This window comes from Cryptomeria japonica, chromosome 5 (genome assembly GCF_030272615.1).
Source record: "Cryptomeria japonica chromosome 5, Sugi_1.0, whole genome shotgun sequence".
NCBI lineage: Eukaryota > Viridiplantae > Streptophyta > Pinopsida > Cupressales > Cupressaceae > Cryptomeria > Cryptomeria japonica.
Genome location: NC_081409.1, coordinates 133,217,432 through 133,289,520, shown reverse-complemented (window position 1 = coordinate 133,289,520; position 72,089 = coordinate 133,217,432). Strand labels below are relative to the sequence as shown.

The 72,089-nt window shown below is 35.3% G+C and overlaps 3 protein-coding genes across 3 annotated transcripts; all 3 read right to left on the bottom strand.

Moving 5' to 3' along the window:
- Window positions 1-26,824: 26,824 nt before the first annotated feature.
- On the bottom strand, window positions 26,825-28,405 carry LOC131875754 (receptor-like protein 43). Its single transcript, XM_059220405.1, has one exon. It carries the CDS (start codon window positions 28,403-28,405, stop codon window positions 26,825-26,827), a length of 1,581 nt encoding a protein of 526 aa, XP_059076388.1.
- Window positions 28,406-28,590: 185 nt separating this feature from the next.
- Window positions 28,591-29,355, bottom strand: LOC131875753 (receptor-like protein 35). The gene has a single exon (XM_059220404.1). It carries the CDS (start codon window positions 29,353-29,355, stop codon window positions 28,591-28,593), a length of 765 nt encoding a protein of 254 aa, XP_059076387.1.
- Window positions 29,356-37,899: 8,544 nt separating this feature from the next.
- LOC131076641 (LRR receptor-like serine/threonine-protein kinase GSO1) lies at window positions 37,900-41,085 on the bottom strand. Its single transcript, XM_058013941.2, has one exon. It carries the CDS (start codon window positions 41,083-41,085, stop codon window positions 37,900-37,902), a length of 3,186 nt encoding a protein of 1,061 aa, XP_057869924.2.
- Between the last annotated feature and the right edge of the window lie 31,004 nt (window positions 41,086-72,089).

Genomic DNA, 72,089 nt, shown 5'->3' with positions numbered 1-72,089 from the left:
TAATATTTTTTTATAAGATTTATAATATAAGCATCAGACTCATGTCCAGATGTGACACATATTTTTTTATAATTTTTTATAAAGTAAATAATTATTTATGAATTTTTTACTACAGCTTTTTAAAAATTCAGAAACTCGTACGTCTGACCACCTTAACTTGGTCAAAACCTTATGAAATTCAATTTTTTTTATTTTTCCCTATAGTAGACGAAGAATAGGATGTGACACATGTTTCAGATTCAAAAAATGTTATGGGGTTTGAAAGTTATGAGTATTTTTTAATCAGTCTATCAATCAGGACTTTTGTCAGAATTCAATTAGAAAATAAATAATAATTATTTATTAAAGTCGAAATAAGACAAGCCTTATATTGTTGGAAAGTTGAGAACGTCCTTAAAAAACCCTTTTCATTTTATCAATTTTGGGTATAAAAAAAGTCGTCAGCCACCGGTGTAAAGTCTAGAAAATCAAGGAATACTGAAAAAACATGTTTTTTCAGTTGACTTTCCAGGCTCGTCACTTCCAAGCCAAATCCCAAAGCAAACCCCAAGCAAAATATGGAGGGAAAAATTTATGTTTTAAAATCGTATATCGGATAAAATCGGATATCAAATTTTATTGGATAAAATAGGATATCGGATAAAATCGGATATCAGATTTTATTGGATAAAATTGGATATCAGATTTTATTGGATAAAATCGGATATCCGATTTTTGAAAAAATAAAAAAAATATATTTTAGTAAATTGGGCATAACTTTTGTGTTTTATATCAAAATTTTGATTTTTTATAGGCGTTGGAAAGGTAATTAAGAGCTTTATGATATGGAATAGGTATATTTTCAATTATTTGTTTTAAAAAATAATTATAATCCATTTAAATTCATCCTTCATTTTTGAAACATAAAAAACTCATGACTTTTTCATATGATTTCCCTATTGCATGAATTTTTGTAACAATCATCTCAAAATAAACTAAATAAGTAATTACTTAATAATAGAAAATTTATGAATTTTATTGAGTTCGATAAATTTTGATAAACCATGTTACCTATGTTTGTTCCTTTCTCCACCTCTCTCTCCTAAACCTATCACACCACCTATTTGTTTCTTCCTCCCTCTCTTTTGTCCATATTTATACATCTCTCTCTAGACCTATATCTCTAACTATTAATGAATACCTCATTAAATCTCTCAAGCTCTACAAGGTGCTTATATTTCTACCTCTTCATAATTTCCTCCTCTATGTCATTCTCTCTTCCCTAAGATCTAGACTAGTCTCTCTGCATTTCATTCTCATCTCTAGCAACAAAATTCAGAGGGGACAAGGAGAGGCGTAGGGAAGTATCAAAAAAAGGAGAGGGGGAGAGAGGTGAGAAGGAGAGATTAATTGGGGGAAGAGAGAGTGTGTGTGAGAGAGAGAGCTATAGGTAATTAGGTGGAAGGCAAAGAGAGAGAGGGAGAGGTTGATTGGGGTGAAGAGAGAATGAGAGGGAGAGTTTGAGATTATTAGGGGATAGGAGGAGAGGGGGAGAGGGGAAAGTATCAACAAAGAGAGAAGAGAGATGGGGACAGAGGTGAAGAGCGACTTAGAGATTAATTAGGGGGTGGGTAGAGGGGGAGAGGGAAGTATCTATAAACCCATAGAAGGAGAGATGCAATCAAGGGTAATTGAGGAAAAGAAATAATGTGAGAGAGAGTATGGTGTCCTAAAGGGTCATATGGTGTCTCATGAACCTTTAGGACACCATATGATGTTGTTATAAGTCGACACCATATGACCCTTTAGGACACCATATGATGTTGTTATAAGTCTTATGGTGTCCTAAGGGGTCATATGGTGTTTTATGAGCCTTTAGGACACCATATGGTGTCATTACAAGTTGTATGGTGTGTTAAGGGGTCATATGGTATCCTATGACCCCTTAGGTATTGTTAGCGGTCATATTGTGTCTGAACGGGTCATATGGTGTTGTTGGGGGTTGTATGGTGTGCTAAGGGGTCATATTGTATCCTAAGGGGTCACAAGACATCGTATGACCCATTAGACACCATATGATCCATTAGGTTTTGTTAGAGCTCATACTATATCCTAAGAGGTCATATGGTGTCCCATGACACTTTAGGACACCATATGACCCCTTAGGACATCATATGGTGTCATTATGGATCTTATGGTGTCCTAAGGGGTCATATGGTGTCCTAAAACCCCTTATGACACCATATGATCCCTTAGGACATTATTTGAGCCCTTAGGATACCATATGATACCTTGGGACACCATATGGTATCGCAAGGAGTTGTATGGTGTCCTAAGGGCTCATATGGTGTCCTATGAACCCTTACGACAATATATGACCCATTAGGTGTCATCAAGGGTCTTATTGTGTCCTAATGGGTCATATAGTGTCGTATGACCCCTTAGGACACCATATGATTGGAGACAATATGGTGCTATGGGTCTTATGGTGTCCTATGACACCTTAGGACACCATATGACCCCTTAGATACCATTTAGTGTTTTTATGTGTCGTATGGTGTCCTATGACCCCTTAAGTGTCATTAGGGTTATTTTATGTCCTAAGGGGTCATACGGTGTCCTATGATCCCTCAGGACACTATATGATGTCGTTAGTGGTCATATTATGTCCTAAGGGGTCATATTGTGTCTTATGACCCCTTAGGACACCACATGGTGTCGTTATGGGTCGTATGGTCTTCTAAGGGGTCATATGGTGTTCTATGACCCCTTAGAACACCAATTTTATGTTGTTATGGGTCGTATGGTCTCCTAAGGGGTCATGTGGTGTCCTATGACCCCTTAGGACACCATATGGTTTCATTATGCATCGTATGATTTCCTAAGGGGTCATATGGTGTTCTATGACCACTTAGGACACCATATGGTGTCATTAAGGGTGGTACGGTGTGCTAAGGGGTCATATGGTGTCTTATGTCTGTTTATAACACCATATGACCCCTTAGGTAACATTAGGTGTCATTTTGTATCGTTAGGGGTCATATGATGTCCTATGACCCCTTAGGACATAATATGACCCCTTAGGTGTTGTTAGGGGTCATATTGTGTCCTAATGGGTCATATAGTGTCCTACGACCCCTTAAGACACCATATGGTGTCATTTGGGATTATATGGTGTGCTAAGGGGTCATATTGTGTCCTAAAGATTCCTAGGACATCATATAACCTCTCACGACACCATATGACCCCTTAGATATTGTTAGGGGTCATATTGTGTCCTAAGGGGTCATATGGTGTCTCAAGACACCATATCGTGTTGTTATGGGTCTTCTTATGTTCTAAGGGGTTATATGGTGTTCTAACGGGTCATATGGTTTTATATGACCCCTTAGGATACCATATGACACCTTAGGACACTATATGGTGTCGTAAAAGCTCATATGGTGTTCTGAGGGGTTACATGATGTTCTATGGGGTCATATGGTTTTGTATGACCCCTTAGGACACTATATAATGTTGTTAGGGGTCATATTATGTCCTAAGGGGTCATATTGTGTCTTATGACCCCTTAGGACACCACATTGTGTCGTTATATGTCGTATGGTGTTCTAAGGGGTCATATGGTATTCTATGACCCTCTAGGACATCATATTATGTTGTTATGGGTCGTGTGATCTTTTAAGGAGTCATATAGTGTCCTATGACCCCTTAGGACACCATATGACCCCTTAGAATACCATATGGTGTCATTATGTGTCGTATGGTGTCCTAAGGGGTCATATGGTGTTATATGACCCCTTAGGACACCATATGGTGTCGTTAGGGTTCGTATGGAGTGCTAAGGGGTCATATGGTGTCCTATGACCCCTTAGCACACAATATGACCCCTTAGTACACCATAAAGTGTCCTTAGGGGTCATATGGTGTCCTATGACCCCTAAGGAAATAATATAACCCCTTAGGTGTTGTTAGGGGTCATATTATGTCCTAACAGATAATATGGTGTCCTACAACCCCTTAGGACACCATATGGTGTTGTTAGGGGTTGTATGGTGTGCTAAAGGGTCATATTTTGTTCTAAAGGTTCCTAGGACATCATATAACCCCTTAGGACACCATATGACCCCTTAGGTATCGTTAGGGGTCATATTGTGTCCTAAGGAGTCATATGGTGTTTGATGACACCATATGACCCCTTAGGACACCATACCATGTGGTTATGGGTCTTCTTGTGTTCTAAGGGGTGATATGGTGTTATATGACCCATTAGGATACCCTATGACCCCTTAGGAAACCATGTGGTGTTGTAAAGGGTGGTATGGTATCGCAAGGGGTTGTACGGTGTCCTAAGCGATCATATGGTGTCCTATGACCCCTTAGGACACTATATGACATTGTTAGGGGTCATATTATGTCCTAAGGGGTAATATTATGTATTATGACCCCTTAAGACACCACATGGTGTCATTATGGGTCGTATGGTGTTCTAAATGGTCATATGGTGTTCTATTACCCTCTAAGAAACCATATTATGTTGTTATGGGTTGTATAGTCCTCTAAGGGGTCATATGGTGTCCTATGACCCCTTAGGACACCATATAGTATCATTATGTATCGAATGGTGTCCTAAGGGGTCATATAGTGTTCAATGACCCCTTAGGACAACATATGACTTCTTAGGACACCATATGGTGTCATTAGGGGTCATATGGTGTGCTAAGGGGTCAAATGGTGTCCTATGACCACTTAAGACAACACATGGTATCGTTATGGGCCGTATGATGTTATAAGGGATCATATGGTGTTCTATGAGCCTCTAAGACACCATATTATGTTGTTATGGGTTGTATGGTCCTCTAAGGGGTCATATGGTATCTTATGACCCCTTAGGACAACATATAGTGTCATTATGCATTGTATGGTGTCCTAAGGGGTCATATGGTGTTCTATGACCCCTTAAGACAACATATGACTCCTTAGGACACCATATGGTGTCATTAGGGCTCATATGGTGTGCTAAGGGGTCAAATGGTGTCCTATGACCCCTTAAGAAACCACATGGTGTCATTATGGGTCGTATGGTGTTCTAAGGTGTCATATGGTGTTCTATGATCCTGTAAGACACCATATTATGTTATTATGGGTTGTGTGGTCCTCCAAGGGGTCATATAGTGTCCTATGACCCCTTAGGACACCATATAGTGTCATTATGCATCGTATGGTGTCCTAAGGGGTCATATGGTATTCTATGACCCCTCAAGACACCATATGACTCCTTAGGACACCATATGGTGTCATTAGGGGTCATATGGCATGCTAAGGGGTCAAATGGTGTCTTATGACCCCTTAGAAAACTATATGACCACTTAGGTATCGTTTGGTGTCATTTTGTGTCGTTAGGGGTCATATGGTGTCCTATGACCCCTTAGGACACAATATGACCCCTTAAGATACCATATAGTATCATTAGGGGTCATATGGTGTCCTATGGCCCCTTACAACACAATATGACCCCTTAGGTGTTTTTAGGGGTCATATTGTGTGCTAATGGGTCATATGGTGTCCGATGACCCCTTACGACACCATATGGTGTTGTTAGGGGTTGTATGGTGTGCTAAGGGGTCATATTGTGTCCTAAAGGTTCCTAGGACATCATATAACCCCTTAGGACACCATATGACCCCTTTGGTATCATTAGGGGTCATATTGTGTCCTAAGGGGTCATATGGTGTCTCCTGACACCATATGACTCCTAAGGACACCATATCATGTTGTTATGGGTCTTCTTGTGTTATAAGGGGTCATATTGTGTTATATGACCCCTTAGGATATGATATGACCCCTTAGGTGTTGTTAGGGGTCATATTGTGTCCTAACGGGTTATATAGTGCCCGACGACCCATTAAGACACCATATGGTGTCAGTAGGGGTTGTATGGTATGCTAAGGGGTCATATTATGTACTAAAGGTTCCTAGGACATCATATAACCCCTTAGGACACCATATGACCCCTTAGGTATCATTAGGGGTCATATTGTTTCCTAAGGGGTCATACTATGTCTCATGACACCATATGACCCCTTAGGACATCATATCATGTCGTTATGGGTCTTCTTGTGTTCTAAGGGGTCATATGGTGTTAAATGACCCCTTAGGATACCATATGACCCCTTAGGACACCATATGGTGTCGTAAATGGTGGTATGATGTCGTATGGTGTCCTAAGGGGTCATATGGTGTCCTATGACCCATTGGGACACTATATGACATCGTTAGGGGTCATATTATGTCCTAAGGGGTAATATTATGTCTTATAACCCCTTCAGACACTAGATGGCATCGTTATGGGCTGTATGGTGTTCTAAGGGGTCGTATGGTGTTCTATGACCCTCTAGGACACCATATTATGTTGTTATGGGTCATATGGTCTTCTAAGGGGTCATATGGTGTCCTATGACCCCTTAGGACACCATATAGTATCAGTATGCATCGTATGGTGTCCTAAGGGGTCATATGGTGTTCTATGACCCCTTAGGACACCATAAGGTGTCATTAGGGGTTGTATGGTGTGCTAAGGGGTCATATTGTGTCCTATGACCCCTTAGAGCACCATATGACCCCTTAGGTATCGTTAGGTGTCATTTTTTATCGTTACAGGTCATATAGTCTCCTATGAACCCTTAGGACACAATATGACCCCTTAAGACACCATATAGTGTCGTTAGGGGTCATATGGTGTCCTATGATCCCTTAGGACACACTATGACCCCTTAGGCATTGTTAAGGGTCATATTGTGTCATAACGGGTCATATGGTGTCCTACGACCCCTTAGGACACCATATGGTGTCATTAGGGGTTGTATGGTGTGCTAAGGGGTCATATTATGTCCTAAAGGTTCCTAGGACATCATATAACCCCTTAGGGCACCATATGACCCTTTAGGTATCGTTAGGGGTCATATTGTGTCCTAAGGGGTCATATGGTGTCTCCTGACACCATATGACCCCTAAGGACACCATATCGTGTCGTTATGGGTCTTCTTCTGTTATAAGGGGTCATATGGTGTTATATGACCCCTTAGGATGCCATGGTGTCGTAAGGGATTGTATGGTGTTATAAGGGGTCATATGGTGTCCTATGACCCCTTATAACACTATATGGCCCCTTAGGTGTCGTCATGAGTCGTATTGTGTCCTAATTGGTCATATGACATTCTTTGACCCCTTAAGACACCATATGACCCCTTGGGACACTATATGGTGCTATGGGTCATATGGTGCCCTAAGGGGTCATATGGTGTCCTATGACTGCTTAGGACACAATATGACCCTTTAGGATGCCACATTGTATCATTAGGGGTTGTATGGTGTCCTAAGGGGTCATTTGGTGTCTTATGACCCCTTAGGATACCATATGGTGTCATTAGGGGTCTTATTGTATCTTAAGGCATCATATGGTGTTTTATGATGCCTTATGACACCGTATGACCCCTTAGGAGAGCATATGGTGTTGTTAGGGGTCATATTGTGTCCTAAGGGGTCATATGATGTTCTATGACCCCTTAGGACATGATATAACCCCTTAGGAGACCATATATACTAATTTCAAATAAGGAGAGATATAAAGGTGAAGAGAGATGAAGAACTAAAGAGAGGGAAAAGAACTAAAGGACAAGAACATAAATATAGATATAGATATTAAGGAGTATGAAGTGAGAGGGAGAAAAACTAAAGGAAAAGGATGGATAGAAAGAGGTAGACATATCTAGATATTGAAAAGGAGAGAGGAAGATAGAGATAAAAGATGAAGATAAAGGGAGAGGGAGGTGAATAGATATAGAGAAAGAGAGAGGTAAAGACAAATATAAATATATGAAGAGATGGAGAAAAATGGACAAAGAGGGGTAAAGAGAGAGATAAAAAAAGGAAGAGATAGAGAGATATAAAGGAAGAGAAATATTGATAGATAGAGATATATAGATATTGCAAGAGAGTGAGAAAGAGAGATAAAGATTATAGATAGGGATAAATAGAGAGGGAGAGAGAAAAATAGGAAGATATAGAGATATATAAAGGCACTATAGAGAAGGATGTGGGGAGAGAGCAAAAGATATATAAAGATCGAGTAAATAAAGAGATAAAAGTAGAGAAAGGGAAAGATACTTCAAGAGGGTGATAGAGGAAGAGATAGAGAAGTAGATTAATCATGTATAGAGGAATATATATAAAGATAGAGGAACATATAAAAAGAGATATTGATAGGGAAAGAGATGGAGATGTGAAGATGGAGATAGAGATAGTTATGGATAGAACATGGTAGAGAGAGTAAGATAAATGGAGGGAGAGATGGAGTGGATAAGTGAGATTTAGAGATAATGAAATATAAATATACATGAAGATAGATCTATAGGGATATAGAGAGAGAGGGGACAAGATAGGGAGAGAAAGGAGGTGATAGAGACAAGTAATATCTAAGTATAGGTAGGATAAGGTAAAGGAGGGAGATAAATAGAGAGGAGAGAGATTATTAGAGAGAAATATAGAAATAAGGAGTGACAATGATGGAGTGGGAGAGGAAGAGATATGAATAGAAAGATGGAGATATATGCAGAGATGCATATAACTTGGGAATTTATTTATTTACATGGAATGAGAAAATAAGTGACATAAGTAGAGAACAAAGAGATATATAAAATATATTATATAAGTATAGATAGACAAGTGTAACGTCCTAAAATTGTGACACTTGCAATTTTGACTGCATTTGGGTCTTCACGATGGCAATGCAACATTGAACCTGAATGGAGACCCCGAAACTCATTCATGACATAGAAAACTGTATTTTTCAGCACCCTGGCATGATCCCTCCTTGCACCCTGCTGTCCTAGGAGGTGGGACCACGGCGCCCAGCACCCTGGTCCTTCAGGACTAGGGCGCCCAGCGCCGTGGTCCCCCAGGACCATGGCGCCCAGCGCCCTGGCCCCTGGCCCTATTTTGGGCCCGGTCTCTTTTGGGCCTTAGGTCTTTATGTTTGCAATTTGGGAAATAATGTTTCCTGGTCGGCCTAAGGTCGGAAAAATCAGTCTATCAGCCCTAATTGACAAGTATATAAACTACATTTCCTCTCCCATTTGGGGAGGAAGGACATATGTGTACAAGAGGCGGAAGCGCTACGCAAACATTCTAACATTCAAGCATTCAAGCATTCCTTCAAGCAATTGAGCATTCTAAGTCTCCATTCAAGGCTAAGTGTTGCATTCAAGACAAGGATGCAACCATTAAAGAGGAGATCACATACAACATACAACATACAACAACATTTACACCTTCGCATGTAAGAATACAAACATTCTTACAACAAGGTATCAGTACTTTATTACATTACAATCATTTACATTTACAGCATTCTCATTTCTTGGTTAATTCCAAAATCAGGGTTTGACCTAAGGGAAAACCCCTAATCCCTAACCCCCCAATCATCCTCTCTTTTCTGTGTGTAGGTTGTAGGTACGCGGCTGTAATTGAAGATCTGGAATCCTTGTGCAGAGACGAACAGATCCCCCTTCATTTCGTGGATTTTTCGGAGGACTATGTGCACGCCGGGTGCCATCGTCCTGTCAACTTTCACTCAAATTTGCAGGACAGTGCCGTCTCAACATTTTACTGCTAATTCTAGGTCCGCAGCTTCATCCTATATTCCTATCTTTGTTTATAAGTGAATCTTTCTCACTTTACATGCATTCCTAGCTCAATCCTTCTATCTACATTCTTTACAAAAGAGGGTAGCCTTGCTTTCTTAACCCTTGAAACTCATTTAAAATCCAATCTTGCATTGTGTGGGATTGGATCTTGTGGGTTTCAACCCCTCTTTTGAATGTAAAGTCTCCCCTAAGTGAAAACTGTCAACCCTAGTGACCTGCTTTCTCTCTCCTCGGAGTGGTGGGGGGAACACTTAGGGTTCGATAGCGATTTTCCGCTTTACATTTTGGTGAACCTGACGTGAACATCCTTTCTGATTATTCATGGTTAGATCTGAAAATTGGATGCCTTGATTACATTTCCATGTTTGATCTTTTGCAAATTTTAGAGGTTAATTACATGAAAACCCTAAATTTTCTTTTTTTGAGCTTGCGAAATGTCTAAATGTTAATGCTTGTTTCAGATCTACCCTTCTATTGCAAATTATCAATTCATATTTGTGCTTTAATTCTGAAAATTAAGTGGTTAAGTGTCAAAACCCTAATTTTTAAAACCCTCTTGATTCAACCTTTGACCGACAATTTCACTGATCAAAACATCTCCAAATCGGCTGTAACTTTGGATTCCGCAACAAAATCATAATATCTTTCATCCCTGAAAATTTGGAAGAAAGTTACGAGGACCGTGTGCACCCCAAGAGCCATCGTCCCCGACATTTTTTTTGAAATTTCGGGAGTTAGATCTTACTGTATTTTTCTACTAAAATCCAGAATCTTGGCTGATTTCATCAATTCTAACACCTTCAAAATTAAAGTCAAAGTTGGTCTAGTGATTGCTTGGATTAAGGATTCTAATCATTCAAAAATTGTTGAAATTGAAATTTTGTGTCAAAATTGTGTTTCTTACTGTCCTAAATCTGAAAAGTGTGTTGGCATTCATTTGAAATTTCAGTGCTTTATTCAAATTCTTGCAATTTCTGACTTTTGAAATTAAGTGTTTGATTGCAACAACTTTGATTTCCACTTTCAAATTTGAATTTTGCATGAAATTGAGTCAACTTTTAAATTTCAAAGCTTGCATTGCTTTTGGTATTCCCTCTGAAATCATAAAATTTAAAATTTCAGTTTCCCTCTCTTTTCCAAAATTCAAATTTTGCATTTTTCAACAATCTTGGTAGGATTCAATTTTAAAATTGCAACTTTAATTTGGCCTATCTACAGATTGTAAAATCACTCAATTTTTTCAGATTAGCTTTAAAATCATCATAACTTTCATCCCTGAAAATTTCAAAAAAAGTTGCGAGGACCGTGTGCACTCCGTTCGCCACGGTCCCTGACATTTTTTCTGAAATTTCGAGAGATTTTCGTGATTTCATTTAACAGCCTAAATCTAGGAGATTGGCTGATTTTATTGAAATTTGCTACCTCTAAATTCAAAATCTTCTCTCCCTCTCTAGTGCATGAGTTTTACAACAATAAGCCCTACTTACACTATTCCCGTTAGACGAAGCCTTAGAATTAAGTCTTTCCAAGGTTTAATTACTGAGGAGATGGAACCTAATTTGAATAGCCTTTTTAACGAGGACATGGGTAATTCCTCTAATCCTCCTAATGATGAAGAAGCTCTCCATGAGGTTTCTGTAGAACAACTTTTGAAATTGGATAACCAATTTGATGATTTTCAGCAATGGATGTCTCAAGAATACCCCGATAGTCAAGCTCTTTCATTAATTGAGGGTCTAAAACGTATGGTTCAAAGTGATGAGAATGGAATTGATATTTTGTGTGGTATTGCACACATTGTGGATTCGAATGTGATGCCTATGAAGATTTGTGCCGAAACTTTAGGTTATACACAACCTCCCACTCAAGTCAATCATTCTATTCCGTTGACAACTTCTATTGCTAGCATACCTACCTTTACATCAAACATAATGACTACTTCTATACAAGACATTCTGCCTATGATCACCAGTCATGGGGGCAATCCTTCTTCTTCAATCAACCCTCTTCCTTCATTCAATCTGACTTCTTCATTCATTCCTTCAATAAGTGTTCCTATTATATCTCCACAAATGAACATGACGCAAGGGGGCAATTCATTCAACCATTCCATTCCTCCTTGTAGTGCTCCTCTTTTCCAACCATCTCCTATGACTAACTATCATAGTGTCCCACCACCTTACTCTCAATCAATACCTTCTTTCAATAACATAATACCTCCATCACAATCTAACACGTCTAATATGAACTCTTCTACTGAAGTGACCATTAACAATCTTGCACAAACTGTCTCTTCTTTACAGCAACAAATTGCCTCTATGAATCAATCTAAGTTTAGTGTGCCCACATTTGATGTTGCGAGCCCACTTTCTCTTGACATTGTTTGAGCTATCCCTCCTAAACATGTTGAAATCCCGCATTTGGAGCTTTATAATGGTAAAGGTGATCCTCTAACACATGTTAAGACTTTTCAAACAATATGTACCGATTTTGCTTATGACCAAAGGTTGCTTGCAAAATGGTTTACTAGGACATTAAGAGATAAAGCCCTACAATGGTATTGCTCGTTGCCTTCTTATTCTATTACTTCTTTCGAACAACTTGCAAATGCTTTTATTCAACAATTTCAAAACAATATAAGTCCTAAAGTTACTTTGTTTGATTTAATGCATTGTAAACAAGGTGTTAAAGAAAAAGTGACTGATTTCATTGGTAGATATAAGCATTTGTGTGCTCAAATTTCTTTTCCAGTGCCTGACAATGATATTCAAAGAATCTTTATTTCTAATTTACAAAAATATATTAGAGAAAAACTTCTATTTTCTGAGTTTACTTCTTTCCAACAGTTGTGTGCAACTCTTCACAATTATCAACTGATTGTGAGTCAAATGGAACAAGAAAATCCTATGGCTCTAAGTGATAAGGGTGATAGTAGTCAACAACCATTTGGAAAGTTTAAACCGAACAGAGAGTCTGTTAAAGTCAATGAAAACATCATCAACAACAATGTGAATGCAGCATCAGGTGTGCCTCCTATTTCTAAGTTTTTCAAGAAAGAGAGAAAGTTTACTCCTTTAAATGAATCATTGCATAGTATTATGAATAAGTTATTGGAACAAAATGTGCTTACTTTCCCTCCTATAAAGCAAATAGATCCTGCAAAGATTAATTCACCCTATTTTGATAACAAATCTTTTTGTCAATTTCATCCTCAACCTGGGCATGATACAGAAAAATGTTTTGCTTTGAAGGGTAAAATTCAAGATTTGATTGATAATAATACTATCTCTATTTCTAGTATGAATGATAAAGGCAACACATCTGTAGCTCCTCCTAACCAAAATCTTAAGATTTTTACTGATCCATTACCTTCTCATACCTCTAATGTGATTGAGACTAATGATTCCTCTTTCTCATCTGATGGTCTTGTGTCTATGACTCCGAATGTGAATAACTTTGTAGAGCAGCAAGAAAACCCTAAAAAACTTTCCATCACATTTGATTCTAGTGAAACTATCAGGGCACCTGATGGTCCTTTATATATAGTTGCAAAAGTCAAGAATACACCTTGCCGTGGAGTGCTTATTGATCCTGCTTGCATGGTTAATGTTATTACTGAAGAATTTCTCTTTACTTTACAATTGAATCAAGTGATCTATGACAAAACAGATGTGATTGTGAAATTATTTGATGCATTTTCTTCTCCTACAATTGGTTCTATTACATTACCTATTGAGGTCCATAACAAATATCTTGATGTGAACTTTTCTATTATTCCTTCATTCGAACAATTTCATGTGAAGCTAGGCTATCCTTGGTTATCTTCCATGAAAGCTATTGCTTCTCCTATTCATAAATGTTTGAAATTTCCCCATAATGGTGAAGTTGTTACTGTCAATCATAGTCTCTTTAAACCAGTTGAGAGAACTTCTAGCATTCCTATTGATTATTTTTGGCCTAAACAATTCCAATCTCTTCCACCGTGAAGTGATCATCTTTTCAAATCTTATCAAAAGTGGAAAACAGATATGATCCTATCTCTAAGTGAACCTAGAACACCCAAACTTGATATTCCTATCGTTCTTGAGAAGGAAGTTCTTCCTTTGAAAGATAAAACTAATGTCTTTCCTCAAGAAGATTCCCAGCCCATTCCTATGGATGTGACTATGTCTATGTCTGATAAACTTTCTAAAAGTAGGCCTATACCTCCTCGTCATGATGGACTTGGTCTCCTTCCTAAACCAAATATTCTTCCTTTATATGGAGCAGTTCCTCCTCCTTCCTTTTATAAAGAGAAGAGACCTTCCTCTTCTCCTATTATCCAACCTAAGAGACCACAACCTAAACACCCAAGTGATAAGGATGAGAACATTCCTCCTCTTCAATATTCTCCACTTCCTACTAAGACTAGACAAAATCGTTCTGCATGTGAATGCCGATGAAAGCGTCATCTTAGAGCTCAGGCAACTGCTTCTCAAACTTTGCAATCCCCAAAAACACCTTCAACAAGCATTATTCCATTGTCTCCAAAATATCCTAAACATAAGATGCATGATGGTTTTGATCCTGTGCGAGTTAAAGATCCTATTTTTATAAATCTTGATGATGATATAGATGAAAATGTTATTCATGATGAAAATGTTACTCCTCTTCATGTTGATAGTGAATATGAATATGTTGATGTTGATAACCATTTATCTAACGAATTTTCTAAAGCACTTATCCTAGCTCCTAGACAAGAACAACGTGGCTTGGAACATGAACATAGCCCTTGTTTGGATCTTGTGATAGCTCCATCTGCTGTGTTGAATGTTCCTCCTCTAGCGTGTTTCCTGCCTTCCCGAAGTATTGATCAGCAAGATCGGGGGGTGGATGACGTGCTAGACTAGTTCATTAGCATAGCAGATTCTCTCCTCCTCTCTTTTGTTACTTCTTCTATATGTTATTCTCATTCTTCTATTTGTTGTCCTTAGTGTTGTCTACTTGAGGATGATGCAAAGCATTGAGATCTCTTTTGGTCTCTCTCATGTTGACTCAAAAGACACATGTGTTCCCTTCTTCTAGGTGACCTTCCTTGATTGGGGAATGAAGAACAATTATGCATACATACATATGATATACATGAATTATCATACAGCATACTGACCCTGAGGAAAGTGAAGTCACCTCATGCTTTGTGTTTTGTGTCTATTATCCTTGGGTTTATCTCACACTTGGGGGCTAAATCTTTGTGATAACGTGCTCCTTTCCCTTTTCATTTCTTATGTGTATCACTACCTTAAAGCAATCACCCCCGTTGAGGCATGTGCGATTGCTTTAACGTAGGGGGGCATACACCCCGTCTATCCCTTCAGGATACTTGAAAATTTCTTGGCGAACTTAGCTTTGCCTTGAAAATTTTTGGTATTTCTCTTGCATGACTCATAGTGAGGGAACCTTACTACTGATAGTCATGGTTCTCCCTCATGATCTTCCCTTTTTCTTTGTCAATCGAAGTCGTAAGATCCTTAGTCCACTGGGGGCTTGGTGTGTCTTGCCTCCTTGACGTGGTGAAAGTATTTCAATGTTGTTTCCCTGTACTTTACCGGAAGTATGGGCATACGCTTATACTCCCGCTAAAGTGGGGGCTAAATGTAACGTCCTCAAATTGCGACACTTGCAATTTTGATTGCATTTGGGTCTTCATGATGGCGACGCAACACTGAACCTGAATGGAGACCCTAAAACTCATTCATGACACTGAAAACTGCATTTTTCAGCACACTGGCATGATCCCTCCTTGCACCCTGTTGTCCTGGAGGTGGGACCATGGCGCCCAGCGCCCTGGTCCCTGGCCCTATTTTGTGCCCGATCTCTTTTGGGCCTCGGGTCTTTATGTTTGGAATTTGGGAAATAATGTTTCCTGGTCCGCCTAAGGTCAGAAAAATCAGTCTATCAGCCCTAATTGACAAGTATATAAACTACATTTCCTCTCCCATTTGGGGAGGAAGGACATATGTGTACAAGAGGCGGAAGCACTAGGCAAACATTCTAACATTCAAGCATTCAAGCATTCCTTCAAGCAATTGAGCATTCTAAGTCTCCATTCAAGGCTAAGTGTTGCATTCAAGACAAGGATGCAACCATTGAAGAGGAGATCACATACAACATACAACATACAACAACATTTACACCTTCGCATGTAAGAATACAAACATTCTTACAACAAGGTATCAGTACTTTATTACATTACAATCATTTACATTTACAGCATTCTCATTTCTTGGTTAATTCCAAAACCAGGGTTTGACCTAAGGGCAAACCCCTAATCCCTAACCCCCCAATCATCCTCTCTTTTCTGTGTGTAGGTTGTAGGTACGCGGCTGTAATTGAAGATCTGGAATCCTTGTGTAGAGATGAACAGATCCCCCTTCATTTCGCGGATTTTTCGGAGGACCGTGTGCATGCCGGGCGCCATCGTCCTGTCAACTTTCACTCAAATTTGCAGGACAGTGCCGTCTTGACATTTTACTGCTAATTCCAGGTCCGCAGCTTCATCCTATATTCCTATCTCTGTTTATAAGTGAATCTTTCTCACTTTACATGCATTCCTAGCTCAATCCTTCTATCTACATTCTTTACAAAAGAGGGTAGCCTTGCTGTCTTAACCCTTGAAACTCATTTAAAATCCAATCTTGCATTGTGTGGGATTGGATCTTGTGGGTTTCAACCCCTCTTTTGAATGTAAAGTCTCCCCTAAGTGAAAACCGTCAACCCTAGTGACCTCCTTTCTCTCTCCTTGGAGTGGTGGGGGGAACACTTAGGGTTCGATCATGATTTTCTGCTTTACAACAAGTGATAGATAAAGGAGGTGATAGGAAAAAAAACTGAGACTTTGTATGCAAAATTTGTGAGTATTTAAAGTTTTAAAATTGAAGGACTAAATTTAAATGATTATAATTAATTTTTGGTCTATAACATCATCAAACTACATCATCCATTTGATAGGTCTATGAATTACCTTTCCAACGCCTGTAAAAAATCAAAATTTCGATAAGAAACACAAAAGTTATGGCAATTTTACTAAACTATATTTTTTATGTTGATAAAATCGGATATCCTATTTGAAAAGTATGATATCACATTACTGACATCACAATGGTGACATCACAATAGTGACATCACAAATCAGATATCCGATTTGGTTTGGTATTACCAAACCAAATTCAAATTTCACCCGACCCAAACAAAAAGTTAAAGCAGATTTTGGCATGTTTGGAAAGGTTGAAAGTGCATTTTTTTCTTTATTGCCACTTTTTGGCTCCCCGTGATCTTGCACATACCTTGATCCTACAAGCTGCATTGTTGAGGAGAAAGCCCTTGCTACTAAGATTGAAGAAAAATATGAATGGGTAATTGACAGTGATTGTTCACATCATATGACTGGTGATAAAAGAAAGTTGTGAATATGGAAAGGTATGATGGTGGGTTAGTGAGATTTGGAGATGATAAAGCTTGTGTGATCCGTGCTAGAGGTTCTACTTCTCTTGATGGTAAGAATAATACTAATGATGTCTTATATGTTGAAGGTTTGAAGCATAATCTTTTGAGTGTTGGACAGATGGTTGATAAGAGATATGATTCATAATTCAAGAATGGTAGATGTAAGATTCTAAATGCCTCAAGTATAGAGATTGCATCAGGAACTAAGAATAAATGTAATATCTTTCATTTGAATGCTGGTGATTAAAGTTGCGTGATTGCGCAGAATGATGAAAGTTGGTTGTGGCATAGGAGAATGTATCATGTTCATTTTGATTCTATGATTAAGATCAGTTCTACTCAAGCTGTTAGAGATTTGCCTAAAATTGTGAAGCCTTCTAATTCGATGTGTAAAGAATGTCAAATGGGAAAGAAAACAAGAATTTCATTCAAGAGAAAAATGTATACATCTAATGGATTATTAGATCTTGTGCATACCGACTTATGTGGTTCTACTAGGATAAGAAGCTTGCAGGGAGACATATATTTTATGTTGCTAATTGATGACTATTCTAGAATGATGTGGGTTACTTTTCTAAGAGAGAAATCAAAAGCATTAGAGAAATTTAGAATGAGTAGAGAAAATTTACAAAATGAATGCAATAACTAATTTTAACATAAAGCCTCTCAATCTTATACTAAATTATTATGATTTAATTTTACCCAAGTTCATAATGTTATAGTAGTTAAATGCAAATAAGAGAGAAAATACAAAATATCTACTATGATTATACATAAGGTAAAAGATAATAAAATAAGCAACAAACTAATTTAATAAACTATGTGCCTAATAATCTATAGTGAGAAAAATCTAATCATATTTATTATATTGAATGGAAATAATTTATTAAATCTTTGTTTCAATTTATAAAATTTTGCCCCTCTAAAATTTTAACTTGTTTGATCCATAGACATGAATTCTATTGTTTGAGAATGTGTGTGTGTGTGTGTGACATTTGAAATATATAATAAATGTGATGTGTGCACTATACCAGTAAGGCTTACACCTATTTTTGTCCTAGAAGTACTTGAACACTTCAATTACTAGTGGTTGATATCTTAAAAACAAGCATCAATTGCACATAACATGAAATAGAAACAATACGTTCTTAGAAATTAGGATTTTATAATATGAAAAAATGATAACTATTTTGGGTGGAAAATCAGGAATTAGGGTTTATGATAATAAAACCACTAAATTAACCAAATTAACCCAATACATTGAAAGAGGAGTGAACCCAATAGATCTAGCCACAATCCAAATAAGGAAAGGGCTAAAATTATTATTGCATTCATTGGTTGTTGATTATTATCATCTTTCTTAGTTGAAAATTAGATGATAGTTGTGAAACTAGGGTAAAAGTATGATTAATTGAAGTCAACTGTAAAAAAATGACTACTACATAAATTCCACGAATCCACAAACTAAGATCTAAGCAAAAAAATATGTTTAGAACCTATTCCCATAAGTTTGGACTAATTTTTCAAGACTAGGTTGTGTAGATTCGCCTTGGTCCTTCAAATTTCCCTCTGTCAAAAGCTAAACCTATTCATCACTATCGACTCTACCATAATTCCCAAGTACAAATCCTGCATATATTTCTTGCACATAGAAAGAGAGGGATTTCAAATGTTGGGGATAGGGGTTTGCCTTAGGTCAAACCTCGGTTTTGGAATTAAACTTGAAATTGAAATATAAATTGGAATGGAAATTGCTGCAAAATGCTTTCCTGTTGAGGCTAAGGCCAAATTTGAAATAAAAGTGCTAATAATTGAAATATACTTTGATAAAGTTGTGTTTGATCCTCATCCAAGGAAATTAGGATGTCTTGTAAAATGCCTTCAAAGAAGATTGATCATGGATTCCATCTTGAATGCACAAAATTGACTTTACTTCTACTCCAATGCTTGATGAATGAATGATTGCCTGTTCACTTGAATTTGTTAGAGTGTAATTTCACCTCTTGGAAAAGTTAGGTTTCAAATGAGAGGTAGACCTCCTTATGGAAAATGTGAAGTCTATATTTTAGGCAAGTGGCATAGGAAAACCTTATAATTAGTGAACTTTAGAAGTGTAAGAGAACCATTTGATTTGATACATATAAACTTGTGTGCAACTACATAAATATAACAATAGAAAACAATAATTATTTTATGATTACAATTAGAAGAGATGGTTCTACTTCTTGAAGCACAAGTCTAAATCCTTTGAGAATATTAAGGTATTTAAGGCCCATGTTAAGAAGGAAAGTGGAAAATTTATTCAGGTCCTTAGGTGAGACAGAGGGGGAGAGTATACCTCCGATGAATTTTTAATTTCTTGTAGGAATGAAGCAATAAAAAAGGAGTTGACAATGAGTTGCACTTCATAGTAAAATAGAGTAGTAAAGAGAAAGAATGGGACTATTGTAGATTTTAAACAAAGTATGTTTGAAGCGAGGGGACTCCAAAATGAAAGTCACAATTACGCTATAGAAACACCAATTTATTTGATAAATATATCTCTTACAAAGGTTGTGCATGAAAAAATTTCATAAGAGGCATGGAAAAAGTACAAATAGTATGTGGAATACCTTAGAGTGTTTGGGTGAATGAAATATGGATTTGTGTCAAAACATAATGATAAAGGTTACATTATAAAGGTGAAAAGTGCATCTTTGTAGGCTACAATAAATAATACAAGGCATATAAGTTGTATTCCCCTACTACTAAGTAAATAGTAATAAAAAAGGATGTTGAATTGTATAGAATGATTCATGTGATGACACCATAGATACCTCCTCAGTCATTTCACTATAGGTACCCATTTATGATGAAAAAGGAAATGAAGAGTAGAAAGACACATATTTAATAGGTATGGAGTCCAATTGTTAGCTTCAAAAGATCACCTACAACATTTTCATAGTTCTCTAAACAGCTCTAGGACCCATAGACAATTACAACTCTAAAAAAATTTTAGCTTCAAAGATTCTTACATAGTTAAGTAGCTCTAGTAGTAAGAGTTTAAATACAAGTCTCACCTCCTAAAGATAAAAATAATGAAAATATTAAGAAAGATTTATTAAAATGAAAGGAATGATGATGAATAAGATGCAAATTTAAATTTTTTCATTATCTTCTTATAGTGATCCAATTTATTTTGAGGAATCTATACAAGAAGGAAATAGTGTGAGGTCTTGGATGAGGAAATAGAGGTAATAGAGAGAAATAAAACATAGTTCCACTAACTAATTTTTCTATGGGAAAACAAGTGATTGGAGTGAAATGTGTCTGTAAGACCAAGAGTGATGGTGAAGAAAGAATAGAAAGGCATAAAAAAGGATAGTTTTTAAAGGATACCAAAAAATCAAGGAATAAATTATGATGAAATATATGCTCTAATTATGGATGTGAAATTTTCCTTCCTAAATGGAAGACTAAAAGAAGAAATTTATATATAAATTGAACAAACTCTTGGTTGTGACATTCCAAGATAATAAAATAAAGTTTATATTCTAGAGAAAGTTCTTTATGGACTGAAACAAGAGCCTTGAGCATGGTGTAACATGATTAAATTATATTTTTTGAGAAATGGATTTATCAAAAGTGATGGTGAGTCCAATCACTATATCAAGGTAAGCAATGCTATTATTTTAATTATTATCTTGTACATGTAAATCAATTAGTTTTTATGGAAAATGATGATTTTCTCATTATTGATTTCAAAGAAACCATGATAAGTGAGTTTGGAATGACAAAATTAGGTTTACTAAGATATGGTGTTTTATATACAATAACATATAATTTTGGGCTAGATAGATATAATAATATTAATTTGGTGAGAAGTGTACATGATATGTAGAGCACATTGAGATATGGGTTCTATTTGGATTCAAGATCCATTTATTGGGCATCCAAGAAATAACTGATATTTTCTCCTTCTACAACAAAAACTTAGTATATAGCATCAAATGTAGTAGCATGTCAAGATATTTGACTATTGATGATCCTAGCAGGTGATGCAGAGCTTCCAAACAACACACAAACTAGGGGAGATCTTTCTCTAGACTCACCTACTCAAATAGGTGATTACCCTTCATGAACCTTCAAGATCCCTCATACAGTCAATAGGTGCTCACAAGGCTTCAATACCCCAAAAGTGCACTCATGCTTCTTAACCCTCATCCAACCATTGATACACATTATTTTAGGCTTACTCAACTTGCCCAAGGCCAACTTGAGGCTCTCCAACCCCTAAACCACACCAAACCCTCAAAACTCCACTCACACAAAATCCACTCCTAATAGGTCTCCAAACTATCCATAGGCACAACACACATATCCAAAGGATGTTCATCAAATCAAGGGAAATCTAGATGCTTTTGAAATTACTTCTCCTCAACATGGATAAACCACTACTCTTCACCCTTCCATCCAATTTAAAGGCCAAAAGATAGCTACAGTAACAACGTTGTCTTCTTGTGACAGTCACAAATACTTAGGACAATCATATAAAATAGGGTCCTCTCCTCCCACTAGGACTTTTTAACACCTCAAAGGGTCTCTAAATGTCTCTGTACAACTTTTCCAATTGTTTCTCACTCATCAAATCCACTCTTTGCATCTTATTCATAATATCTCAATCCACTAGTCGTTTAGGACAACCATACCCTCAATTTAGGACAGTCATATTAATAATGGTTAATCTGATCCACCAATGGCCAAAATGCCTTGGAAAGGGTCTGCAATAACCCCTCACACCCCTTACTACCTTCCTCTAACCTTCACAGATCACTTTCACTCTTATATCCACCCAACAACTCCAATCTTGTTGTCATTAGTAGTCTAAGACACAAAATCAGACTTTGTGTCATCCTCAACATGTGTCAAAATTATCATGGGGAATTATAACCATTACAACATGAAACAACACAATAAAATATAACTTTCTATCCATTTTTGGGATTTTGCAAGGATGGAAAGTGAGGTTTTACATTTTATTTGTACTGTTATAAACCCTAGCCTGATTTATGACAAATTTCACCAAAATTATGACAACTTGCTCAAACCAGAATGAAATTAAATGAAACCAATGACAAAATGGAGGGGATTCAAGCCCCTTTCACATCCAATCAATGACCAATTCTGGATATGTTACAAGTTTGGTTTCCATTGCACCAAAAGATCAACCTGTGAATGTCCCATACAACCACTAGATTTATAGAATCCATAGGAGGCAGTTAAGCCATGTCATAAACCCGAGTACTTTGTTGCACAACACAAGGAGACCATGGGCAAAAACCTTGCAAAAATCCCCCCCCCCTTGCAATGTAAGTGAGGGGTTTGAACCTATGACCAAGCTCTGATACCACTTGTTACATGTGTGGTTGCCATTGCACCAAAAGATCGACCTATTAATGCCCGATACAACCACTAGACTTATAGAATCCACAGGAGGCAGTGAAGCCATGTCACAAACTCGAGTGTTGCAATGAAAAAAACAAGGAAACCAAGGTAGTACATCTTGAAACATGAGATAATTATTTCATAGAGAAAAATACAAAATAAGAGACTGTAATGTGTGAAAACTCAGAAAATACAGGGTAAAACTTAAATTTTCATTTATTGTGCTTCATTACATCATCCAACTGACCCCTTGGTCATGGAAATAGAGGTATATATATTTTAGCTTCCCTCCAATGTTCATAACTGACTTTTGAAATTTATCTAACCTTAAACCACCTTTCATACACTTTTTGCATTGACAATTTTTTCAAAGTTGCAAAATTGCAATGCAACTTTTGCATTTTTGCAATTTATGAAGTAAAACTCAACCCACTGACCCTAGATGATTATAAACCATCAATTTTGACCTTAGACACCCAAATACAACCTTATTGCATCAAAATTCACAATTTGACTTGGTTTGACCCTTGATGTCTTTATAGGCTTACATGACCTCAATGGCACAAATTGCGTTACAATGTGTATTCAAAGGATGTAATGGGTCATTAGGACCTTATACAACACAAAAAGAATTCAAATATCCTTATCATGGCCTTATTACATGAATTTCAACAAAAGAACTAAAATGGTCCATAATCACTTCTAGGGAAAACTTGGTGCTCCTACACCAATAGGTTTTAAAGAAGAAAAAGAAGATGATATAACCAAATTTTATTAAAATATCTCATCAATATCTTTGACAAAGAATCCACTCTTCCATAGATGAAGAAAGTGCATAGAGAGAAAGTACCATTTCATGAGAGAGTTGGTAGAATATGAATAAATTAAAGTTTAATATTGTAGGTCTAAGCATTAGCTTGCAATCATTTTTATTAAGCCACTCACAAGAGATAGTTTAGAGAACTTGAGAATTATTTTGGGAATCATGGATATAGTGGAAAAATCTTTAGAGTCTTCATAGTTAGCTCTATAAGTCATGCACAATAGAGATCTAGAAGCTTCATAAGTTGAGCTCTTGTAAGGTTGACGTTTGAAATCTCTAAAAGGTAGTCTCAAAATAGTGAGTTCAGGAAGAGCTTTAAAAGGTGATATTTGAAAAGTGAGATTGGAAGAACTCTAGAATGGTCAATCTATAATAGAGCTCTAGAACAATTTTTTTTTATCTCTATAAGTATAGAATGAGCATGAAAAAGGTTGAAGATTAAGGAGGAAGAACATTTAACTTTGGGGGGCTCTATTTTGATGTCCAGATTTGATTTTTGAATAGTGGTTAAATTTTTGGAGGGGAAATTTATTATGGTAGGTGAATTGAAATGGAAATTAAAAGAAAAGAAAAGATGAGAAGTAAACAGTTAGGGTGCAATACATAAGGATAATTTATTTTAGTAAGAATAGAGAGCACAACAACAAAAAATGTGTGAGTAGAAGATCATTAGTAGTAACTGTGGATGCCAATTACACAACATCTCTAGATATTAAACATATATAGAATCTCTAAAAATGTATCAGTAGATAGTTTGAAGTGGTTTGTATGTAACAGGTTTTGTTGTAAAAGATATTTTGACATAAACATAAAAAATAATTTCTCTACTTTAGAATCTTGTTCTTCTCATTTGGTCTCTATAGTTGTTATTGTTTGGGTTCCATTCACATAGATTGGTGATAAAGTTGCAACCTTTGTTTTTTAGTTTTGGTTATTATCTAATCAACTAGAAAGAAACATGATACCATAAGGGAATTACACAATTAGGTTCAATCTAAGGGGATTTTATTGAGCCACCAAAACTCTAACCTCCTTTGAATATTTCACTCACTATCCCATCCTATATAGTTTTGTAAGGAGGTTAGATCAAAGGGGTTCAATGAAACCCCATTAGATCAAAGGTCACTCATCATGGGGTTCCATATTGTGACACAACTATTGATGAAATTTTATTTAAAAGTCTTCTATTGAAGAACCATTATATGAAACCTTGACACTTTTATTGTAGATTTTCATTTTTCATCTTTTTATTTGACCTACATGTGTGACACATTTTTTTCTTCCACCCAGAAATATAGGGCTAGCTAGAAGAAAGGCTAATTATGTTACCCCAACTATACAAAAAATACACCATTTATAATGTAATATAAATGAATAAGTCATTAGCTAGAACTAAGAACAAAATTAAATTGTCAAATGCAATGAAGGTATGTTTTTTACCATTATAATAATTTTACATACATTAACAAATAGGAACAAGTTGACCTTGACCTTTCTAAATTTGAAGCATTGAACCATCGTATTCTCATTATTAGTGAGGTTACTCTCAAGTAGCTCAATAATGAAGGTATAAAGAAAATTAGAGCTATTGTTTGACATTTTATTCTAGAATTGCTTGGAAAAAAAATCACCCACATAATCATATTCCCTTGTCCATCTCTTCATTTGGCAAAAAGAATTATGTTTTAAGGCACCCCTTGAAAACTCAACTTATTGCAATTCTTTCTTAATGTAGTTTTAAATTGTTTTGGTTCTCATAATCTTTAATTTTTTTCTTATAGAAATCATTTTTATTATATAACCACCACAAAATCTTTATTAAAAAAATCACCATATTACCCTTAAAAAAATTCTCTATATAACAACCAACAAACTCCTTTTAAAAAAATCAAAATTCAATATTCAAGAATCAAAATAAATATAACTTTTATTTGACACATACATACTTTTTTATATATTAAATTAAAATTTAAAAATAATCATTACAATATTTTAAAATTAATACCTGATAAATATATCTTAGAATACTCGAAACTTTTGTTAAAAATGCATTGTAGATGCCGTGCAAGATTGTCTTAACATTAAAATATTTTAACAATAAAAAAAAAATACATCACCACTGTCTAATCCTAAGGACATGCTAAGATATCGAAACACAAGTTTTACTACATTGGTAGCAAAATACTATGTATGCCTAGTCCAGATGCATCGTTAGAAAATGTAAACAGTATGCATTCATTACAATGAAAGCAAAATACCATATCCTTGCTGTCTAACTTCAACACCGCCAGTTAGTGCGCTCCCCCAACACAAATGTTGTAACCTGTCCATCTGATCAAAGGTCTTCCTTTTCCAATTCACTTTGAAAGTGAGAACCAACACCACGGCAAAAAATCCTTCTGCAATTGACCATCCAATACTCAACTCGTACCATGAAAATCCTTCCTTTGCCTCTTCCTTGACTTGAATGGTAGGAGGAGAGTGTTGAATGACGGGGAGAACACTTCCAGCTTTCCACAGGGCATCCCTCGGAAACTCAACTTATTGCCATTCTTTCTTAATCTAGTTTTAAATTGTTTGGTTCTCATAGTCTTTAATTTAGAAATCATTTTTATCATACAACCAACACAAAATCTTTATTAAAAAAATCACTACATTACCCTTTAAATTTTTTTCTATATAACAACTAATATTCAAAAGTCAAATATAAATATAGATTTTATTTGACAAATGCATCCCTTTTTATATATTAAACTAAAATTTAAAAACAATCATTACAATATTTTGTATTAAGTATCATAGAATCACAATGTTCATTTTTGCTCACTAGAAACAACAATTGGAAGACTAAGTGCCAATGAAAGACCAAGAGTCACAACTTAGAATTCTACACAAAGGTGTCCCTCATGGGAGTTGAACTTGGGTCTCCACATTGAGAACTCAATGCTTTAACCAACTAAGTTCAACCCCTTGAACATCATTACAATATTTTAAAATTAATACCTCATAAATATATCTTACAATACTCAAAAATCAAAATAAATATAGATTTTATTTGACAAATACATCTCTTTTTATATATAAAACTAAAATTTAAAAATAATCATTACAATATTTTAAAAATAATATCTCTCATAAATATATCTTAGAATACTCAAAACTTTTGTTAAAAATGAACAAGATAAAATGCATTAATGGTAGATGCCGTGCAAGATTGTCTTAACATTAAAATATTTATAACAATAAAAAAAATACATCCCTAATGTCTAATCCTAAAGACGTGCTAAGATATGGAAACACAAGTTTTACTACTTTGGTAGCAAAATACTATGTATGCCTAGTCCAGATGCACCGTTAAGAAATGTAAATCATCATGCATTCATTACAATGAACGCAAAATACCATATCCTTACTGTCAGTTAGTGCGCTCCCCCAACAGAAATGTTATAGCTCTGTCCATCTGATCAAAGGTCGTCTTTCTCCAATTCACTTTGAAAGTGAGCACCAACACCACGGCAAAAAATCCTGCTGCAACTGACCATCCCATGCTCAGCTCATACCATGAAAATCCTTCCTTTGCCTCTTCCTTGACATCAATTGTAGGAGGAGACAGTGGTGAATGAGGTGGAGAACACTTCCAACTTTCCACAGGGCATCCCCGCAGATTTGGATTTCCCCAAAATGCTGATTTATCAAATGTTATCATATGAGAACCTTGCTGTGGTATCACCCCTGACAGATTGTTGTAAGACATATTTAAATATCCCAAATAATCCAGAGAACCAAGCTGGAATGGAATTTTTCCTGAAAATTTGTTGAGAGAAAGGTCCAGCGATTCCAACTGACTCAGGTTGCCCATGCTACCTGGAATGTCCCCATTGAAACTGTTCCGAGAAAGATTTAGAAACATCAAGCCTTTGAGATTTCCAATTTTCGCTGGAAGATGGCCCCATAATCTGTTGTTTGACAAATCAATGCATGCCATACCTGATAAGACATAAGCGTAATGCCTTTCTGACCCCTTGGTAATTAGATCTAAGCCCTCTATATAGTATCTTCTGTCTTCATTTCCATATACATAATCTACGCAAGTGCCATAATAATTATGATCAGAATCAGGAGTGATACCACGAATATTAGGTGGATGACGACTACGAGCACCACTAGGAGCACCACAAGGACGAACGCGGCGAGCTGAGGGAGCATGACGGTCTTCTCCAACCACGGACATATCTTCATTTACAACGACCATGGCTGCCAAATTTAAGTAGGTATTTGGGATTTCCCCATACAAAAGATTAGAAGAAAGGTCGAGGATAAGAAGCTCCGTTAGTTCGCCGATCTGTGGAGGTAGTTTGCCTTTGAAATTGTTTGATCTCATCATAAGAACTAGTAGACTTGAACAGGTGCCAATCCAAGATGGAATGTTTCCTGTCAAATTGTTTTCTCCGACGTCAATCACCTGCAGATTTGAAAGTTGTGCTAAAGACAGAGGAAGAAGTCCTTGCAGATTGTTCTTTTCAAGATGGAGAGATGCAAGTCCTGCTAAATTTCCAAGCTCCTTAGGAATCTGACCCTCCAATTCATTACTTGCCAGATTGAGCATTACAAGTTCTGAGAGATTGGTCAGGCAGGCAGGGATCTCTCCGTTTAAATGGTTACTCTCCAAACGCAGCACTGTTAGCAATGTCAAATTACCCAAACTATCAGGGATATTGCCTCTTAGCTGATTATTTGACAAATCTAGAATATACAAAGATGTCATGGTCCCTAATGAAGCTGTTATAGGTCCTTCGATCTTGTTGTCTGCAAGTAAAAGCTTCTCCAAACTAAAGTTTTGTTCAGGTATAGGAATATCTAGCAATAATGGGCCATTCAGTTCATTTACAGACAGATCCAACGACTGCAGTTGAAGTGGGATTGAAGAAACAGTGAGAGGACCCTCCAAATGATTGTTTGATAGGTTCAAACTCCGCAATTCCGGTGAAATTCCCATAGCCAAGATGGAATATCTTCCACAAGATTAGCGTCTGATATATCCATATCCTCAAGTTCAAATTGAGTTGAAATCCAACTGGGAATTGGACCTCCAATCTTGCAGCCTCCCAATTTCAAGGTCTTCAGCTGGAAAGGCGGAATCCAAGGCGTCGATTCAATGTTGATATTCAACCCACTATAAGACTAGTCCAATTCTTCCAAGCTTGAACTATGGCGCAAGAGCACTTGATCTGAAACTGTTCCTGTCATGCTGTTGTTGGAGAGCAAAAATGTTTGCATAGAAGATGGTAGCGTGAGCAAGGAAGGAATAGTTCCATTCAATTGGTTGTTACTCAGATCGAGACTGACAAGTGAAGACAATTGAGCAAATGACAAGGGAATGCCTCCACTCATCTGGTTGTCGGAAAGCTTTAAGCTTTTTAGGGACAGGAGATTGCCTAGAGAAGGAATAGTTCCATTCAATTGGTTGTTACTCAGATCGAGACTGACAAGTGAAGACAATTGAGCAAATGACAAGGGAATGTCTCCACTCATCTGGTTTTTGGAAAGATTTAATCTTTTTAGGGACAGGAGATTGCCTAGAGAAGGAGGGATTGGACCACTGAGACTGTTGTCGCTAAGATCTAATTCAGTAAGATTGATGAGTAAACCCAAGCTAGACGGGATGGGACCTTCTAGTTGGTTTCCCCAGGAACTAACGTCCAACTTTCTAACATGTCCACCCAATTCCTTTTCATAGCAGACGACACCTATCCATTCACAACAGTCATCTCCCTCCCAAAGGTATACAATTTCAGGATTGTAAAAGGCAGCCTTAAGGCTGAGAAGCACTCTGGATTCATTGGGGAGACATCCATGGACAGACACATTTAAAACTATAGACAACAAAGCAGAGTAGAGGAAAGAGAGGCAAATGTGCATACACAAACTATTCGTGCAAAACGCCATTGTGACCACCACGCACGACGCAGAGGGCTCGTACTCTGCACTCTCGTGTATTTCTTTTATAGCAAGGATACTCCGTGTAGTTTACGAAACTGCCAGCACAGGCACTCCGTCTACTCATTTTACACGTCTTCCACTGTTTACTTTTGACTGCTTTATCGTCGAATGATAGTCCTCAGTTCTCTTAATCCAAAGTTGCATTGTGTAAAAACAACTTCAATTCAAAGAAAGCGAGCCACACCTATGATGAAAGCACCATCCACAACATAAATAGCGGACCCGCTGGCCCACTACGCCGACAAATCGGCCGGTGATTTCCAGTTTAAAATTCCAGGTGAAGTCCCGGCATTGATTGAAATTCATTGTGAGACTTCTTGGTATATTTGAAACTTTTCAAAACTGAAACCCACGTAGAATGTTATGTACAAGTTTTGAGATACTTGGAGTTCATATGAATTGAGATAAAATGGTTATGTTATTTACTGTATGAAATTATGTAATTCTTATTCATTAAATTTGCACCTGCATACATGAAAAGAGAGAAAATGGTTATGTTGTATAGTGGATTTCATAAGACAAACCCCATCTTTGTGTTTCTACTTCCACTATAAAAATGTTGGATGAAAAGAGAGCTTATCCTAAAAAAGGATAGAGGATGAAAACCTTAAAGAAAATTCTTGAAACGATAAATGATACCTTTGATATGAAACCCTTGTCTTTATGATCTCACACACAATTTGATGTTTCTTGATAGATGTTAATTCATTCCTTCATCATTGAGGAATACATAAAACTTGATCATGATTGCTGAAACTTGAATACTTGAATCTGTGATTTTTGAATTGCGCTCAATTGCCTTTAATATGTTAGATTGAATACTCAATTGGAATTGATATTTGTAAGATTTGAGGTTATAAATGAGTAGAGGAGTTGTATTTATATGCAACTCACACCTTTTTAGATTTAATTTTTTGTTGAGGTCGACATCAGGGAGAACATTCTCGCTACTTACAAATCTAATCATTTGGATTTCAAATTTAGGGCCAAAATGATTGGATAGGGGTGTTGGGCACCCTAGTCCAGGGGGGGAGGAGCATTGGGAACCCAAGTCTGAATATTATAGGCCAAAATAAGGTTTTTGAGTAGGGGATTATACAAAACTTCTAGAAATAATGTTGAAATTGAGAAAAGTCAGACATGAATAAGGTACACGAGGTGTAACCACCAAAGTGAGTGTCAAATTATAGAGGTATACAATTTACTACACTAAATTTATCCCCCACTTTAGTAGGAGTATGATCTTATGTTCATACTCTCAGTAAAGTATAGAATCAAAGATGTACTTTCATTAAGAAATTAAAGAGAGAGAGACATAATTTTGATGTAATACTGCACATGTTTATTTTGAACATGATTTTATAATTGTGATTCAATGTATTAGATCAATTAAATGGAATTATGTTATTTTCATGCAACCGTTACACATTAATTTCTATCATATATTTATACTTCTATACAAATAATGATCAAAACTATGTTTTGTGTCCCATTGTATATTTAAATATGTATTTATATACACATATACAAATAGATGTGTACATACATAAATATGTACACACACATGAATATATATAAATTTATTAAAAATGTTAAAAAATATTATTTTTAATATATTTACATAATATATTATTATATATTACCATTTTTTTGATGCATAAGTTTAAGCATTATCATTTATATAAAAATAATATTACACATATTCACAAAAGAGGTGGATTAATAGTACCAAGTTTTAAATATCATGTTTATATTTGTTTGTAACTATCACATAGTTTTTTAAAGATTAACATTGTGAATTTTTTCATAGATCATAAATAATCTATCAATTTGATGATTGCATACCATTATGCTGATTTTATGGATCATATGATCATGTTGAAGTACCATCAAATTAAAATTTCTACAAGATTATATATCTTGTGATGTAATTAACATATGTAGTACATATCCATATTGACCCTCTCTTGATGATCAAATATATAATCGTAATTATTTGGTTCATCTCCAACCTAGATTTCCCAATCACATTGTTGTTATTCCTTTATGAGAAATGGTTGAAAACCTATAGTAGTCACAATGAACAACTAATTAAAAAACAAAAATTCCTCTTATTATTATTGAGGAAAAAATGATACCATTCAAATTACTCACATGCCTCCTGACTTCTAACCACCTAACCTAACCATCCCTCTAGCCTAACCCATTCCACCTAACCTTGGGTTTAACTAACCCTATCCTATCTTGCACATCCTAACCTCCTATGGTGTGGATATTTTCTTCTTGAGACACATGGCACTTTGGCCACATGTCTCCTCTCTTGGACAATTGCCCTTTTATGAGCAAGGCTCCTTGACACTTGTCACCACAGAGATGACAAGTGCCCCTTCCTCCAACCTCTTCTCCAACCTCCTCCAATTTCACCCTTGATATATTCAAACTCAATCTTGACCATTGGTTCCTGCCACCTCACTCTTGGCCTTGGAAATCCTATAGATATCCCCCATTTTAGAGCACAAAGGATCCCATCTCATTATCAATTTAGGCATTGTTACTATAGGCATATCATTTGAGCACTATTGTTATAGGCAATTGCATTAGCTTAATTTGATAATTTTCTAGTATAATTGTTGAATCATGTAGTTTAATCAATCTCTTTTCTAGCTTAATTGCATCATCATCCTAGCTTAATTAGTCTCTTGGATATATCTAGCATAATCAATCTCATCTTTTCATATCATTATCATTTCATATTCTCCATCTAGGTGTAGTCAAGTCACTAGGATTGCTTATCCAGATCTGAGAGCAAATCCATACTCGCATCTCTTAGGAGTCGATAGGTTGATTTGTCATGGTTCATATTTATTTGCTTATTATTCGCTAACCATGCTTGTAATGATCTATTGAGTGTTTGTGTTGTAACTGGAGGTATCACACTTCATAGGCACAACATCTAGTATTATAATTAAGGTCACACTTAAGGTTAAAGTTAGACTAAAATTTAGATAACGATAAAGCTTAGGGTTACAATCAAGGTTATTATTACAATTATGATTAGTGTTAGAATTACGGTTACACTTAGGATTAGGGTCAACGTTAGTTAGTGTTAGGGCTAACAATAGAGTTACAAGTAAATTTAGAGTCACAATTAAAGTGTTCACTATTTTAAAGACCTAAATTTTTATGATGATTTTAATTAAATAAATTATTAAATAAAATTTCATATTGATTCAAAAATAATATTTTTAATTTATGAGTGGGTCCAATCTCATTTGCATATAATAAAATGAATCTAAGGTTATAATTTATTTTGTATAAATTACTTTAAATAACTAAAGTTATAAATAATTTGACATAAATTGAATTTAAATAATTTAAATTTATAATAATAATAATTAACAATTTTGTTTAAGAGTAATTTTATTATTTATCTCAAATACAGATTTAATAAATCAAGGTTATTATTATTTTTACATAAATTTGATATAAATAATATAAGTTTACAATAACAACAATTGACAATGTCTATGAATAATTTAATGATTTACAATTAAAATAAAGGTTAACATTATACTTATAATTATAATTATAATTATTAGTATTTTCATTATGAAAATACAATTAGAGTTATACTCTGCATTGTGGTTTATATTTTTTATACTCCCTCTAGCTTACGAAAACGAAAACATACAGAATTTCTAGGCACAGACACTTTATCTTCCTAGATGCTTTACTTGAATATTAAAAGTGTTCGACTGTTAGACAATCATCCTTGATTTTATGCGTATTCCACTATTTACTTTTGACTGCTGCATCGTTAAATGATAGTCAGTTTTCTTTATCGTACGAAAAAATCTCACCTTTATTTCTTTTATAGCTCCGTCTAGTTTACGAAAAGTCAAATTCATGGAAGTTGCTATTCACAGAGACGCTTTGCTTACGCATCTTCCAGGATTTACTTTTGACTGCTGCATAGTTGAATGGTAGATCTCACTTCTCAGTTTTCTTTATACGAAGAAAAATTTAAGTTTTAAAGGAAAGATTTTATAGGAAATAATAGAAAGAAAGGGACGCACAGCATCGGAGAAACACAATCCCACCGAAACGTCAACAGTTAAAATCCATCCACTAGAGATTTTGATCGTATCAAAAAATAGCGGACCCACTGCGTTGCTACCCCAACAGGGACCAGGGATCAGTGATGAAACAACCCATCATCAATAGCAAGAGAAATTTCGCGGAAACAAATTGCGAGTCGGTAAACGAACTTTCATGGCGTTTAGCTGCTTGTTATTATAGAAAGCCAATACTTTGTCGGCGATTACTTTCTGACAATATTGAATGCTAGTATGAAAACCCCAAAGAAAACATACAGAAATTTCTAGACACAGACACTTCGACTTCCTAGATGCTTTATTTGAATATTAAAAGTGTCTGACTGTTGAACAATCATTCGTGATTTTACACGTATTCCACTATCTACTTTTGATTGCTGCATCATTAAATGATAGTTCTCAGTTTTCTTTATCCAACGAGAAAATCTCACTTTTATATCTTTTATAGCTCCGTCTAGTTTACGAAAACGAAAATACATGGAAGTTGCTATGCAAAGACACTTTACTTTTGACTGCTGCATAGTTGACTGGTGGTTCTCACTTTCCTTTATATATACGAAGAAAAATATTGAGTTTTAGTTCAAGTTGGAAAGAGTTTTACAGGTCATTAAAACAACTTAATAGAAAGGAAAGAAGGCACAGCATCCGACAAACACAATCCCACCCAAACATCAACAGTTCCAATCCACTAGATGATGAAAGCACCATCCACTACAGATTTTGATCATATCAAAATATAGCAATATATAAAATAAAATTATATTATTTATTTATAAATATTATATTATTTATTTATATTGTATTATATTATATGATAGTATCATATAAATAATATAATTTTTTTTTGTTTCGTTCCTTTTCCCAAATGCAAAAATAAAATAAAATTATATTTTGAAATTCAGATAAATAAAATAATTCTTAAAATAAATTCGATGAAAAAGGAAGTAAACAATGTGAATTAAATTAAATACTAAAATAATTCTAAATTAAAATAAAATAACTCATACATAATAAATTAATTATAGCAAATAAAATAACTTTTCTAGTTAAATAAGATAATTCTTGACCAAATAGAGTAACTATATATATATATATATATATATATATATATATATATATATATATATATATATATATATATATATATATAATATTAGTGTAATAAATATTTATATTATTATAAAAAATTTAAAAAAACTTAATTAAAATACTATAATAATATCAACATAGTAATAAAAATGACTATTAATATTAATATTTGGTTAAATTATTGGATATAAATTTATGATTGTTTAAATAAAAATAAAATATAGACAATACTATAAATAAAATAGAATAACCATTAAATAATTAATAAATTAAATAGAATGATTATTGAATAAATTAAAAATCTTAAGAATATTTTAGATAATAATAATACTCATTTAATTATTACATTTAAAAATTACTGAATAATTTGATAGAAATGAGTAGCTTGCTTATTATATTTACAATCCAATTTCATTTGTTCACAAGATCCATTTACCATTGTACTTGTCCAACTATCTAATCTTTAGTTCTTCAATTTCATCACCTACAAGTTATCAACCTCACCATTAGATATCAAAATTGGGGTAGTTGTAGAATTACAAAGTGCAAATACCACTAGAGCTATAAATCTTTTTACAAAATTTCTCTATTATTTTAGTTGTTATTTGAGTTATTTTTTAGTTTATTCATCTTTAAAAAATATCAACTTCAAATTTTCAATGCTAGAGTCTACATAGGCTACCTATTATTCCCTTTTTGCTTACCCAAATTGACTTAGGTCATTTGGTAATCTTAAGAGTTCATTTCTTTGAAATCTATATCTACAAGAGAAGTTATTATTTCAATAATCCTTTCCCTATTTTGTTTTTCTCTAATGGCTGATAGAATTTTGGGCTTCTTTAGATATCTCTCTTTATTTATTATTTCTTATATTGCTAACAGATCCAATGGTTATAGAAAAATAAATCTAACTTAAGAAAAGTTGGGCACGTGGGCCAATGGTAAAGAAATAGGAGGAAATTGAGATACCTATTGATGAGGACTCCTTAGAGGTGATTGCATTGTATCTTGTAGAGGAGGTCACTTCAAAGGGCATTGAGTTCTCTATTGGTCCACTTTTTTAGGCTCATCATCCATTTTCTCTATGAAAATAATATCTTGCTGCAATTTTGCCTTACTAGAAGGAGACTAATTTTTCTACAGTATATCATCTTCTCTCTTAAGTTATTCTTCTACATATTCCAAAATAATTATTGTAACATCCTTAGTCTATTCATCTTTTTGATCCTTTGAGATGATTAAATTTGTAGAAGTAGGTGCCTATGGTGGTGACATACTAAGAGGATGGGAAGGAGTTGTATCAAAAGAAGGGATGATGTAAATTCCACAACCTTAGCTTGAAATTGAGTTGACTTATGTACAATGTTGGAGAATGATTAATGGATCTAAGATAACTATGGTAGACCAATTGTAGAGATAATGGTGCAACCATCCAATAGAATGTATGTCTGTCTTTTAATTTATTATCTTTAGTTCATGATTTATCATTACTATACAATCAGTTATTACAAGAGGTTTATTATCTATATTTATCTAGTGTTGTTATATGATTACATTATAAATAACTCATTGCAAGTTGAATTGCCGAATTGGGCGGGGGGTAGGGGCAGCCTGATTTAATGTACACCTGCTAGAGGTTGCCTATTCGCCAGCCCCTACTATTCGACCACCCACCCTGCCAAAGTTGGCATGTTACGTATAAAATCGTCGACTGCCCTATTATTAGATTATTCAACGGCTAGTCCCACCCCCTTACCTTAGGCTAGTTTCCATAGCATGGTATCTAGTAATAGCTTATTATTCTACAAGAGTAAATAATGCAACAACCGTTTAGCATTTAGCAATAGCAGGCTAGTATCCCTTAGTCATTTTGTGCATTATAATCACAATTTTCTGTAACAATAATGAGTGGTACAATTGATTCCATAGCTGAGTCAACTGGTTCCGGGTAAACTAGTTCACGAGCCACTGGATCAAGGTAAACCAGATCTCTAGGTTATCAACTTCAACTAGCTTTCCCTCCCCAGCTGGTGGTGACCTTGGAATAGGATATGAAATGGGCTATTATGCAACCTTTGTATTCGCTGGTAGGTCAAACTCCTGCCCCTGCCCCTGCCCCTGCCCCTTATGCTGGTGCTAAGAAAGAACCTGGGACAAGAAGGGGTGCGCGTTCACCGGGTAGTAAACTGCCTCTTCTCCTGTTTGCTCCTTTGCCTCTGTTTCTATCGCCTTTGATGCGGGTTCACCTGGGGTGATAAAATGGCTCTGCCACCTCTACCTCTGACCTAGCTATGGGTTCCACATCTGGATTGGCAACTAAAAGGACCAGAACCTCTACTTGTTATAGTTCCTAGTCAAATGGATCAGGATCACCAACTCGGTCCTTATCTAGGCGGGGTGATGGCTCTCTAAGCTATCGAACTAAAAGGGATGCTGGCTATGGTTAAGCAACAGGATATGGATATGGAACAGGGACTGGATATGGAATTGATGGCAGGGATGCTTCTTACTCTGTCTGTGCTCTACCGGGCTTTGTCTATAATTAGGTTAAGTTGAACGACCAGGAGCAGGGTTCATCAGAGCGGGATTGAGGTTAGATGGCAATTGAACCAAAAGCAAAGGTTGCCCCTTCTTTCATATTGTTCAAAGGCATCTAGAAACACAGCATTCTTTTGAGTTACAGAGCTATCTTCATTTTTTAAGTCATATCTTTACACCCAGCAGGATCCCCTACAATTCTATGGGGCGGCACCTACCTTTATGTGTTTGTATGCCCATAGAATTGTAGGAGGGGGGGGGGCCTTGTATTCACTAATGAATGAAGCGAGCTCAATGATGTATATAAAGAAATGATGGTCAAACGCTTCCACCGGTCCCTATGCTTCTACCCTCACTACAGGTGGTGCTTGCTCTGCCTTTCCTGTTGCCATAGTACGCAGTGCTGGTTCGGATGCGCCAGGATCTGGCTCATATGCTGGTGGATCAACAAGGTGAATTGACTATGGAGAGGTATTCGGACAATATTTCGAACATACAAAGAAAACAAAGTTCGAGATACCTTACAAAGATGTCTCAACATTGAAATATGTATTACAGTAAAAGCAAAATACGTGTTCAATATCCTGTCCAGAAGGCTTGTTAAGATGTCCAAACACAAGTCCTTCTTGTATTGAAAGCAAACTACTATATCCTTAACGCCTGATCCAGACGCCCTTTTCAAGAGACCTAAACATTATGGATTTATTACAGTGAAAGCAAAACACCATATCCTTAATTTCTAACATCATCATCTCCAATTAGTGGGCTCCCCTAACAGAAATATTATAACTCTGTCCATCTGATCAAAGGTCGCCTTTCTCCAATTCGCTTTGAAAGTGAGTACCAACACCACGGCACAAAATCCTGCTGCAATTGACCATCCAATACTCAGCTCATACCATGAAAACCCTTGGTTGGTCTCTTCTTTGACATCAACGCTAGGAGGAGAGACTGGTGAACGACGGGTGGAACATTTCCAGCTTTCAACAGGGCATCCCTGCAGATTTGGATTTCCTGAAAATGCTGTTTCATCAAATGTGATCATATGAGGGCCTTGCTGTGGTATCACCCCTGAGAGATTGTTGTAAGACAGATTTAAATATCCCAAATAATCCAGAATACCAAGCTGGAAGGGAATTCTCCCTGAAAAACTGTTGAAGGAAAGGTCCAACGATTCCAACTGACTCAGATTGCCCATGCTACCTGGAATGTCCCCATTGAAACTATTCCTAGAAAGATTTAGAAACATCAAGGCTTTGAGATTCCCAATTTCCTTTGGAAGATGGCCCCATAATCTGTTGTTTGACAAATCAATGCATGTCATACCTGATAAGACATAAGCGTAATGCCTTTCTGATCCCTTAGTAATCAGATCTAAGCCCTCTATATAGTATCTTTTGTCTTCATTTTTATGTACATTACCTTCACCACCGCCATCAGGACGAGGATCATAACCGCTATCAGGACTAGGCTCAGGAAGAGGATCAGAACCACCAGAAACGGGGCGACGGTCTGCTCCAAGCACGGACATATCTTCATTTACATTGACCATGGCTGAGAAATTTAAGTAGGTATTTGGGATTTCACCGAATAAAAGATTAGAAGAAAGGTCGAGGAGCCGAAGGTTAGGCATTTCGCCGATCTGTGGAGGTAGTTTGCCTTTGAAATTGTTTGATCTCATCATAAGAACATGAAGACTTAAATAATCAGCAATCCAATATGGAATTTTTCCTGTCAAATTGTTTTCTCCTACGTCAAGCACCTGCAGATCTGAAAGTTGTGCTAAAGAGGGAGGAAGAAGTCCTTGAAGATTGTTCTTTTCAAGACGGAGAGACGCAAGTCCTGTTAAGTTTCCAAGATCATCAGGAATCTTACCCTCCAATTCATTACTTGCCAGGTTGAGCATTACAAGTTCTGAGAGCTTGGCCAGGCTGGCAGGGACCTCTCCATTTAAATGGTTCTTCTCCAAATGCAGAACTTGAAGATTTTCCAAATCCCCCAAACTATCAGGTATATTGCCTCTTAGCTGATTATTTGACAAATCAAGAATAACTAGAGATGTCATATTCCCTAATGAAACTGGTATTGGTCCTTTAATTTTACTGTCCGCAAGTAAAAGAACCTCCAAACTTAGTTGTTCAGGCATACGAATATCTAGCAATAAGGGGCCATTCAGTTCATTTACGGAGAGATCCAGCACCTGCAGAGTATGTGGGATTGAAGGAACAGTGACAGGACTCACCAAGTGATTGTTAGACAGGTTCAAACTAATCAATTCCGATGAAAATTCCCATAGCCAAGATGGAAGATCTTCCACAAGATTGGCGTCTGATAGGTCCACAGTTTCAAGTTGAAATTGAGTTGAAATCCAGCTGGGAATTGGGCCTCCAATTTTACACCTCCTCAAATTCAAATTCCGGAGCTGAAAAGGCGGAATCCACGGCGCAGAGTCGATGTCGATGTTGAGCCCACTATAAGACAAGTCCAATTCCACCAACCTTGAACCATTGCGCAAGAGAACTTGATCTGAAAATGTTCCTGTCATGTTGTTGTTGGAGAGCAAAAATGTCTTCAGAGAAGATGGCAGCGTGAGCAAGGAAGGGATACTTCCATTCAATTGGTTGTTTCTCAGATCAAGACCGATGAGTGAAGACAATTGTGCAAATGACAAGGGAAGATCTCCACTCATCTTGTTGTCGGAAAGGGATAAGTTTCTTAGTGTGCTAATTTTTCCTAAACTTACTGGGATACTTCCTTCCAATTGATTATCATGTAAATCCAAAACAATAAGAGACGGTAGATTGCCTAGAGAAGGGGGGATTGGACCACTAATCCTGTTGCCGCTAAGATCTATATAAGTGAGATTGGTGAGTAAACCCAAGCCAGATGGGATGCGACCTTCTAATTGGTTTTGGTGAAGGTCTAAATAAGAGAGGCTTCCCACATTAGCATCCACGTATCCTAAATTTGAAGGAATCCTACCAGTCAAGTTGTTAATCGACAGATTGAGATATCTAAGACTGGTGAGATTTGCGATAGCCTCGGGTATTATACCGATAATGTCATTTTGTGAGAGGTCAAGGTATTCGAGGAAATGAGGCTTTGATAAACTTCTGGGTATGGAACCATTTAAGCAATTCTCACTCAGATCAAGTGAAGTTAATTTGCTCATGTTCCCCATCCAACTAGGCATCGATCCTGACATCCCATTACCTCTAAACTTAAGAACAGCAAGTGAGGAAATGTTTAGCAAAGAAACTGGAAGGGTGGAATCATAAAAACAATCAGAGAGGTCCAGATGTGTAAGGTGGAACAGACTACCAATAATACTCTCCCATGTTGGCTCGAAGTATCCTATGTTTATCCCTTTCAATGAAAGATACTTTAGCATGGACAAACTAGGTAACCACTCTAAGCTGTTGAGATTCAACAAAACATTATCACTCAAATCTAAAAAACGCAAGGAAGACAAATTTCCTAATTGAGGTGCAATATTTCCCTCAAAATAAGCATAGGCTACGTTTAGGTATGACAAGTTCTTTAACAAGGCCAAACCTGGAGGGAAAGAAGTACCCAGAAAATAATTGCCACTCAAATCTAAATATCTGAGGTGCTTCAATTGTAAAAAGGCTGAATCAATGTCTGCATCTAACTCCCAAACTGTTAGATAAAAGTTACTAATATCCAACTCAGTAACGTGTCCACCCAATTCTATTTCATCACAGTGGACACCTCTCCATACACAACAGTCATCTCCCTTCCACGATTTCAGCATTCCATAATCGTTATTGAAGGCGGCTTTGAGACTGAGAAGCGCTCTCGCTTCATTGAGAGGACATCCATGGACAAACAATAATAAATTTACAGAAAAGAAAGCAGAGTAGAGAAGAGAGAGGGATGTGAACATACACACACTATTCGTGCAAAACGCCATTGTAAGCACCACGCACACTCAATTACTGCTTCATTGCTAAATATCACAAATTCTTTTATAGCAAGAGTAGTCGTCTAGTTTACGAAACGGAAAAACATACAGAAATTGCTAGGCACAGACACTTCGTTTTCTTGACGCTTTACTTAAATATTAAAACTATTCGACTGTCAAACAATCATTCAGGATTCTACACATCTTCCACCATTTACTTTTGACTGCTGTTCTTTGAATTTAGTCTTCATTTTTTTAATTTAAATTGTAGCTTTTATTTTAAAAAGAGAAAAAGTTGCATTGTGTAAATAGAAACAACTCCAGAGACACATCATTCGGGAAATCTATAGCTGTAATGAACGCACCACCATCTAGAGATTTTGACATCCTGCACTTGAGTTTTATCAAACAAAACAAAAATAGCGAACCCACACAATACTCCGTTAGTTTACGAAAATAGAACTGCGAAAAATTTGCTATTCATTGACACTTCGTTTACTTACACGTCATCCACTATTTACTTTTGACAGTTAAATGGTAGTCCTCAATTTTCTAAATCGAGAAGAAAAATTGTACTTTTTAAATTATTTTTTCAATAAAGAAAAGTTAGATGATTTAAAACTCCAATATAAGGAATCCAAGATTCTGGAAAACACAATACCCGCAAGACATCAACAATCAAACGACAAACAATTATCAGTAAATCTTTCACTATTTATTTTATTTTGGCCTAAACACAATACACGTGAAATTTGTCTTTCTATTCAAGAACACTTTTGGGTTTGAGAACATACAAGAATTTGTACATACGTTACAAAAATATAATATATTTATTATTTCTGTGTCTTATTAACGGGAGTGGTAAGTTTGTATTTTAATATCAAAAGGTCATATGCCCACGACGGGTAGGTGAGTCGGTGAGTCGGTCTGGGCCTCGGGTTTGCTCTCCGGTGGTTCTGGGTTTGACTCTCCTGGTCGATGTTTACCCAGGGGGTGCGCTAAAGGGCCTCTGGTGCCCCCCAAAGGACTAGTCTCACCTTCGCTTGCCCTCCCCTGAACCCCAACTTGGCACAAAAAGTAAGTCCAAGGCAAGGCGAGGGGGGTCGCTAGGCGAAGTTGCGGGGACACGTCTGAGATAACAAAAAAATATATATCAAAAGGTCATATAATTTATTACATTTCTTTTATTTCAAAGAAGTTTAATTTTATAATATAAATATGTTTTTCACATCTTTTTAGTATATACTAGCACTTGTATCTATAAGAGGTTCAAGGGATATATATAGTGCTAGAAAATTAAAGGTAAAATTTAATTGAAGATCAATTATGAAAATGAAGTTAATAGAAAAAGATTTTTTATTTTTGAATAACAAGATTAATGATATTGATTATATTAATGGTAAACTTTCAATCAGATTGTAGAATAAAGAACATTGCAATGATTAAAATAGTCAAGACGATATTTAACAATGAAAACAATTAATTCCCAATAGGCAATACTTGATTATGCCAATGATCATTTTTCCATCTTGTTTGAAGGTCTTAGTTTGTGAAAAGCTTCAGTAATCTCAACATTTGAAGATAGGATCCTCACCAAGACTCTTCACTTTGAAATTTGAGGCCATTCTCTAGAAAAAATGACCTATAAATGAAATTGTTTCTAAAAGCAATTATTCCTAAAGGTCATACCACCATGCATGCATTCCAACAAACATATTCCAAAAAATGGAAACAGGAAATAGGAGATGAATAAAGAGTTTTGGATAGATCTCAAGAGTCAAAGGTCATGGAAACTCTAGACAACAAATGTTGGTGGAGGTAGCTCATAATGAGAATGTAGCCATGAGGGAGCAAAAATCTCTTTTTAAAGCTTGAAATAAGGCAATAATACCAACAACTCGACTAAGAGGTATGATAATTGAGCAATATTGAATCCTATTATTACCATAAGTTTGGTCATTATGCAAGTGAATGCTAGAAAAATCACAATAATGAGTCAAAGAAAAAGTGCAAATGTGGCTGATGTGAATATGCTTGAAGGTAGTTAGTCCATGGCCTTCATCATGTGAATTATTCGTGAAGAAGATAACCCTAAGCCGTGGTATTTTGATAGTAGTTATAACAACCACATGCGTGGTAATAAAAGTATTTTTTCTTTCATTGAAAAAATTGTAAAGTTTGAAATTAAAATGGGGAATAATGGAATAGTTCTAGTTGTGTGAAAAGGATGTATTATAATCCACAACAAGAAAGGTGAAAAGAAGGAGATTGAGAATGTGTATTCTACCCCTAATATAAATGTATACGGTGAAAATAGATAACAACAATATTGAAAGACTAAATAGATTCAACCACAAAACCCTAGCCTAACAACAAGAAAGATCCACCATAACATATGAAGATTACCTAAGACCATGCTAATCAAATTGAATCACAAAGATTATACCATCACATGTCCAATAGGGTTTGAATCTCCATTCTTCCTATCTCCATTGATCTTGCTTGATATATTTGCTCTCAGATTTTATGTGCACAAGAGCTCAACAAAGAACGGAAATGTGGTTGCAAGTAGGATCGCATATGAAAGTGCAAAGGCGTAGTGTAGTCAATTTATCAAGTCCTTAGATTGATTAGGGTTGATAATGAAGGAAGTATCTCCTTATATAGAAGACACTATAAGAAATATAGGGATAAGATTAAGAAGTGTAAAAGATAAATGGTCAGCTATGATTAGAGGGTAGGTAGAGAAAATAAGAAAATAATGAAAGGGTAGGTAGTGTAGGAATTAAGAGATGAATGACATGTGTCATAGGTAGAAAAGGCTAATGAATTAATTAAATAAATAAAGATTTATTTAATTAATAGAGGAAGTGGGATCAAATTAAATAAATAAAAGTATTTATTTAATTTAGGAAAAAGGATAATTTAAATAAATAAATGTATTTATTTAAATGAGAAATAGACTAGAAGAGGATAAATGAATTAATTAAATAAATAAAGATTTATTTAATTAATAGAAGAATTAGGCTAAAGTAATTAAATAAATAAAGATATTTATTTAATTAGACATGACAATTTTAGGTGTCTACAATATATAAAGCACAACTTGATGAGTGCTAGAAAACAGATCCAAAATGCATGTAAAGTGTTGATGGAGAAGGCTGAATATATCATTTTATACAAAGATGGGTAGGAAAAATTTAGTTCTAGTAGTTCAAATGACTAAGCACTAGATGTTTCTAGTGAATATTGAGACATGTTTGTCATTTTAGTTTGTAGCTACACCTCCCAAGCAAATAAAATGTACAACAATGAAGCATTCAACCTATAAGGTAGTCATTCAACACCCCCCCAAACTATGACATCTTATGTATGGACACTTAGGATATGTTGGTTTGAGGGTTTTGTCCAAGAAAACAATGGTTGGTGGTTTTCCATGGATAGTATACCCTATTAGCAAGTGTGAGGCTTGCATTTTGGGTAAGTAGCATAGGCAACCCTTTCATTAAAGAAACTCAACAAGGGTAAGAGCACCATTGGAGTTGGTTCATACTAATTTATGTAGCCTTATGAAAAAAAATTATATTCATAAGAGCTAATATTTTATTAACTTCATTGATGATTACATCCATAAGACATGACTCTACTTTTTGCAGCATAAAACTAAATCTTTTGATAAAAATTTTTTATGAAGGCCCAACCTGAGAAGGAAAGTGGAAAATATATCAAGGACCTAAGTTCAAATAGAGGGGGAGAATATGCCTCCAATTAGTTTATGAATTTTTACAAGAAAAATGACACCAGGAAGGAGTTAATAGAAAGGTATACTTTGCAAAAAAATAGAATGTCTAAGAGGAAGAATAGGACCATGAGAATATGCCTCCAATTAGTTTGTGAATTTTTACAAGAAAAATAACACCAGGAAGGAGTTAATAGAAAGGTATACTTTGCAAAAAAAAAAGAATGGCTAAGAGGAAGAATAGGACCATTGTGGAGATTACAACCTGAGCATGCTAAAAGAAATAGTCCTCTCCCAAATGAATATTGGGGAGAGGTTGTAGCAAAAATAGTATATTTAATAATGGAAGCCCTACAAGTGTAGTCGATGACAAGATTCCATAAGAAGCATGGAAAAAATGCAAGTGTATAGTTGAGCACTTGAGAGTGTTTAGGTGTGTGGCATATGCATATGTGCCAGAGGAGAAGAGGAAAAAGATGGATGACAAGGGTGAGAAAACTAATTTTATGGGCTATGGTGTTGAGTCAAAATCACATAGGCTATATAACCTAGTCAGCAAGAAGATTGTGATCAATAGAGATGTGGAGTTCATTGAGAATGAATAATGGGATGGATTGGTGTGCACCTCTTTGAGTATCTCACATAGAGTCTCTATTGATGATCAAAGAAGATGACTTTGAAGATCATCAAAATGAAGCTACAACAAATATGGAGTGCAACAAGAAACTTCAGAGATCTCTAGATATAGATAGGTAGTTAAGTAGACTATCATAGAGATCAGTTGGAGAGAGATATAGACAACTCTACATAGTTCTAGATGCACATAGATTTTCAAACAATCAACTCCAACCAGCTCCTAATACAAGCAGGTAGAAAGGAAATAAACAACAAACAAAAAGAGAATTGACTCCTGAGAGCTCTCGATAGCTTTGACCTAGTACACAATCAAATAATAGAGGGATTGGAAAGCTCTGGACATGATCTACATAGAAAATTAATAGGGTATGCGCATGATCATGAGGGACCAAAAAGTGGCGATATTTTGACTAAAGTCTTGATTGATAGGCTAATTGAAAAATATCGATAACTTTCAAATGGTATCACATTTTTTGAATCCAAAACATGTATCACATTCTATACTTCGTATACTATAGGATTAAATAGATAAATAAATAATCATAAATTTTTGACCAACTTATGGTGGTCAAACATACAAGTTTTTATATTTTAAAAAAGTAGTAAATAATCATAACTACTTATTTATTTATAAATAAATACAAAAAATCTATGTCACATCCCTACATGAGTCTTCTAATTATATCTAAAATCTTATAAGAAAATATTATGAGTTGATTGTGGTTAGGGTGGTCAGACAAACACTTGTTTCTTATCTTTTTCCTAAAATTTTAGTACTACTGCATTGAAATTTTAAATTTTCGTCAAATATATATATTTTTTTCTTAAAAAATAAAATTGTAGCTTGAAAAATACATTCAATTTTCTATAGATTCTATTCTTACATATTTTTGAAATAATGTTGGTAACTTATTAAAAAATTTACCTCAAGTTGCCTAATGTCATTTTTCTTATTTTCATTGCCACTTAAGGGCCTATTTGTCCCAGCATGATCCTGCAAATACCCAATAGTAGTAGTGAATGTTTAGACCTTACTCTCACTTCCTATTTACAAGAAAGACTATGAGTCTAAGGGAGATATACCAAAATGAAAGGTATGATGAAGATTTTGATGAAACTATAATTTTTGCATTATTTTCTCTTAATGATCCAACTTATTTTGAGCATGTTGTTAAAGAGGAAAAATGGTTTGAGGCCATGGATGAGGATATAGATGCAATAGAGATAAATAAAGAAAGGGAGCTATCTAATTTTCCTCTTGGCATGCCTATTATTGGGGTGAAATGGGTCTACAAGACCAAGAGCAATGCCAAAGGAAGAATAGGACAACATACGACAAGATTGGTTGTCAAGGAGTACAAACAACAACTTGCGAGAGATTGTGATGAGATATATGCTCCATTTGCAAGGATAGAAACCATGCGGGAAGTCATAGAAATTGTAGCCTAGTGCAAATAGAAGGTATTTGAAATGGATGTGAATTATGGTGGTAGTGAGCCCACTTTTTACATTAAGGTAGCTAATGGTAATATTTTAATTGTTGCCTTGTACATAGATGATTTAGATTTAACTTGGGATGATGATTTCCTCATTCTTGATTTTAAAAAGCCCATGAAAAGATAGTTTTAAATGATAGATTAAGGTCTCTTGAGGTATTTTCTTGGTATAGAAGTAAAACAAATACATGATGGTATTTTTATTTGTCAAGGAAAACATGTACTAAAGATTTTGAAGATATTTAGAATTTTTGAGACAAATCCTACACCAAAACCAATATCGATAGGTCTTAAGTTGAGAAATGAAGATTGCAATACCAATGCGGATCTTACCATGTATAAAAGTTTGTTTGGAAGTTTGATGTATTTAGTAGCAATTAGGTCTAATATGATGCATATAATAAGTATGATATCTAGATCTATGGAGACACCAAAGGACACCCATTGGCAAGTAGGTCAGAGAATCCTTAAGTATATAGAAGAAAATGCAACATGCCAACCTCTTTGGCTAAGGACAACCTCAACAAATTTGTAGGAAGAATGAGAAGATAGAACCACAATATTTTGTGACAATGTTTCTGTTAGGACCTGGAGGCAACTGAAGGGGGGGGGGCGGTGAATCAGTTGTCTATTAATTTCAACCCAAATATAACTTAATCAAACTTGATACATAATACCAGTAAACCAAACTTAATGTCGGTTAATAGATTAACAATTAATATCAATACCGGTGAAACTTAATGCATGGAATAGAAAGAGAAACAACATCCACAACACATAACACAAAGATTTGTATGTGGAAGCCCTGTAAGGGGAAAAACAACGGTGGGAAACCTTACCCACAATCAGCTGATACTACTGCAAATAGTATGTGTATACAAATGGGGTCTGAACATGCAAAAAGGCCAACCGCCTAGAGCTCATTGCTCAATCAGAAAATAGGAATCACACTGACTACAATTAGATGATTAAATCCAATGATAATGTACTACTCAAAGTAGCATCTCCAATGTTGGATTCAGTACCGATTAAGCTCTGATAATCACCTTCAAACCTTCCATGAACCTTCTTTATGGTCTGCTCATATGATCTTCAATATTCGCACATACCATGTTACAATACCATAACCATGTATCATCCCTCTGTTCTATTAATTCCTTATATCATCTCACAAATGAGATCTTACATATATACCGAAACCTAAGACCAAATGTGTAGGTTGGCTAATTAAGAATATTACAATTAAATCAATTAAAAATAAGTCAAAATGCGATGCATCATGTCGGATTGATACAATTACAACAATATTTAATTGATTAAATCATCTCGATAACATGTCATGCTGATCTAGAATAGATAATGCATGTTGGTCCATAACCTAGACCAATGTGCCGATAACAACAAATATGTCAACCTGATTAGACTAATAACCAAAATACCAAAACCAAGTACCCAAACCATGTCTTCGACATAACCAAGTGATCTCCAGATGATAACAAGTCATCCTCAATGTCGATGAACAATATAACCTATGGTGAGTGGTATACTGGTGACTGTGCATAAGTCACTAAACTTTCTGGTGAACATAATGTGCCAGTTCAACATAACCAAAGATCTCCTAAAGGATAAGTGTTGATAAGTGTTGACATCAATGAAAAAATCAATGCAACACATCCATAATACCAACAATCTCCCCCTTTGGCATTGATGGCAACACAAGATGGAAAAACATCTAGGTGCCAAAATAGAATGGCAAAAACCAAAAACCAACAATCTCCAGAATAGATCAATACCAGAAATCAAAATACAAATGCAGAGAGTATATATCACTCCCCCAATAAGTAATCTCTCCCCAAAGGATAATTTATGTTTTTCCATAGATATCTTTCCCCCTTTGACATCAAATGCCAAAGCAATACAAATGCCAAATACAAACAATTGATAGAACCAATTACAATAACTAGTTGTTATATCCAACTTCTCCCCCTAAGAAGTAGCTCTCCTCCATCAAAGCCAGAAATAAAGTTTCTCTGTAAATTTTGTCAGTTTGATGTGAATCATCAATTGTCTAAGTCTCTACCGGTGAGGGTATAACCCCAAGCTGCTCTCTGAGATATTAAAAAGTTTCCTTAGGCAAAGGCTTAGTAAAGATATCTGTAATATTCTCTTTAGTATTCACATAAACCAATCTCACTTCTTTTGCTTCAACATTCTCTTTCAGAAAATTATATTTGATAGAAACATGTTTAGTTTTAGAGTGAAATACTGGATTCTTAGATATATCAACTGCTGCTGAATTATCATAATAAATTATTATAGGTTCTTTGCATTTTACCTTTATGTCCTAGAACATTTGCTTAATCCATAATACCTGAGTACAATTAGTTGCTACTGCAACATATTCTGATTCTGTTGTTGATAATGATGTACAACTCTGTTTCTTGCTCAACCATGAAATCAATCTGTTACCAAGAAAGAATGCCCCACCGGTGGTGCTCTTTCTGTCATCTACATCCCCTTCCCAATTTGCATCGGTGTATGCACATAAATCAAAATTTTCATCTTTAGGATACCATAAACCAAGATTTGTTGTGCCTTGTAGATACCGGAAAATCTTTTTCACTGTTGATTCATGATTTTCTCTAGGATTACTCTGAAATATTGAAACAATACATACTGCATTCATTATATTAGGTCTTGTTTGTGTCAAATACAATAAACCTCCAATCATAGATTTGTATCTTGTCGGATTAATAGGAGCTAAATCATCCTTCAATGTCAAGTTATCAGTTGTAGTCATAAGAATACTTACCAGTTTAAAGTTTTCCATACCAAATTTATTCAGTAGTTCCTTCAAGTACTTTGTTTGACATATGAATATAACTTTATCAGTCTGTGAAATCTGCAATCCTAAAAAGAATTGTATCTCCCCAATTATAGACATTTCAAATTCTTCCTGCATTTTATTAGCAAAGTCTTTACACAATCCATCTTCTCCTCCAAAACTGATGTCATCAAAAAAAACTTCAATAACCAAGATGTCTTCATTAGTCACTTTGAAATATAAGTTGTTGTCAATATTACCTTTATTGTAACCAAGCTTCAAAATATATTTGTCCAATCTAGCATACCAAGCTCTAGGAGCTTGCATAAATCCATATAAAGCTTTCCTTAATCTGCAAACCATATCTTTATCATTTGTTAATGAAAATCCATCAGGTTGTTCAATGTAAACTTCCTCTTCAAGATCACCATTCAAAAATGCACATTTTACATCCATTTGATATACTTTATAGTTCTTATGTGCTACAAATGCAAGAAATAATCTGACTGCCTCAATTCTAGCTACTGATTCAAAGGTTTCATTGTAATCAATTCCCTCTTTTTGTGAATATCATTTACACACTAATCTTGCTGTGTTTCTGATTACCTTACCATCTTCATTAAGTTAATTTATGAATACCCATTTAGTTCCAATTACATTTTTATCTTTAGGTCGGGGAACCAATGTCCATGTATTGTTCTTTTCAATTTGTTCTAATTCATCTTCCATAGCATTAATCCAATATTTATCTTCACATGCCTCTATAACATATGATGGTTCAATTTGAGAAATTAAACATATCTCTGGTCTGATTACCGTTGCAATCTCCAAACCAATTCTATTCATGATTTTGCATTTGCCATTCTTGAATTGTAACAGAAATCCCTTTTCAACTAATTGACCAACACTCAAAAGATTATGCTTCAAACCTTCAACATAATAAACGTTGTCAGTATTGTGCTTACCATCAAAAGATATAGTGCCTTTTCCTCTGATCAAACAAGTTTTGTCATCCCCGAATCTTACTAGACCTCCATTGTATTCCTAAAAGGATAAGAATTTACTTTTATCACGAGTCATATGATGTGAACATCCAGAATCTATAATCCATTCATCCTTTTCTTCAATTTTAACTGCCAGGGCCTACTCTACTGGTGGAATAGTAGGTGTTGGTTGATCTTCTTTTATTGCAACAAAATCCCGTCCATTGTCTATTGGTTCTTAATTAGAATCATCAATAACTCCTTCATCAACATAGTAACATGATTTGTCTCTATTCTTCTTAAATTTGTATCTCTGATATTCAGGGTTAGGCTTATATGTTCTTTTAGCTTCTTCTCTTAATATTGCATGTCTATTAGGATATCTAGATGCCATATGACCAACTTTATTGTAGTTAAAACATTTAAATGGTGCTTTACCTTCTTACTTACTTCCAGTAGGACCTTTAGGCATTTTCCTTGCAAATAGTGCTTCAAGTTCTTTCAATTCTTCATTTTCCCTCTTGATATCTTCAAGTTCTCTTGCATAAAGTGTTTTCCAATCAGATTTATCAAATGATGATGATGATGATGATGATGATGATGATGATGCTTTGAAGGCCAAATCTATCTTAATTTTTGCAACAGGGCCAAATTCCTCAAGCTCAAATGTTGAAAGTTTTCCAACCAAGGTATCTCTAGATACTGATGTATTAGGCATTGTTCTCAACTCATTAATAGCAGTTACTTTCATTTTGTATGTCAGTGGCAATGCTCTTAAAACTTTAGAAACAATTTCATCTTCACTTAAGGAACCTCCACAACATTGTATTCCTAAAACAATTTCATTAACCCTTTCCATAAAAGCAAAAATTCTTTCATCTTCTTCCATTTTTTCAGATTTTCATACCTGACCCAGAAGCATTCCAGTTTTGCAATTTTGTCAATGGTATCTCCTTCATTCAATGTTGCCAATTTATCCCAAATAGCTTTAGCAGTAGATCAATCTCGATAATCCCATGATTTGTTGATCTGACAAGGCGCTCAAGAGTGCTTCTCTTTCTTTACAATCATTCTCTTGATCCTTACCCAATGTTGGTGGATTAGGTTGATTCGGTGTAGGACCAACATAGCCATTCTTTGTAACATCCCATATGTCTTTTCCAATGCAATTCAAATGTGTCTCCATTCTGATCTTCCATATATCATAGTTAGTTCCATTAAGTTTCAGACTGTCCTTCCTAAAAAAGTTAGTTGCCATAGAATCTCCTCAAGTTGTTAAACTTCTGCAAAAAGAGGACTTAACTCTGATACCAATTGTTAGGACCTAGAGGCAACTGAGAGGGGGTGGGGGGTGAATCAATTGTCTATTAATTTCAACCCAAATATAACTTAATCAAACTTGAGACATAATACTGGTAAACCAAACTTAATGTCGGTTAACAGATTAACAGTTAATATTAATACCAATGAAACTTAATGCATGGAATAGAAAGAGAAACAACATCCACAACACATAACACAGAGATTTGTATGTGGAAACCCTATAAGGGGAAAAACCATGGTGGGAAACCTTACCCACAATCAGATGATACTACTGCAGATAGTATGTGTATACAAATGGGGTCTGCACATGCAAAAAGGCCAACCGCCTAGAGCTCACTTCTCAATCACAAAATAGGAGTCATAGTAACTACAATTGGATGACTAAATCCAATGATAATGTACTGCTCAAAGTAGCATCTTCAATGCTGGATTCAGTACCAATTAAGCTATGATAATCACCTTCAAACCTTCCTTGAACCTTCTCTATGGTTTGCTCATATGATCTTCAATATTCGCACATACCATGTTACAATACCATAACCATATACATCTCTCCCTCTATTATATTACTTCCTTAAATCATCTCACAAATGAGATCTTACATATATACCAAAACCTAAGACCAAATGTGTAGGTCGACTAATTAAGAATATTACAATTAAATGAATTACAGATAAGTCAAGATGTGATGCATCATGTAAGCTTGATACAATTACAAAAATATCCAGTTGATTAAATCATCTCCATAACGTGTTGTGCTGATCTGGAATAGATAATGCATGTCGGTCCATAACCTAGACTAATTTGCTAGTAATAACAAATATGTCAACCCGATTAGACCAATAACCAAAATACCAAAACCAAGTATCCAAACCATGTCTTCGACATAACCAAGTGATCTCTAGATGATAACAAGTCATCCACAGTGCCAGTGAACAATATAACCTACCGATGAGTGGTATACCGGTGATTGTGCATAAGTCACTGAACTTGCCGATGAACATAATGTGCCAGTTCAACGTAACCAAAGATCTCCAGAAGGATAAGTGTTGATAAGTGTTGACATCAATGACAAAACCAATGCAACACATCCATAATACCAACAGTTTCATACATAGCTTTGACGAATTTTAATTTTTTCATGGACTACGAAAGAAAATTTAAATCAAGTATCATTTTATTATAGAGTTAGTTAGAAAAAGTAAAATTAAAATGTAGTTTTTTAGTTAGATAAGAAACAACTAATAGACATTTTCACCAAGCTAATGAGTAGGGATAGGTTTCAATGATTGAGAATAAATCTAGGCATTGTCAAATTAGATGAAGGATAAGTTTGTTTATTGGCTTAGATTAAATGGGAAGTGTTGGAAATATTAATTGTTCTAAGTTTTCTTGTACTATTATGGACTCACCTACCTGGCAAGACTAGCCAATAGAGGATGTAGTGGGAAGATTCCTTTGGGATCTATTCCCTCCCATTTTCTCCTAATGTGTAGTAGAGAAAAAAGTTAATTCTAGTAAATTAATTCAAGTAGATAAATTTGAATTTTGAATGTGAAATGCAATATTTTTTAGCCCCAAACAAATAGGTATGTCAATGAATAGTTAGAATGTAGTAAAATGAAGAACATTATGTGAATAATAGTTCTGATCGATGAAGAGGAAATGTTTGTTATAGTAGCAGCTGTTGTTTTATGGTGTAGCTCTATGAATCTCTAGGTTATTTAATGATTGGGTGCATCTCTAGATCACTACAAAACAATCTGTAATCTGACAAATTAGTGCAGAATATATTGGACAATGTAACTTGAAGTAATATATTATTTTTACATATATGTAAATTTATAAGCATTGCATCATGCTGTTGTTGTTATGATGATGATGATGATGATGATGATGATGATGGTGGTGGTGGTGGTGGTGGTGATGATGGTGATTATTACAACATTTTTTTTTTCTTTTTAAATTCTATCTAAGTTTGTGTCCCTTTTTAGGTTGAATTTGTAAACTTATGTAATTTTTTAAATCGTAAATTTGAATTTTGTTAATTACATGTTTTTTAAAACTTCATTATAAATAGTATCTTTAAGTATTTGAAGAAATTAATTAAATTATTATGATGAATTCTCTTAAGGAAGTTTGGTTTGATGGTCATAAAAGGGTAAGAAGATAATAATTTTTAATCATGCAAGTTTAAATGTAATCTTTTGAATGTTTCAAATCGAAATGTTATAAAACATTTTTTAAATGCGAATGATTTGTCTTGGATATTTGATGATATTTGGTGAATGAGGAAGCAGGCTTTGAAATAATCAGACCTCCAAAAGAGATTAGCACCCAGCTGTGTTTGAAACGGCCTAGTCTACATCCTTATACTATGCCATGCAGGCTGTCTAAAAACGTCACGCAGTGCTTGCAGGCTGTCTAAAACGTAAATTTCGAAGAGGTGGAGACAATGACTTAATGGCAGGCAAAATAGTCAAAATTGATTGCGCGTTCGAGGGATTTGATAGTAATTTTATCTCATTTCGCAGCGTGTTTGAGGGGTTAGTTCCTCCTCGTTAATACAAACTTTTGACTCACACCAAGTCATGATAAAACAGACAAAAGACTTTTGCTTTCGTTTTCGGCTATGTAATGGAAGGAGCACTTAAAAGAGTGCTGAGAGGGGGCTTTTAGAGGGCACAGTTGGATAAATGGATTAGTAACTCAATTTTTTATTTAATAAAAATAAAAGTGTATAATCTTTTTATTAAATTATAGTCATAATTTTATTCTTTATATTGTTATTTTAGGTATCTTGAATTAGAGTATCAATGATTTTAAATTATATTTCAATTACATTTAAAAGTATTTGTAGAAAATATAGACAAGAAATTGATTGAATTTTTAAATAATTGTTGAGGTATTTGTATAATGGAAATTGAGGGGGGATAATTTTTCTCTTTCTTTTTATTATTTTAGTGCACAAGTAATTAGAGTATTCGGTAGAACATCTCAAAGAAGTGTGATCAATGTCATGGCTATTGCAATAAATGCTGAAAATAGATTTCTTAAAAAGGTTTAGAAACTTTATAGTAGAATTTGATGGAGCATATGTGAATCTCCAAGAAAAGAAGAGGAATGGGGCCACAACTTTTTGTTGTTAGATTTAGTACAAAATACTTAAACTCAACATGTTCATGTGAGTAGACTTCCAAAATATCCTATTGTCATACTAGACAATGATAAAAAATTAGTGATAACATGTAAGCAATTTATAGACTTGGGAAGAGAAAGTATGATTCTTTTTTAGACTCATCGAAATGGATTAAGAGCATTCCAATAAAACCTAGTGTTTCTATTTTAAGACAAGGCATGGATTTATTTGATAAGAGAGGGATGGATTTAAGAATGTTGGATTCAAGCAATTAGGGATTGTGCAATTTTATGACTTCAAAAAGTGGTTTGTCTTTAGAGGAAGTGATGCCTAGAAAAAGAAACAAAATGTTTATCCATCACTTTATAAAGAACCACATGCCTCCAATCATCAAATTCTAGATTGATAGAGGGCTACTAATAGGTGGTTCACATTATATGTTTTGTCCACTTCAACTAGCATGGATTCCCAATTTATTCTACTATATTCCAAGGCTATCTTACAATGTTTTTAATAGCATAGTTGTTTCCAATTTATTTTATTTAGAGTGTTTGTCAAGGATGAGGATCTCTATAAGCCAAAATTTTGAAGCTATATAAGAAGTGGGGACAGTATTTTTGTTGTAATGGACTTGAACTTGGAGCCATCTAGATGGCTAAGTATAAAGGTTTAGTTTATAGAAGATAGTAGCGATAGGAAAGGTTTTTCAACCTTGTCCTTAATATTTTTTATTAAAGTAAGGGATGAACAACCCAAACCTATTAAATAGATCCAAAAAAAAAATGTTGTTGAAGGACAAACAACATGATTATCCAAAAGGTAACCAAAGTACAACATAACAAAGCTAAAAGTGTCCAAGATATAGAAGAAGTGGGGATAGTATTTTTGTTATAGTGGACTTGAACTTGGAGGTATCCAAATGGCTAAGTATTAAGGTTTGTCTTATAGAAGGTTGTAATGTTACAAAAGGTATTTCAACCTTGTTCTTAAATATAAGAGGGAAAGGACCCCAATCCATTATAGATAAAAAAAATATATCAAAACAACATGTTGAACAACAAAACAACAAGGTTACCCAAAAGGTAACCAAAATACAACACAAAAAAGCTAAAATACATAAAAAAAAATTGAACTAGGCTATTGAAGATTAGAGTTTGTGTAGTACCCCTACCGTAATCGATCTCTAACCTTGGTTTAATCTTGATTAGTTTATCGTGATATTATGATTATAATCAGATGTTGATTTTACGCATACCTATTGATGTGGTTCTCACACTAGTTGTATGCAGGTTATTCAGTGTACCTATTTCGTGATTTTAGTATCGGACTAACGCTTTCATTAGATTTTATAAATGTATGCATGTATGATCTTTTGTTGCAGGAGATTCCAGGTACGAAGTCGCATGAGTGCGAGGTTCGTCGTCACCTGGTTTTGCAGGTTTGAGTGTACCCTTGTTAATCCCTAGAGTCGGATTAGGTGGTCGTGAGACCCCAGTTGACCTTCGTCGTGCTCAAGTGAGCATCGTCAGTCGTCGTCGGTAATCCCTTCTTGTTTGGGTTTGCGAGTCGTCTGTTTGGTTGACCTTCTCGGTTTGCGTGCCTGGTGTGTTTGGTTATTTGATTAATTAGTCCTTAGTAATTATCTTGATTAAATACATGCGTTTGTGCATTGAGGATTAATGGATTAAATTAATCAGGTATTCGTTATGCGATTTTCGTTGTTAATGAATTGCCTATTTTAAACTGGAAGCAAATTTGATTTAATGTCTGATTTTGAATATTAATGCATTTATATATGCTGTTGAAAAGGAAGTTTAGTAGGTTATCGCAATAGAATTTAATTGAATCTGTTGGATTATTATATTAGAAAGGTTAAATTTGTTTAAATGAGGAAATCGAATTTTGATTTGAAAAGGCAAGTTATTTGTTGTGTTTGTGAGAAAGGATTAATTTTTAAGTATTATTTTTAAATAAAAGTTTTATTCCAAAAATAGAAAATTTTGGGTCAACTCTTCCATATAACCCAATTTGGGAAATTTGGAGGGGAGGGAGATTTTTGGAGGAATTTTGGTTGGAAAAGATTTTGGAGACAAAATTGGAGGATTTGGGAGGAAGAAACGGCTGCTGGATCTGGCAGGTGGGCTCTCCCTCAGCCATACCAGGATTGCGAATCGAGGTAGGATTCTGAACTGGTTATCGAAAATCAATTTGGATGTCCATTTGAATTTGGCTGGAGATTTTAATTTGAGATGTGTTCTCATCATTGCTATTTGGGGGTTTGAATCCCTTTGTTATTGGGAAGGAGGAAAATCACCAAGAACTTGAACCGAACCAGTCCCTTTTAAACTGAATTTCTATTGAATCGGATTTGCTTATCAAATTGGGTGATGGGCGTTTGTTTTAGTTTTCGGACTGGGCATTTTTATCAAATTTGTTTTTTTATTTAAACTTCATTCTGGGAATGTAACTGGACTGTGTGTTTTTAATTAGCAAAATAATATAAAAAGGGCCGAACTGTGTGTTCTAATCTGAAATTTTAAACGTTTTTTTTTTGTTTCACGCCGAGCTGGGCGTTTCGCGTTAATTTATCGGGCTGGGCTTTTTGTTCAAACCCCCCCCCCCCGAACTGTGCGTTTTTATTGTTTTAACTGTGTTTTGGGGTTGGAGGCGGGGAGCGGAGCTCCCCCACTCCTCCTCCCCCCTTCCATCCCCCGCACGCTACCCTTATGCCTCCCCCGTCCCCCTTCGCTGGCATTGAGACCAGGCCGCAGCACACTGCGGTGGCCGCAGGGCGCCGCGGACCTGCGGGCACCGCAGGGCGCCACCGTTTGGCCGGGTTGAGCAGGCGCTGAGCTAGGGTTAGGGCATGGCCCTTCCCAGCTCGCTCGCCATTTTAAAAAAAAAAAAAAGCATTTCCTTTTAATAAAAGAACATGGTGTTATTTTAATGCGTTTCTAATTTTCAACGTAGTTGTTTTTAACGTGGTTTTAAGTGCGTTTTAATGAAAGTGTTTTTAGTTCAAAAAAAGGGGTTTATAATATATTGAATATTATTGTAATGTTAGTGATTAGTTAGTTCTTAATTGTGGTTAAGGAGGCATTAAACTTGACAAATGTTAGTTGGCAGCGATTAACTTTATAATGGAGTTATAGGGTAATTGTTTTCAACTTCATTTGGTGATTTACGCCTTCTTTCTAATTGAGTTCTTCAAATGTGAATTTTCGCAATGGAACATTGTTGTTTATTTTCCTATTGATCTTGGATTAACGAATCTAGATCTTACCTCCTAGCTGATTAGGAAAGTTGGCTAATTGAGTTAGTATTGTTTAAAAATGGAATAGAATATTATGCATTGGGAATGACTATCTCCATTTAGATTCTCTTTCTACATTTTTATTTTCATAATCCATATTATGTAACTGGAATTGAAATTATGAATCTGTAAAGATTGAATTTAGACCAGTATGTTAATGACGTTTTGGAATGGAGATTAAATATCTTATTTTAATTGTTTAAAGGTTGTCTGAATTTGATTAATATGAATTGGTTAAAAAACTCATTATGGCTCATATGTCTGTTCTGTGCTTTGAACTTTGACGAGTTAGAAAACCAAGAACAAATTATCCCTAGTTGAGGTAGATAACCGTAATCTGATTTGGATCTTGTAGAAAACTTGATCGATTTTAATGCTTAAATCAATTTGAGAAAATATTGTCTTTTCTGATTATTGCCTTGCGAGTTTAATTTCTGTATTCGCCTTTAATTATGAAATGGCATGTGTTGCTTTGTGTAAAAGGACCCTGTCGTATGGATGATTTGGTGTTCCTGTTTCAGTCCTCGAATTTTGAGTTGCCTATGGATTGTGATGTTGTCTTAGTTGGTTATATCCTCCTTGTGTGAGTCGAATGATGATTCATGGTTGACCTTAGTTGTCAGGTCTCTAGTTAGAGTACCGTCAGTAAGTGTTCATCTTTGAGTCGTGTTTGACCAGATGATTGTATTTCTCTTCTTGAACTCCGTTCGTCTGACCATGTGTATTCCTTGGTTTGAGTTCGTCTGAGTTAGTCTAGTGTCGTATGGGAAAGTGGCTTTCGATTGGGGGCCGCGCCCAAAGTGGCTGCTGGATAACCCGTCGAAAGTGAGTCTAATAAGTGATAACCTAAGTAGATTAGAAAATAATCTCTAAATAAGATAATGTGCCTCACACATGGGACGAATGCTATCATAGATTCGGCATGCTGTGAGAAGGCCTGAAATGGCAAACCATCTTCCTTGTCTTCACGAGAGGATGTGTGGGTCCACATGAGGCTTGGATGGGCCGGAAGTTCGGATTAGGTTGCCAGGGTTACCAGTGTATGGGCCGGGACCTATGAAGACTTGCCATGGTATCCATACCAGGTTGTGTGATGACACTTGTCCCTACGTTTGCTAGTGTGTTGTCGTTTTGTCCTGTTTTGAGTATCTTGTGAGTCGTCCTTTTTGTCTCTGCCCTTGTGAGTGTCGGTTTCAGGTTAGACCTTGGGTGGTAATGGCTCAGTTTTATGGATGTTCTCATGGACTCTTATGTTATTAGCTTTGATTATGTTCAGCTGGATCCTGTTCTTTGTAAGGATCGTTTATGTATTATTGACCGTTGTGGTCGTTGTATATTGCTTATGTATCGCCTTGATGGCTGGATTGTATGATGTAACCTCTTGTACTCTTAACTTTATTATCTATCAGAAGGGGTCTTGCAGTTGCGCAGACCCGGAGATGTAGCCCTTTAGGGGTGAACTCCGAGATCATTATGGTGTTTTGTGGTGTATTCTCTTATGTTTCCTTTATTCAGCTTTATCATGTATGATTATCTTATGTTTGAATGGTTAAGTGGATAATTGGAATTAACTTTAAATGTTTATATTCAGTTCTATCTTGAATGCCATGTGGATCGAATGCATAATTGGTTGAGATGCGATTTATCGTAATGCATGTGTGAAATCGTCATTTTAACGCAATAAGTGGGTATATGAATGAATGTAACTTAGAGTAACGAATCTTACTCAGTTGTTGTTAGGAATTTAAATATGCTTGGAAAGATCTCTTATGCTTTGATGAAATCCTAGTGTATTAGAATGTTATATGTATGGTTTGTAATTTTAAATGAAAAGATTGAATGAAGTTTATGAATGGATCTTAAATGATGAATCTTGCTTGTGATTTATATTTCCATCCTTTGAAAGAAATTATCTTGATTGTGAATTATCTCGTTATTAAGATATTCAGCTTTTGGATTAATTGTGTGAGTAAAGTGTATTGTGAAAATTTAAGTAATCTCGTTGGGAAACTCTTTAGGAGTTAGTTGAAGTCTTCCGCTTTGTAATCTGAATCTTTGTTATCTTGTTGCATCTTATGTGTTGTAACTTTAAAAAAAATAAATTTGCACTCTATTCTCGTTATTGTGGCTTATCCCTTCGGGGTTTCCTGGCGGGGCATTACATTTGGTATCAGAGCCCATGTCGCAAACATTGGGATCTCTGGTGTCGCGTGTGCCCTCTATTGGTGTGAGGTGTATCGACCTTATGTGTATGCTTGTCCTCCTCTTTCATGTGAGTGATTGAGCAGACCTTAGCGGGTGTATAACGTGTGTGTTCACACCTTGTTTTCGCCTTCTTGATGATGGTGTTTGAGTGCTTATATGTGCATTGAATGCTTATTTTGTAGAAAATTAAATGATTATCACCATTCCTCTCTCTCTTTCTAGAAATTGTAATGATTAAGATATGTGTAATTATCTTTGATTCGAGTTTTCTTGGTTGCGAAAGAGAAAAGGTTGTGATTTCTTGAACCCTTGTGTGAGCTTTATGATGCTTATGTTGTTAGATTATTAAAGGGGCTATGAGTTTTAAAGTTCATATTGATTATTGGGAGAAACTGCATGTGTATGTTTAAAGAATTCCCCATGTGTATTTTGTAGGAGTAGCATGATTAAATTCTATCTTAGTAAGGTGCATCACTATGCGAATAGTCAAATTATGTGAAACTGCTTGGTTTATAGAAGAAGTACTAAAAAGAGCATGTTATTGTAGCTTTGAGAGAGTATTAATGTGTTTTCCGAAAGATTGTCTTATGTGTTTTATTAAACCAGTTTGATTGGAGATATACTTTAGCAAATGCTCCATTGAACTCGCTTTTGGGTATATGAAATTACCTTAATGTGTTTAGAAAATGCGAATGGAAAAGCTTGTTTGATGTGCATGCATTAATATGCTTTATTTGGGTAATAGCTTCTTGCTTATCTTTGATCGTAATGTGATCTTCTCTAATAGGTTGCAGATTATGACATGTGTCTATATTGTATTATTTGTGTGAGTGTTCTTATGAGGTCTTGCATTATCGAAAGGATTGCTTCTCTTGATCTCTGTTTTTTTTGGAAAACTAGAACCTCCTATTGCAACCATGATTATTAGAAGTGTTTTGTTAGGATAATTTTCATCCTTCTTAACGGTAGCGAAATGAAAACCGTGTAATTGTAATGATAGGCTTATAATGAGAAATTTAATATTAATAGCGTGATCTTGATTGATCTTGTGTTTCTGTAGGAAATAGTTTGGTTATCAAACTCTCTTTTCCTTCTCTTTGCCTAATCATAAGATTTTTAGAAATGCTATTAAAGAATGCATTGATTTAAATAGAATGTTTATAAAGCATGGAAATTGTGTGTTGCTTTTGGCTTCATAGTGATAGATGAAAGTCTTAAGCTTTAGAAATGAATTTTCTTAGCTAGTAATTTAATTATGAATGCTTAGTGAGATTCGAGAAAGATATAGGAATGATGTCAATTCCTTATGTAATTGTAAATTGTTAATAATTTCAGTACTTGTATCTAGAGTAAGCTTGATTCAGTTATTTATATAGAAAGCGTAATTGGAATCTTCCTTGTATAGATGTTAGCGTACTGAAAAGTATTCCTCGTAATGTGACTAAACCAGTGCTGGTGTATTTGTGTGTATTGTGAGAAACCAGTGCTTATTATATGTGCCCATGGATTGGTGAAGTAATCAACCATGGAGGATATGCGGCTTATGAGTATGGGAAACCATACCGTTTATGTGCTGTTGCTTATTTGTTTCCCTATTGAGTACCAAGCCTCGGGTTATGGGTAACTTAGTATGTTAAGGGGTAGTATTAGAAGTAACCGTTCCTTGAATAGTATGGATTGGCGTACGAGTAATATCGACGCGAAGCGACTTTAGCTTCTCTACTTCGAGGAATGATATAGTTGTACTACTAAACTATATCAAGGTGTACTCAATACTTTCCCTTTTGATGGATCTATTTATAGGTCTATGTGTGCCAGCCTATTCCTATCCTTTAATTGAGCATATAGATGGCAGTTTTTGAGCATATTGTTGGATTCTATTGGAGCATCTTTTGCCTTGTCTTCACGAAAGGTAGGTTTATTCACATGTGCTACCAGTTGGTATGTGTTGGTGGGCATGTGGGTGGACCAGAGTCATGTATACCTCTGACTTACGGCGAGTATCCTTCTAGATACGTCGCTATGCGGGATGTGACCTGCGCGTGCTTTTTCCGCGAGGTGCACTACCATGCGGGATACGTCCATTGTGTGTTTTCTCCACTTGGGGTATTGCCATGCCACGTGACGACGTGATGCGGGGTGATGTCGAGGTGCACACCGCCATGCCATGTGGATAGTGTGACTATGTCGCACCACATGATGAGCTACTGCAATAGCTAGTCAGTTGTTCCTTCCTTCCTCGTTGGTGGCTAGATGCTAGTCACACAGTGCTGTTATGTGCAGTTGTGATATTCTTTATATTTCTTTGGGGATCAGCAATTTATTTTACCTTGACTTTGAAGGTTTGGCCACGATCTTGTGATCTTTTGCACTTTGATTTGGTGTTGCAATTCCGGATTATTTTCTTACCTTATTGTTGGAATTGATGATTTATTATCTTTATTCATCTGTACTTTGGTGGCTAAACTGGTTTATCCTTATTGTTTTCGGATGCTGGTCTTGTGTCGAAATGTGAAATTCCTCTCCAAGGACGTATGATACGGAATTGGTAGAGTGTGTGCGAGGAAGTTGATATAGGGAACTGTGAGGATAGGGGGTATGTGAGGCTGTGACGCAGCTAGTACCCACTACCTACCTATGTGTGGTGACTATCTCTTGGAGGCTAACCACCTTGTTCAACAAGGGATATTCACAAAGGTCTTGTATGGAAGGTAGCACCGCTATGGTGCGCCTAGCACCATCAAGCCCTTGAGTGAGATATTGGATTCTTATGATCTTATTGTGGTTCTGGGATCAGGCATAGAGATGCTGATCGTGCATGTTATCCTTGACCAAGCATTAGACATGCTCACATGTGGCCTTTTCTGTTATGCATTCCAGTTATGTGGATGGTTATTATTTGTATCATGGAGTAAATTGTGTTAACTTGTCGCTATGTTATGGGACATAGTCTTTGGAAAGGTTTTCTTATGCTTGGCAAGTGTAATCAATTGATTTATTTTGTTGCTCTTATTTCATGAAAGCTAATTTGGTTGTAGAAGTTGATATTTTGAGCTAGTTCTATGTTATTAAATCTTATGATAAAGATGGATTGGTAAAGGAAATTGATCTTATGGCATGTTTTCTTGTCATTTTTGATCGATGATTATGGTAATTGTTGTTACCTCATTGTAATGTTTTAATTTGGTGTAATGAATGGAAGAAAATTCCTGTTTTCTCTGCTATGATTGTGGATAATTCCTAGAATATTCTAAGGAATGTATGGTTTTAGATGTAGTTTGCCAATGGATAATGGCGTTTGTAAAGGATTTTGCAATAATACTTCATTTGATTATGGAAAGATTTCTATGTGCAATTTGATCTTTGTTGAATGAGTTTCAGGGCTAATGCGTACGACATGTTCTTCATCTAGCCTCACGACTTCCAGGAGTAAGTCGGAACCTATGGGGGGAGAATGTAGTACCCCTACCGTAATCGATCTCTAACCTTGGTTTAATCTTGATTAGTTTATCGTGATATTATGATTATAATCAGATGTTGATTTTACGCATAGCTATTGATGTGGTTCTCACACTAGTTGTATGCAGGTTATTCAGTGTACCTATTTCGTGATTTTAGTATCGGACTAACGCTTTCATTAGATTTTATAAATGTATGCATGTATGATCTTTTGTTGCAGGAGATTCCAGGTACGAAGTCGCATGAGTGCGAGGTTCGTCGTCACCTGGTTTTGCAGGTTTGAGTGTACCCTTGTTAATCCCTAGAGTCGGATTAGGTGGTCGTGAGACCCCAGTTGACCTTTGTCGTGCTCAAGTGAGCATCGTCAGTCGTCGTCGGTAATCCCTTCTTGTTTGGGTTTGCGAGTCGTCTGTTTGTTTGACCTTCTCGGTTTGTGTGCTTGGTGTGTTTGGTTATTTGATTAATTAGTCCTTAGTAATTATCTTGATTAAATATATGCGTTTGTGCATTGAGGATTAATGGATTAAATTAATCAGGTATTCGTTATGCGATTTTCGTTGTTAATGAATTGCCTATTTTAAACTGGAAGCAAATTTGATTTAATGTCTGATTTTGAATATTAATGCATTTATATATGCTGTTGAAAAGGAAGTTTAGTAGGTTATCACAATAGAATTTAATTGAATCTGTTGGATTATTATATTAGAAAGGTTAAATTTGTTTAAATGAGGAAATCGAATTTTGATTTGAAAAGGCAAGTTATTTGTTGTGTTTGTGAGAAAGGATTAATTTTTAAGTATTATTTTTAAATAAAAGTTTTATTCCAAAAATAGAAAATTTTGGGTCAACTCTTCCATATAACCCAATTTGGGAAATTTGGAGGGGAGGGAGATTTTTGGAGGAATTTTGGTTGGAAAAGATTTTGGAGACAAAATTGGAAGATTTGGGAGGAAGAAACGGCTGCTGGATCTGTCAGGTGGGCTCTCCCTCAGCCATACCAGGATTGCGAATCGAGGTAGGATTCTGAACTGGTTATCAAAAATCAATTTGGATGTCCATTTGAATTTGGCTGGAGATTTTAATTTGAGATGTGTTCTCATCATTGCTATTTGGGGGTTTGAATCCCTTTAATATTGGGAAGGAGGAAAATCACCAAGAACTTGAACCGAACCAGTCCCTTTTAAACCGAATTTCTATTGAATCGGATTTGCTTATCAAATTGGGTGATGGGCGTTTGTTTTAGTTTTCGGACTGGGCGTTTTTATCAAATTTGTTTTTTTATTTAAACTTCATTCTGGGAATGTAACCGGACTGTGTGTTTTTAATTAGCAAAATAATATAAAAAGGGCCGAACTGTGTGTTCTAATCTGAAATTTTAAACATTTTTTTTTTTGTTTCACGCCGAGCTGGGTGTTTCGTGTTAATTTATCAGGCTGGGCTTTTTGTTCAAACCCCCCTCGGACTGTGCGTTTTTATTGTTTTAACTGTGTTTTGGGGTTGGAGGCGGGGAGCGGAGCTCCCCCGCTCCTCCTCCCCTTTTCCATCCCCCGCACGCTACCCTTATGCCTCCCCCGTCCCCCTTCGCTGGCATTGAGACCAGGCCGCGGCACACTGCGGTGGCCGCAGGGCCGCGGTGGCCGCAGGGCGCCGCCTTCTGGCCAGGTTGAGCAGGCGCTGAGCTAGGGTTAGGGCACGGCCCTTCCCAGCTCGCTCGCCATTTTTAAAAAAAAAAAAAGCATTTCCTTTTAATAAAAGAACATGGTGTTATTTTAATGCGTTTCTAATTTTCAACGTAGTTGTTTTTAACGTGGTTTTAAGTGCGTTTTAATGAAAGTGTTTTTAGTTCAAAAAAAGGGGTTTATAATATATTGAATATTATTGTAATGTTAGTGATTAGTTAGTTCTTAATTGTGGTTAAGGAGGCATTAAACTTGACAAATGTTAGTTGGCAGCGATTAACTTTATAATGGAGTTATAGGGTAATTGTTTTCAACTTCATTTGGTGATTTACGCCTTCTTTCTAATTGAGTTCTTCAAATGTGAATTTTCGCAATGGAACATTGTTGTTTATTTTCCTATTGATCTTGGATTAACGAATCTAGATCTTACCTCCTAGCTGATTAGGAAAGTTGGCTAATTGAGTTAGTATTGTTTAAAAACGGAATAGAATATTATGCATTGGGAATGACTATCTCCATTTAGATTCTCTTTCTGCATTTTTATTTTCGTAATCCATATTATGTAACTGGAATTGAAATTATGAATCTGTAAAGATTGAATTTAGACCAGTATGTTAATGACGTTTTGGAATGGAGATTAAATATCTTATTTTAATTGTTTAATGGTTGTCTGAATTTGATTAATATGAATTGGTTAAAAAACTCATTATGGCTCATATGTCTGTTCTGTGCTTTGAACTTTGACGAGTTAGAAAACCAAGAACAAATTATCCCTAGTTGAGGTAGATAACCGTAATCTGATTTGGATCTTGTAGAAAACTTGATCGATTTTAATGCTTAAATCAATTTGAGAAAATATTGTCTTTTCTGATTATTGCCTTGCGAGTTTAATTTCTGTATTCGCCTTTAATTATGAAATGGCATGTGTTGCTTTGTGTAAAAGGACCCTGTCGTATGGATGATTTGGTGTTCCTATTTCAGTCCTCGAATTTTGAGTTGCCTATGGATTGTGATGTTGTCTTAGTTGGTTATATCCTCCTTGTGTGAGTCGAATGATGATTCATGGTTGACCTTAGTTGTCAGGTCTCTAGTTAGAGTACCATTAGTAAGTGTTCATCTTTGAGTCGTGTTTGACCAGATGATTGTATTTCTCTTCTTGAACTCCGTTCGTCTGACCATGTGTATTCCTTGGTTTGAGTTCGTCTGAGTTAGTCTAGTGTCGTATGGGAAAGTGGCTTTCGATTGGGGGCCACGCCCAAAGTGGCTGCTGGATAACCCGTCGAAAGTGAGTCTAATAAGTGATAACCTAAGTAGATTAGAAAATAATCTCTAAATAAGATAATGTGCCTCACACATGGGACGAATGCTATCATAGATTCGGCATGCTGTGAGAAGGCCTGAAATGGCAAACCATCTTCCTTGTCTTCACGAGAGGATGTGTGGGTCCACATGAGGCTTGGATGGGCCGGAAGTTCGGATTAGGTTGCCAGGGTTACCAGTGTATGGGTCGGGACCTATGAAGACTTGCCATGGTATCCATACCAGGTTGTGTGATGACACTTGTCCCTACGTTTGCTAGTGTGTTGTCGTTTTGTCCTGTTTTGAGTATCTTGTGAGTCGTCCTTTTTGTCTCTGCCCTTGTGAGTGTCGGTTTCAGGTTAGACCTTGGGTGGTAATGGCTCAGTTTTATGGATGTTCTCATGGACTCTTATGTTATTAGCTTTGATTATGTTCAGCTGGATCCTGTTCTTTGTAAGGATCGTTTATGTATTATTGACCATTGTGGTCGTTGTATATTGCTTATGTATCGCCTTGATGGCTGGATTGTATGATGTAACCTCTTGTACTCTTAACTTTATTATCTATCAGAGGGGGTCTTGCAGTTGTGCAGACCCGGAGATGTAGCCCTTTAGGGATGAACTCCGAGATCATTATGGTGTTTTGTGGTGTATTCTCTTATGTTTCCTTTATTCAGCTTTATCATGTATGATTATCTTATGTTTGAATGGTTAAGTGGATAATTGGAATTAACTTTAAATGTTTATATTCAGTTCTATCTTGAATGCCATGTGGATCGAATGCATAATTGGTTGAGATGCGATTTATCGTAATGCATGTGTGAAATCGTCATTTTAACGCAATAAGTGGGTATATGAATGAATGTAACTTAGAGTAACGAATCTTACTCAGTTGTTGTTAGGAATTTAAATATGCTTGGAAAGATCTCTTATGCTTTGATGAAATCCTAGTGTATTAGAATGTTATATGTATGGTTTGTAATTTTAAATGAAAAGATTGAATGAAGTTTATGAATGGATCTTAAATGATGAATCTTTCTTGTGATTTATATTTCCATCATTTGAAAGAAATTATCCTGATTGTGAATTATCTCGTTATTAAGATATTCAGCTTTTGGATTAATTGTGTGAGTAAAGTGTATTGTGAAAATTTAAGTAATCTCGTTGGGAAACTCTTTAGGAGTTAGTTGAAGTCTTCCGCTTTGTAATCTGAATCTTTGTTATCTTGTTGCATCTTATGTGTTGTAACTTTAAAAAAAAAAAATTTGCACTCTATTCTTGTTATTGTGGCTTATCCCTTCGGGGTTTCCTGGCGGGGCATTACAGTTTGGACCTAGAAGTGGACGTAATGGGATAAACTACATTTTTTGGGTTGAAATAAATAGACTCCTTTTCTTGTGGTTGTAGCATCATAAATTGCATCCCTATGTAATTTCTTTCTTATCTAGTCCCTATTTTAGCATTCTTGGCCTTTTGTGCTCGACATGATTGATCCAACCCAATTCAGCATCTCATTTCTGCTTCTCCATCCCATTTTGGACCTTATGTCCAAATTTGGGGCCACTTTGGAAGAAGGATGCTAATCAAATCAGCATACTCTTAGGAGCATGTCAATCAAGTCGGTATGCTCCTTGATGTCTTGGCCCATATTTGGACCGCTTAATGGTCAATATGGTTAAGTGGAAGATCTCTTCTCATGTCAACATTCTCTAAGTTTTGCACTCTGAAATGCTTGGGAGAGGTATAAAAGCAAGGTATCCTCCCGATTTTCAGAGAGCACGAAGAAGCTTTACAATATAGAAATAAAATGAGACAACTAAAGACAGTTCAATTTAAAGAGAAAGAGATCAAAAATCAAGTTATTGAAGATTAGGAGTAATTTGGAAATCTATGCATTTGTGATGGCATCCATGATCTTCCATTCTTAAAGTCAACTTCAAATCAAGATCAATATCTTCATGAGGATTTCAAAATCAAGAAGGTTTATGAAGGTATAAACATTCCATTTTTAGTTCTAGCCTCTACTACCTAACAACATGCTTTCAATTCAATTCAATTTCAAGGTTAATTCCCAAAATCGGGGTTTGACCTAGGCAAACACCTTTCTACCCAACATTTTCTCTCTTTTATATGTGAAAGAATAGGTGGAGGGCTAGGATTGAATGGACAAGGATAAATGGATAAAGGTGAATTTATGGAATTAATTAAAAAAATAATAGATATTTATTTAATTAAGATTAGGATAGGATTAAGGTAAAATAATTAAATAAATAATAAATATTTATTTAATTAAGGGTAAATTATCTTGTAGGATAATGTGTAAAATATAGAAATGATTAGATAAACAATAAATATTTATCTAATTAATAGGTTAGGGTAGGCTAATATTAGATGTGGCTAGGGAAGACACAATTTTAAGTGTCTGCAGTCATACTATTGTAATAGTTTTCTCTCTAATTGTATTATAATCCTTTAGTGCACTAAATAATATATTATGCTACTATAGATCATTCTTTTTCTACCAAAAGGGTGTTTGTCTATGTACATTATGGTATATTGCCTATTTATGTTCATATGTATTTGTACTTTATAGAAGTTGGTAAATTAATTTTTTCACTACACTCTCCTCATTAGATTGGTGTATGAAGTGTTTCCATGTACCTTGATTCCATTGAAAAAGTGCATGATTGATTTGCATAGAGTCCATAGTTATGAAACAAAACATGCTCAAATACAATATTGAAATGAAAACATCACAAAATCAATAGTTGTCAATAGGTTAATTTATTTCAAATTTATGAATTATAGTTGCATATGCAAGAAATGAGTTAAAAATAAATCTAACAAAAAAATAAAGCATAATAAAAAAAATTCATATATTTGTTTAAAAAAAATAAAATTGAATGGCCAATCACTCAACAATATAGTTATTTTTAATGAGGATAAATGATTACAAAGCACTTTTTTATAAAGGTTTGAGTACTAAAAAATGGAAGACTTAAAAAATGATGTTATTTCATGGTGGGCCCTAATAAAAATACTACTTTGATTATTATTTCCACATCTCACAAAATTCTTATATTTTCACTTTGATTTTTTGTTATTCCTCTTTTTTTATGAAAAATTAATAAATATCTAGCTCTAATATTTTATCCTTAGCTGATATAATGTAAGGAAATGGGATTCACTAGTCTAACTATGTGAAAATAGGTATGAAAATCCATTTACACAAACAATACATTCAAGTAAATCAAGAAGTCCAAATTCAGACCTATTGGTGAGTTGGTCACAATGATTGATTATTCATTCATAAGTGACTTGATTGATTGTAAATTGACTATGCAAAAAACTAGAATGGAGAATGATGCAATATATACAATGAATAACATAAATAGGAAAATGCAGATGTTGAAATGAATTAACATGTACCAACTTGGAAAGAGAATGTAGAGAGGATCATGTGGTAGAAATCTAAGTTGAAACTAGGCAAACAATGTAGCTAGGTTCCCTAGTCTTGAAAAGTGTCCAAGTGTAGAACAAGGATCAAAACTAAACTTAAGAGATTTCAATCTTTTGTCTAGTCAAATATCAGGTTGAAATACCTGGACTATGGCACTAGGTGCCCTAGTACTCCTCCTTTCTGATGAAATTTGCTTCACTAGTCTTGTCTATGTTCTTACTATGCTCTTGTGTCTTCGATTTAAACTTGAAACCTATTTGTGAGTCTAAATCTGCACAAGAGGAGAGAAAAATGGCATTATGTTTTATATGGTCTTTCCTTAGTCAAACCCACAGTTGGATTCAATCCAACAATAATGATGATAAAGAAATAGAAATCTGAATTTAAATGCTTGAATGAGAATGTTCAATTGAAATGATTATACCTTCAATTGATGATGCAATGCTCTTAGGATAAGTCCTCCATGTGTTGATGCAATAACATGATAAATCATCATAAAATCCATCATGGAAACATAATTTCAAATATTCCTTGTTGTAGCTTGCTACTACTTAAATGCAAGTATACTCTTGGATTAGAATAATTTCTCTTGGAATGAAATTTGTAGGTGTTGAAATGAATTAGAGAGTGATGTCTTATAAAGGTTCTCGAGGTAAAATTACTTTTAGGTTGACTTGGAATAATCATTTCGCATATTGAGGATGGATTTGGAAATGGAAAGGCTTACATATTATCCTCTCAAAATTTTAACAAAAAAACATGAGACTGTCCATAGTCCCAACAAAATAGGCCCAAATTTTTAGGGTTGTGAGATAATGGGGCCTTAATACTAGAATTGTAATTTATATGAAAATTGACAATAGTTAAGTGGGCGAAAAAGTGCATTAAACTTTAAAATGAGATAGGATCCATATAAACTTAAAATAAAATAAGAGAAAGGACACACTTCAAACTAGTGTCGAAATAGGAAAGTGTTGATGAATTAAAGTAATGGGACTCATAATAATGAATTAAATATTACGCAAAAAAGGTCCTATAATGCATAGAGGAATGAGAAAATTAAAATGACTGCTAGGAGAGTGCAAAATTAGACTCGTTAATTAAAGGAGTACAACATACAACACTAGAGCTAATTAGTTCCTTTTAAATTAATCTAATTTTAAAATACTTTTAACTTTATGGGCTCACTTCCATTTTCATTGCCTATTCTCTTAACATATAATTTTTTTAATAAAAAATTAAAAAGTTTCAAAAAAAATAAATTAAATAAAACTATTTATTATTTATAGGAGCAAAATTGTTTTTTGAAAATTGATTACTTCTGGCCAACAACCTACTACATAATCTAGAAAAAAAATAGTATTAAAAGAAGTAAAATATTAAAAAATAACTATAATGTTGTCTTATTGGTTGGAAATGCCAAGATAAATTCTATTCATCATTTTTTGTTTGGTCCAAC

Bases quoted from the DNA above. Each gene is read 5' to 3' on its own strand.
- LOC131875754 (XM_059220405.1), bottom strand. From the start codon at position 28,405: ATGGGAATTTCACCGGAATTGCGGAGTTTGAACCTATCAAACAATCAT.
- LOC131875753 (XM_059220404.1), bottom strand. From the start codon at position 29,355: ATGGCGTTTTGCACGAATAGTTTGTGTATGCACATTTGCCTCTCTTTC.
- LOC131076641 (XM_058013941.2), bottom strand. From the start codon at position 41,085: ATGGCGTTTTGCACGAATAGTGTGTGTATGTTCACATCCCTCTCTCTT.